The 61,512-nt window shown below is 41.8% G+C and overlaps 1 protein-coding gene across 7 annotated transcripts; it reads right to left on the reverse strand.

Moving 5' to 3' along the window:
* On the reverse strand, positions 24,190–50,670 carry ASB9 (ankyrin repeat and SOCS box containing 9). Of its 7 annotated transcripts, NM_001168531.2 has the most exons (8): positions 50,322–50,670; positions 49,984–50,212; positions 39,069–39,148; positions 34,940–35,047; positions 32,457–32,607; positions 30,633–30,767; positions 28,886–29,138; positions 24,190–24,833 (listed from the first exon to the last, which is right to left on the reverse strand). In NM_001168531.2, exons 2-7 carry the CDS (start codon positions 50,075–50,077, stop codon positions 28,918–28,920), a joined length of 789 nt encoding a protein of 262 aa, NP_001162003.1. In that variant the 5' UTR covers positions 50,078–50,212; positions 50,322–50,670; the 3' UTR covers positions 24,190–24,833; positions 28,886–28,917. The 7 variants fall into 7 exon arrangements, with proteins under 7 accessions (NP_001162003.1, XP_016884773.1, XP_016884772.1 ...); XM_017029284.2 differs by lacking the exon at positions 49,984–50,212 and having other exon boundaries at positions 28,947–29,138; positions 32,457–32,520; XM_017029283.2 differs by lacking the exon at positions 49,984–50,212 and having other exon boundaries at positions 28,947–29,138.

The raw sequence follows: 61,512 nt of genomic DNA on the forward strand, positions 1-61,512 counted from the left end.
GACCACCCTCAAGATGGGAGGTTGAAGTATTTCCACATTAGCTCCCTTCCCCCATTGTGGGGTAGTTACTGGGGGTACATCCCTCGTATTTTTGGTCTGTGCTCATATGAAGGCCTAGTGAGCTTCTAGGGTGTCAGAAGAAACCTTGAAGCAGCATGCAGAAAGGTGTGTGCTTGAGTTGGGGCCTTGTAAGTGCAAGCTGGCTCTAGATTTGCAAGGAACTGTCCACCTCAGCAGCAGCTGAAATCTGAGGTAAGCCAAGGAGGTATTAGGGGTGTGATGCAGGTACTAGGGGCATCTTCCTTAAGGATCAGCCAAGAGCTTCCCTTCCCCTGAACTTCATCACTGGTTTCTTCTTGAGATAATGGCCATCTCCACTTCCTCACCTACCATTTTTTCTCAATACACCATGATCAAATTTCAAATCAATGAAGCTGTGTTGCTGTTGATTATCATATTGATGATAGCGAAATCACATGGTCACTCCTCAGTTCTTATGTTTTAGAGTTGTTGGTGTACAAGTGGCATTTACATCGCAGGGCTGGATAAGACTACATGGAGGAGAGAGAGACAGAAAGAGAGGGAGAGAACTGAGCCCTTCAAAATTATAAAATCAGGGACATGAATAAAATCATCAAAAGATCCTTCAGTTTGTTGTTCCCTTCTCATGCTGCATATACTCTCTGGGAATTCTCAACCAAACTCATGACTTTTCCTATCATCTACTGCCAGGCCTTCTTGACGTCCAGTGCCAAATCACCATCTGACTGCTAATATCTCAGAAACTTTCTATTCTACATATCCAAAGGACTACTAATTATCCCTCCCTAACCCACCAATGCAAAAGAAACTCCTTCTCCCATAAGCCCATTCTGATTTATAGAATCAGCACCTAGACAGGAACTTGAGTCAGAAACTCGGGTGTCATCCTAGTCTACTTCGTTTCCTTCTTAATCGATGTCCAGTTTCCACTGGCATGCTTATTCTACCTCTTTAACATTTCCTCCTTCACATCCATCCCCTCTGCTCCACCCCAATGTTACAGGCTTGGATCAGGACCTCATCAATTTTCAGTAGAATTAATGCCATCATCTCCTAACTAGACTTTCTCCCTCCAGTTTTATTCATTCCTTCTTATCTACCAAGTATCCCACTGCTGAAATAATGTTTATGCAACACAAATCAGATCATTGTACACTTCTTTCCGTTGTTCTCTAGAAAGTCAGGTGCAAATTTCTAGGCATGCCATGGCCACTCAAGTGATCACTATCCTACTATCTCATTCAACAGCATCACAAAAAACAGCCTGCGTTGGACTTCATTCAACATACAGTAAGTTTCTGAATAAAGAAGATGAGAAGGAAAAGTGAAAGTTAAATTAGGCATCTGATGGATTATCAAGAAGTTGTTATGAACAGCTTTATCACCTTACTGAGCTGCAAAGAATTCATTACTTTCTTATAATGATGCATTTAAAAAATGCAATCTTTATGAAGCAGACAGCACCCACTGTAACAGTCTGGTGTATGAAAGTCAAAGCTAAGGTATTAACCCAGTTCACAGTTTAAGGAGAATATCACTTGTGGGTGCACATATGCATTTGTTTATGCATCTTTCTCCCCTACTAGACTGAGAATTGTTTGCTTGGGGGAGGGGTCTTATTTATTCCTACATTCCTATTGCCAGCATAGTATGATAGGCATTCTAATAATGCTGCTTGGTGAATAGGAATTTTTGCCACATTTTTCTCATGTTGTATCACATAAAAGCCATCCAAGTAAGTCCAAACATGGTAGCTATTCAGTAAAGGTTTTGATGAAGAGATCAGAAGGATCTTGTTTACAATTAGAGTCAACCCAGTTCTGATGACCATTTGACAGCCCAAAATTTCAGAGACAACTGTGCTAAGATGCTTCATAAATGGATCATGTCAGTACTAATATAAACAATTGGTGCTCTTAAATGAGGAGAAATTGTTTGAATTACAGTGATTGCCTCATTCCTGTGAATTCCCTCAGCAGCAACACAATCTGTTCACCCGAAAGAGGCTTTTGAAAAGCATCCCACATTGCAAGGCAATGCTTGATATGATGAATATAAATTCACTCTGAAACATCTGTTAAGGTACAGCTTCTACAAGGCAGAAATGATTTCTTTAAGGGTAGTGAATTACATGGAAGTACTTCTCTGTTATCCACATATTGTCTGACATTTGAAAACCTCCTGGTTTCCTCAAACAGTATGCAGCAACAATAAAGGAAAGGGGAGAGGTAGACCAGGGTTAGCATTTACTGAGTGCCAGATATTGGTGTGCAGAGCTGTTATTTCATTAGTGCTTAAATGCATTATGCCTTTTAATCCTCGTGATAACTAATTGTAATTTCTTGAATGTGCTCTTCTCTTTCTTGCCTCTGTCATTTGACATACCTTTTGTGTCCTCTTCTCCTTCTAGTAAAATGTTGCTGGTCCTTTAATACACAGATCAGGTGTGCTTATTTCACATTGCATGCCTGTATCAAAACATCTCATGTATCCCATAAATATATACACCTACTATGTACCCACAAACATTAAAAAATAAAATAATAATATAAATTTTAAAAAGACACAGATTGGGTGCCATCTATTCCAACAACCCATCTCCAGTTCCCTCCAAACACCTTGTCTGTGCTCCCTCTGCATCCTGTCTATACCTCTTGTATTGCAATGCACACTGTATCAAATGTCTGTTTCTCTTTGTAGAATAGGAAATTATTGAAAATAGGGTCAATATACCTCTGGCAACTAAAACAGGAACTCTTCCTGAGTTTGGGCCTGGAAATGTGTATCAAGTGAATACCTGTATCTGCTCTGGGTGTTAGCCAGAAATTACTTGTTCCCTTTCACAGTATTTGCATGCCATGATGTTTAATTTTATGTGTCAACTTGATTGGGTCATAGGATACCCAGATATTTAGAAAAATATTATTTTCACTATGTTTGTGAGGGTGTTTCTGGATGATATTAACATTTTAATTGGTAGACTGAGTGAAGCAGATTGCCCTCCTTAGTGTGGGTAGGCATCATCCAATCAGTTGAAGGCCTGAATAGAATAACAGGCTGAATAAGTGGGAACTTCTCCTGCCTGACTACCTTAGAGCTAGGACATCATTTTTCCCATGCCTTTAGACTCGAACTGAACCATCAGTACTTCCTGGGTCTTGAGCCTGCTGGCTGTCAGACTAGGACATGCCACCAATTCTCCTGGATCTCTAGCTTGCTGACTGCAGATCTTGAAACTTTTCAGCCTCTACAATCATATGAGCCAATTTCTTATGACAAATCTGTCTGTCAATTAACCTATCATCAAACTATCTACCTATCAATCATCTATCTATCAGTCTATACATCCATCCTATTTGTTCTGTTTCTCAGGAGAACCCTGATTAATACACGTGCCTTTTATTGGAGTGCAGTATGTAAGTTTGCCCTCAACAGTTTACCAAAATAATAGATTTTAAATAAGGATCATTGGCTTAAGGATTCTGCCTCAAATATTGGGTGGATAATGCAATTTAAAAAGCTTTATATAGAGAATGTCAAACAATTGGCTACCATGGAAACATACTCTTTATATGACTCAAGCATTTGGACTCATATAGTATTTTACTCCAACAAACAGGAAAACAGAAGCTTTCATCCCATTCTCCAGTAAACCTGAAGAGCTTTAAAACTACTATATTTTAAACTGCTACCTTCCCGATCTGTCAAGGAAGCATTATCTGATAGATTTATGAACTGCCGTGTAACCCAGAATTCTTAATTTGTGTAGTAAATTGTACTTTTCATCTCACAGCACCACACAGTACACAATTCCCAGTTTCACTGCATCAGTTCCCATGAGAAGTCAGATAACACAGTCACTACATGCATGTTAATACGGTTTCCACAGTTGATTCTTCTTTCCTCCTTCATTCACCTGCAAGGACTTATGGAGGGCTCCAATTCCTTGACTTTTAAACCTTCACTGTTTTATATCCATCAGCTTGATACAGGCTGGCATCTCTTGGGAGAAAACAGAATATTCATCATCAAGATCTCCCTTCTCTTGAAATGATTTTCATCTTGACATTCAATGTAATCTGTTTCCTTCATTTTCCTAACATCTCTCAAAATACCTCTGCTTTGTTACCTGAACTGGATCTCGTTATCTTCCCCTCACCTATTAACCATCAACACTTGCAAGTCAAATTTAATTCTTAGACTTTTTCTCTCAATAAAATTAGATAACATATGTATATTAATCAGGATTTGGCCATAAAAACAGAAACCACTCTAGGTATTTTGAGCAAGAAGAAATTTGTCATAGGGAATTAGAAACTTACACAACTTCTGGGAGGGTTGGAGGAGAGAAAATCAGGGAAATTCATCAAAAAGCACAGGAGTCGCAGGAATTGCCACCAATGGCCTCAGAAGCATGCAGTGCTGAAATAGGCAAATTTCAGGGGTCCATTGCAGCCCCTGTCACCTGCCTCCAACCACCACTGGAAAATAATAGCCTTTTAAATTGTGCCCTCGTCAACAGAATGAAACTGGAACCCTGATGACAAGGCACTTGGGAGATGTATTATAGTTTCTATTCTTTCAGTACCCGTAGTACAGGGGAGACCTTAAAAGAGCTGGGATGCTACTCAGTGTCCACAGAGGGACTGTGGTAGAGTATGTGAACATGGTCAATAAAACTCTAATGTGCCAAGATTGCAGAGCCAGCACTGGTTATGACAAGATCCAAACAAAAGCATTTGGCAGTAGCAATGAGGCATGAACGAGTGAGTGGAAAGAGTAGGACGGGGAAGGAGGGAAAGCCCATCTCAGGATGCATTATTGAAGTCACTGCTGTACTGAATGGGTGCTCCATTCCACCAGAGAAGCAGAAAAAATGGCCACCTTCGAGATGGGAGGTTGAAGTATTTCTACATTGGTTCCTTTCCCCTATTGTGGGGGTATTCCTAGGGGTTCTTCCCTCATATTTCTGATCTGTGCTCATACAAGGGCCTAGCAAATTTCTGAGATGTCAGAAGAGACCCTGAAGCAGCATGCAGAAAGGTGTGTGCTTGAGGTGGGGCCTTGTAAGTGCAAGCTGAGTCTAGATTTGCAAGGAACTGTCCATCTCAGCAGCAGCTGAAATCAGAGGTAGGCCAAGCAGGTGTGATGCAGGTATTAGGGGCATTTTCCTCAAGAATCAGCCAAGAGCTTCCCTTCACCTGAACTTCACCACTGGTTTCTTCTTGAGATAATGGCCATCTTCACTTCCTCACCTACCATTTTTTTCTCAACCCAAAATGATCAAATTTCAAACTCAAGCCGAGTTGCTGTTTGATTATGATATTGATGATAGCTAAATCAGATGGTCACTTCTCTGTTCTTATGTTTGAGAGTCCTTGATATACAGGTGGCATTTACACCATGGGACTGGATAAGACTACCTAGGGATTTCTGGATTATAAAATATGTGGTGCAAGAGTGAGCCATATTGCGTAAGTGAACAGAGGCAGGGGACACCCTAGGCAGTGATTAAGAGATCCTCTAAATGTCCATCTGAATCCCAATATCTGTTCTTCCAACCTACAAAAATACGACATTTGGAAGCCATTCCTTTGTGTCTTGAGAATTTTCTGTTTTCCAGAACCTGCAATTTGCTAGGAAATATCTTGGGTTTTCATTAACAAATGTCAGAGCAGAAGTAATTAGCAGCCGATAGACCACAACATAGTTAGACAAATGGGCCATGGATTCTATGTAGGTAAAATGCACCACCAGAGGTGATTAAGGATGCCACTCATTACAAGTTTGTCCTACTTCTCAATCCACTGTAGGTCCTGTCTGAATACTATTCCCATATCCCACAACTCTGTGAGTCATGCTTCTTTATTTCTCTCGCATTCATTTTCATTGTCCCTCTATGGCTTTTCCTTTCCACAGGGAAAGACAGAGCAACTCTAACCTTGACTGTAGGTCAGGGTTAGAATGTTGTTTGAAAACTCTTTTATCACCCAGCCAGTCCATGACATGAGTTAGGACTCATTCAAGTTCCTTATTTAAATAGGAGCTAAAAATAATATTAATTAGGAGGAGGAGGGCATATATTAGTATATACAATATACTATGATTGAAATGTAATAAGTGAATATTAATTGATAACATATTGACATTTTAGTGTAAGATTAATTAAACACAGGAGCTCCAAATGTGGGTGGATGCTTTTCCAGGTGTTGCAGAGCTTTGCTGTAAACCTTCCCTGATCTTGGCTGCCCCTTTTGTATCCACAAGGAAGATGAAATCAGGAAAGAAACGAGTCATTTCCATGAAACAATCTGAAATGCAGAGAAGAGTTGTGTTTGAAAATGTGTCAGAAGAGACAAAATGGTATGACTTTTCCTCTGTTCTCTACCTGGACACTTCGGCTCCTCCCTAAAGACCCTCATCTCTGTGAACCTGACACTCCTGTGCAGTTATGTGCACCATCCTTTACAGTGGAGCTTCTCATTCTTAGCACTCCTCACGTTCTCGGCCAGATCATTATTGTCATGGGCTATCCTGTACATCGTAGGATGTTTAGCAGCGTCCCTGGCCTCTATGCAGTAGATGCCAGAAGCACCTTCCAGTTGTAACAGCTGAAAGTATCCCCAGATATTGTCAAATGTCCCCTAGGAAGGGGCCGAATAGCCCCCAGATGAAGACCACTGCAGACTCAAGAATTCAGTGAGCCCAAGAGAACCCTAGACGATTCCACTGTATTGTACAGAGTGGAAAAAGGGCTGCTTGGTTAAATGTTGGTTGTAAGCATTGAATTTAGACCATTGTCAGATGTGGTTAGAGCCCAAATTAACAACTAAAACAGAACTATGGGTCTTATATTTCTCAGCATAGGGGGCACAATCGAGCAGGCTCTTTTCCTTTATTTAAGTAGGGCCTTTGGGCAAATGCACTTCTGAATAGCCAATCACTAAACACATTTCTCTAGGTACCTGAGAGGAAAAAATCAGCACTGGTATGAGTTCTGTGCTGTGTTCACACATCTCCTTAAGCTTTCATTTTACTCTCAGCAATGACAAGCCAATTCCAGTCCATTTGTGACCTGCTAATGGGGTGCATTTTCTTATTTATCTGCTTTCACATTGTTCAGGGCCTCTTTGGGAACACTCCCTGATTGCTCTCCAATCATTTCCTACCCCTTTTGAGAACATTAGGTATGAATTCAAGCTTGTCAAATCTTATATGATATATTCCATTCAGGAGCTAATACTTCATCAACCTTACCTGGCACTGGAAAATTCAATTTCTCAAGATACCAGCTGTTATCCTGGAGACCTTGCATATATGTTTGCAACAGCTAATAGAAACTCAGGTTTTTTTTTTCTGGCTGGTAAAGTTCTATGAATTGTATGCAAAGTATACCTTAATAAATCTTTAAAAATAAATGAAATGAATAAATTTATGGTATAATATAACTGCTTCTTTGTTATCACCCTAAATAACAACAAATAAAATAACAATACAATATATATGCAGATTATAGGACTTTTTAAAGGCATTTTTGTGTGAAGGCTGTTGTTTAGCTTCAAAAAGAACATTAAACTGTGGAGTCGTCTTTGATAAGGTTAGAGGCATATTATAATGAATATCCAGTCAACATCAATTTTTTGTTTTAAGGGTTACAAATGTTGAAAAGGCCATCCATGGAGACACATTGTTCCAAATGGAATTAAAACTTCCATAGCTCAGTTTACAAGGTGAAGATAATCTCTCAGAGACATCAGGATGCTCCAGACATTTTTGTGTTAAACTCCAGTTGTGAAAACATTCAACTTCATCATTTGATCTGGAGACAGGAAAACCATGATCATGTGCAATCTCGTAGCAGGTTAATAACCACAGTAATTTCAAAGAAATCATGACCATAAAAGATGATTTCAGAATATTTGCAACAACTATAATCTGATGCAAAAGTCTCTGTGAGGCCAGGCGTTGTAGCTCACCTGTGTAATCCCAGCACTTTGGGAAGCCAAGAGGGGAGTATTGCTTGAGCCCGGGAATTCAAGACCAGCCTGGGCAACATAGCAAGACCTTGTCTCTACTAAAAAATAAAATAAAATAAATGCTGGGTATGGTGGCATGCACCTGTACTCCCAGCTACTGGGGAGGCTGAGGAAGGAAGATCACTTGAGCTTGGGAGTTCAAGCCTGCAGTGAGTTATGATCACACCATTGCGCTCCAGCCTGAGTGACAAAGCAAGACTCTATTTTGAATTAAAAAAAAAACAAACTCTGTGATATTTATGGATGACAGAGGTACAGGTACTACTAATACTATTCCAGTTTCCTGCATTCCTAATGAAGAGAGATGTTCAATTTCAGTTGGAGTTTAATAAAAACTAGATTTTTAAAATTTAAATTTACAGGACTCCTGAATTCTATCCATAGACTCCCAGGTCAAGAACCACAGATCTAATGAACTGACATACTCCATTGCAATATGAAGGGAAAAAGCAAGGCAGAATTTTAAAACATTTGGAAGACAATGTAATTCAGATTTCCACCCAGCATCTGTTCCTTACAACTTTGAGATCATCTGTTTCCCCATCATTCATTCAGTCTTGGTCTCAGAGACTGGCCCCCTGCTTTTCTCTGAATATGGTCCTGCCTCGGGGCCTTTGTGCTTACTGATCTTCCTGCCTGAAAGAAAAAAAAAAAAAAACAAAGTTTCGTTTAACTTTCTGTGTAGCTGTCTTTGTCACTGCCTTGAGATTTTGACCTGCTATTTAGAATTGCAATTTAGAATTTAGAATTGCTATTCGGAATTGCAATCTGTGCTGTGAGAGTTAATTGCAGCACTTATAGAATTGGCCTAAGTTATTCTGTTGAAATAAGAAATGCACCTGTATCTATATGGCACTGATCCCTGGCCAAGGCATGAAACCCATTGGTTAATAGTGTTGCTGTGTAACCATGGGTGTGAGGAGTTTGGGGAGGTTTGTACCAGCTTGTCAGCATTGTTTATTGATAACCATGAGATTGGTGATCTGCACCTGGTCAGGGTGAGCCCCCCAGCCCCCACCCCCGAGAGGTCTCTGCTGCCAAGGCTGGTTACACAGCAGGAGTATGTATATGTAGCCAGCAAAATAAATATATATTTTTAAAAATCTCCAGTCAGTAATCCCAGTACTTTGGCAGGCCGAGGCGGGTGGATCACAAGGTCAGGAGTTCGAGAGCAGCCTGGCCAACATAGTGAAACCCCGTCTCTACTAAAAATACAAAAATTAGCCAGACGTGGTGGCGCATGCCTGTAGTCCCAGCTACTTGGGAGGCTGAGGCAGGAGAATCACTTGAACCCGAGAGGTAGAGGTTGCAGTGAGCCGAGACTGCACCACTGCACTCCAGCTTGGGTGACGGAGCGAGACATCGCCTCAAAAAAGAAAAAAAATATTCAGTTAAAACTCCATTTTGGGTTTCCAGGTTCAAGGAGATACTGGCTGCTGATCAGAAAGCAAGAGTGCATCCTACCAGGGCCCTTATGGAGGGAAGACAGTCCTACTCTTGATCTCTCCAATCCCTTGTTACCATATAGCCCTTGGCTGTGATGTATAGCCTTACATTAATGCTCTTTCTCAATTGTATCCTTTTCCTGTAATAAACTCCAGATATTTAAGCATTGTCATTTAGGGTCCTGTGAGTATTTTTTAGCAATCAAGTGCTGTTTAACTGCCACCATCATTAGTGCACAATCCCTACCCCCAACTCTTCCTCCTCCTTGATGCTGAGTTACTTGTCTCCATGGCACCTATCACCATCTGACATATTATATTTTTTACTTACTTATTTTGTTCATCATATTACCTATGTATTTGTTACTTTGCTTATTATTTTTATTATCATCTCACTGGGAGACTCCATGACAGCAGGGTTTCTGGCTTAATTTTTTTTTTTTTTTTTTACTGCAGTATCTTCATTGCCTGTACTATAGCAAATATTTGATGAATAAATGAATGAGTTAAATAAAAATGCAGTGTCGAAAAATCGCTTTGAGTTCAAGGCTGTTTTGGCCCAGCTCCGAGGCTGAAAATCAATACACAGAAGCTTAGAAAGATGGACAATGATAGAGCGTGTGTTCACCTGCTGATTATACTCAAGTCAGTTATGATAAGGAACAGAGATGTTAACTGATGGTCAGCTGCAATAGGAATTGATGCACCTAATCTACATTGACTCAAGACCAAAAAGTGATGCCCATGAAGGGCTGCAAGTGGCTAAGAGCTTCTCTTCCTGACAGCTATTTCAGCCTCTGAAGGTAATCGGAGTCACCTAGGTATGGTATCTCTTTCAGGTTCTCTAATACTTTCAGAAGCGTTTTTTTTTTCAGGGACTTTGCCTGAGGGCTGGGAGAACAGAATGACTGGGAATTGGCAAGCACCACAGGGGTTTTCAGTCAGGGACACTAGCAGTGAGTTTGGGGGATCTCAAAATTTGATGGTAAGCTGCTTCGATGGACCACTGATACAGAGATTTGGCTTATCACTGAAAACATTACTCTGTCGAAGCCTCCATTTGGACTGATGGTCTGGAAAATACAGTTTAACTTTGAGTGCTACCCTGTTGAATAATAACCAAGTCCTTCTTTGCTCTAGAGTAATGATTTCCTAAGATTTATCTGTATCAGAGTAATCTGAGGAGTTTTTTTTTTAATATAGAGTCTGCCCTTCCTCTCCACTCCCCACCCTGATTGAGATTCTAAATCATCAAGTCTGTGGCCTGGGAAATCAGTATTTTTCCAATTTCTGTGTGTGATTTTACAGTTTGAGAGCAACTGCTTTGAATTGTATTAAAAAGATTAGTGAATTCAAAAGTGATTAGTGAGTCCAATGATCAAATTACATTCATTTTTTGAAATGGGAAAATCCCATTTCCAATGTGAAAGTGTGTCCGGAATTGGTGGGTTCTTGGTCTCACGGACTTCGAGAATGAAGCCGTGGACCCTCACGGTGAATGTTACAGCTTTTAAGGTGGCACGTCTGGAGTCTGTCCCTTCTGATGTTCAGATGTGTTCGGAGTTTCTTCCTTCTGGTGGGTTCGTGGTCTCGCTGGCTCAGGAGTGAAGCTGCAGACCTTCGCGGTGAGTGTTACAGCTCTTAAGGCAGCGTGTCTGGAGTTGTTCGTTCCTGCCGGTGGGCTCATGGTCTCGCTGGGCTCAGGAGTGAAGCTGCAGATCTTCGCGGTGAGTGTTACAGCTCATAAAAGCAGCGTGGACCCAAAGAGTGAGCAGTAGCAAGATTTATTGCAAAGAGCGAAACAACAAAGCTTCCACAGTGTGCAAGGGGACCCGAGCGGGTTGCCAATGCTGGTTGGGGCAGCCTGCTTTTATTCTCTTATCTGGCCCCACCCACATCCTGCTGATTGGTAGAGCTGAGTGGCCTGTTTTGTCAGGGCGCTGATTGGTGCGTTTACAATCCCTGAGCTAGATACAAAGGTTCTCCACGTCCCCATCAGATTAGTTAGATACAGTTTCGACACAAGTTCTCCAAGGCCCCACCAGAGCAGCTAGATACAGAGTGTCAATTGGTGCATTCACAAACCTTGAGCTAAACACAGGGTGCTGATTGGTGTGTTTACAAACCTTGAGCTAGATACAGAGTGCCGATTGGTGTATTTACAATCCTTGAGCTAGACATAAAGGTTCTCCACGTCCTCACCAGAGCAGCTAGATACAGACTGTCGATTGGTGCACTCACAAACCTTGAGCTAAACACAGGGTGCTGATTGGTGTATTTACAATCCCTGAGCTAGATATAAAGACTCTCCACGTCCCCACCAGACTCAGGAGCCCAGCTGGCTTCACCTAGTGGATCCCGTACGAGGGCTGCAGGTGGAGCTGCCTGCCAGTCCCGCGCCGTGTGCTCGCATTCCTCAGCCTTTGGGTGGTCGATGGGACTGGGCGCTGTGGAGCAGGGGGTGGTGCTCGTTGGTGAGGCTCGGGCTGCATGGGAGCCCATGGAGTGGGTGGGAGGCTCAGGCATGGCTGGCTGCAGGTCCCGAGCCCTGCCCCGAGGGAAGGCAGCTAAGGCTCGGTGAGAAATCGAGTGCAGCGCCTGTGGGCTGTCACTGCTGGGGGACCCAGTACACCCTCCGCAGCCACTGGCCCGGGTGCTAAGCCCCTCATTGCCCGGGGCCAGCAGGGCTGGCCGGCTGCTCCGAGTGCGGGGCCTGCCAAGCCCACCCCCACCCAGAACTCCAGCTGGCCCGCAAGCGCCGCATGCAGCCCCGGTTCCCGCTCGCGCCTCTCCCTCCACACCTCCCTGCAAGCTGAGGGAGTGGGCTCCAGCCTTGGCCAGCCCAGAAAGGGGCTCCCACAGTGCAGCGGCGGGCCGAAGGGCTCCTCAAGTGCCGCCAAAGTGGGAGCCCAGGCAGAGGAGGCGCCGAGAGCGAGCAAGGGCTGTGAGGACTGCCAGCACGCTGTCACCTCTCAAAAGCAGTGAAATCCTTTCAGAGGCAACTGTTTGCTCCAGGTTTCCCGAGTTTCCTAACATCTTGTTTCTGTCTTCCAATCAGTGTTCTATTGTTTAAACTCCCAGAGGGAGAGTAGAGAAGATGAAAAGCAAAATACACAATGCTATAGGTCTTGAACTCCTGGACTCAAGCGAACCTCCTGCCTCAGCCTCCAAAAGTGCTGGGATTACAGGCGTGAGCCATGGCACCTGGCCACACAATGCTACAGGTTTGCTGTTGAGTTGGTTGGGAAGAAGCTGCTGGCTGGTTGTTTTTCATAAGCTGTTGGGAAGGAAGGGAAGAGGACAGGTGGTAAATAATTTTCCCAAAAGTAAAATAGCCAGTAATTGGAAGAGTTGGGTATAGAAGCAAGATCTTTCCACTAACATGCCACACCCCACCCCAATACCAACTTCTTTCTACAATTCTGTACTGTCACAATAAGAAACTGAAATAGTAGTCAGTCACACACAATTTACCTAGAGTGGCCAAATGAAGCCTCATCAAATTAAACAGCTTGGAGTTTGTGACCAGCCTGGCCAACATGGTGAAACCCCATCTCTACTAAAAATTCAAAAATTAGCTGGGTCTGGTGGCATGCTCCTGTAATCCCAGCTACTTGGGAGGCTGAGGCAGGAGAATCGCTTGAACCTGGGAGGCAGAGGCTGCAGTGAGCCGAGATCACGCCATTGCACTCCAGCCTGGGGACAGCACGAGACTCCGTCTCAATAAATAAATAAATAAACAAGTTTGTCCTTAGCTTGTGTTTAAGCCATAAAAGTGAGGCACACCTTTGTGTGAGGGACATCATCAAAACATCTCCCTTAGCTCTCCCCACAAGCTGGCATTCTTCTGAAGCAGTTAACAAAAGCCAGCCTCATTGTACATAGTCTAACTGTCCCCAGAAGGCAGTCATGACTGGAGTCAGTGGTATTGGCTCTTAAAAGCTGGATGTGCAAATTTGTTTCCAAATTTTGCATTCGGTTATGTCATGTTGGTAGCTTGAAATTGGCCATGGTAGGCATTTCTACACCACAGAAACTGGCAAACACTACAAACCAAGTGCTTGTAATTTTTTACTGGGGATTTGGATGTTAAACATTTTACCAGCACATCACTACTCAACGACTAGTGTCCATGACAAAATGTCATTATGTTGCCTCTGGTGGTCAGGTAAATCATGTGATGAAGTGCTTTCTATATTGAAAGCAGCCATATATCATATATTGTTCTGTTATTCTCATTGGGGAAAACAAGCGTCCTAACTGATTTCTGAGTCATTCTTCTTGTGACTAACAAACTAATTCAGAGAAGCTTATTATTCCGTGACTCTCCACTTAAAGAGGGACCTTTGCCCTCTATGACAAGCCTAAGAAGATGAAAGTTACAGAAAAAGCTGTTTGTTTTAATGACTTCTTTTAGCACAGTACAGTTGGAAGTCTCACATCAAACCAAAGTTTTTCTCTCAAAGTAGCTGTCTCCAGTCCTGACCTAGAGTGGAAATCACATGAGACACAGAAATTCACAGCTCAAGGAGAATTATCTGCCAGCATCATTGAGCAACCAATTTAGCATCACTGCCACTGGTGAGGATCCATAGTAGAACAGCTGCCTTCAATCCACAGATTATTGAGCTAAAGACAGAGAATTGCTTATTCATTAATCAGAGTGAACAATGTCATCATTGACCAGGCAAGAGAAAGAGTATATTTAAAGCCTTGGAAACTGACAAATCGAGATTTCCACTGGTCAAAGTCTTTCCAAATCCCTGGTGTAGTGTCTTCCCTGTAGCTGGTACTGGCACACGTTTGGTTCTTCCTCTTGTCTGCTACTAAATCCCCAGAGTACAGAGTACATTTTCACTAAACCCAACTGACATAGGCAGCGATTGGATCAGAAGAGCTTATTAATGAACTGAAGGGCACAACAAGGACTGCTTACATCACTAACTGTTGGTAGCTAGGGGCTGTGCAGGAAACTTTTTTTTAAATTTTTTTTTTATCACCAGCAGTTAGGTCCAGAATATAACTGATAACAGCCACATTTGAATTACATTCCTACAAACACCACAGTTAATGTCAGTTCTGGAAAATGCAGGGAGGAAAACCACCAAGGTGATGCTCTAGTTAATAAAAATATTCCAAGGAAACCATTTTCATCTCAAATGATTACTCTTAGCTTTGTCTGAGAGAATACCTAGACTATCCTTGGGTGGCAAATGACTCCAGCGACCCTTGCTATTTGGGTGTCAGTCCTTTCCGTTAAGACTAGAAAAGTAGCCTGTAATCCCAGCACTTTGGGAGGCCGAGGCGGGCGAATGACGAGGTCAGGAGATCGAGACCATCCTGGCTAACACGGTGAAACCCCATCTCTACTAAAAATACAAAAAATTAGCCAGGTGTGGTGGCGGGCGCCTGTAGTCCCAGCTACTCAGGAGGCTGAGGCAGGAGAATGGCGTGAACCCAGGAGGCGGAGCTTGCAGTGAGCCGAGATTGCGCCACTGCACTCCAGCCTGGGTGACAGAGCGAGACTCCATCTCAAAAAAAAAAAGACTAGAAAAGTATATCTGTTACAGACTGTATAGCATCAGCCCTCCATATTCATGGGTTCTGCATCCAGAGATTTCAAAAATATTGAAGAAAAACAATTAAAACATAACAATTAAAAATACAGTACAATAACTATATAGTATTTATATTGTATTCAGTATTTTAAGTAATCTAGAGATGATTTAAAGTACATGGGAGGATGTGCCTAGGTTATATGAAAATCCTGTATCATTTTATGTCAGGGACTTGAGCATCTGTGGATTTTAGTATCCAACAGTGATCCTGGAACCAATTCCCCAAGGATACTGGAAGAGGACTGTACCTGTTGGCTCTGTTTCAGTTAGGTTCCTGCCAGCAATGGTCTTCCAACGAGTAAAGGCTGATTTGCATCTATGCTGCTCTCTCCATATTCTTTTCTCCTTATGACAAGCAGCATGAAGGACTGCTGGCCTGGGGAACACATCTTATCTGAATTCCTGGAAGAGACAAGCCAATAGACCCACTTATGACCAAGAACTGGACACTCACATGCTCTTAGTAATCATTAGATTCTAACGAATAGAATCTACTCAAGTTAGGTTAAGTAAAAGGATAAAGATCTCCTGGAAGAGGAAGCTGTATAGGTTCCAGGAAAAGCAGGAATGAAGAAGATAGTTTCAGGAAGTTTAACAATACACATACGTGCATACTTACTCTGGTGTCCTACCACTTATCTGACTCAGTTGTCCATTCTCTGAGTCTTTGTATTGCTTGATTCAAATTTTCCAAAGAAGAAACATCAGTGACCACTGATAAGCATACAGATTGACTACCCTGAGAGTGCTGTCTATCCCTGTCTCATTAGACAGTGGGCAAAGCAATGTAGGATGGTTTCATATTCTCAGGACTAACAACAGGGAACAAGGTAAGATTGAATAGGAAATCAGTCATGGAAGACATATCCACTAGCATCTTTACTCAGTACCATAACAAACCAAAGAATAGTGCCATAGTCTGCAGTTTACTTTTTAAATGAATGGTGCTCTGGATCTGCACATTATGAAATTTACCTCTAAATCAATCATGTAAGCTGGCTTAGGCTCAAAAGAAAAAATATATACATACATAAAGGTAAAACAAGCAGCCATTCTATCATTTCAGCCATCCAATGAATAGATTGACCATGAAAAAAATCAACTGAGCCAAAATGTTTGATCTGATGATCTAGAGCAGAAGGAGCAGAAGGATTTGACATTCGTGTGGCAATAAAAATTATTGTTATATTAATTGTGCTTACTTCTCATTGTGAGGTTAATGTTTTGCTCTTCATTGCTAATTATAGATCAGGGTCAGAAAACTTTTTCTGTAAAGGACCAGATAGTAAATAATTTAAGTTATTCAGGCCATCTGCTCTCTGTGACAACCTCTCAACTCTTCTGACATGCTGATGCAGCCATAGACAATATGTAAATTAATGGGTGTAGCCAATTGCCAATAAAGTTTTATTTACAAAAACAGGTGGCAAGATGGATTCCGTCTGCTAACCATTGTTTGTCAACCTCTGTTTTAGATCATTTCTTGTTCTTCTCTGTCAAACATCTAGGTTTTTTTACATACATACCATCAGAGGACACAACCCCCCACTCCTCCTTGTTGTGGTCATCAAGAAATGTCTGGTTATTACCGGGAGGCGGAGGTTGCAATGAGCCGAGATCGCGCCACTGCACTCCAACCTGGGCGACAGAGCGTGACTCCGTCTCAAAAAAAAAAAGAAAAAAGAAAAAAAAGAAAAGAAAAGAAACGTCAGGTTATTAGATCCAACTATATTGTTGCAAATGACAGGATCTCAGTTTTTTATGGCTGAATAGTACTCCATTGTGCGTATGTACCACATTTTCTTTATTCATTCATCTGTTGATGGACACTTAAGTTGCTTCCAAATATTGGCTATTATGAATGGTGCTGCAATATACATGGGAGTGCAGATATCTCTTCTATATCCTGATTTCTTTTCTTTTGGGTTATATACCTCAGAATGAGATTGTTGGATCATATAGTAGCTCTAATTTTAGTTTTTTGGGAAACCTCCAAACTGTTCTCCATAGTGGTTACACTAATTTACATTCCTACCAGCAGTGTATGAGGGTTCCCTTTTCTCCACATCCTTGCCAGAAATTGTTATTGTCTGTCTTTTGGATAAAAGCCATTTCTATCTTCCTTTTAATCGTTGATGCTTGTCATTGTTCTTGACAACTTTTCCACTCATAGCGAAGACAATTCACCCTGCATCCTAGCGTCTCTGTCCCTTGAAGTCTTCACTTCCAATAATCTTCTCATCTACATCACTTAATCCACCCACTTTCTCTTAGAGTCTGCCATCTCCAATAACCAAACTACCTGTAAAATCTTGATTTCGAGCCTCTCACTAACCATCAAGCCCTCTCTCTCTCTCTAATTCACTCACTCTAGTACCCCAGACACCAATAGTTCTTTGACTCACTGAGACCACTAGAACCTCCAGTCCATTGACCCTATCACTTTTTCACCATACACCATCCCTGCCCTCGCAAGTCCTCCTATCCCTCCTTGCGCAGTTTAGACAGCAGTCATACTCTTGGATACTCCCCTTAACTCCATTGTTCCTCTTTCCCGGTTCTTTACCCAAGCTACAGCTGTACCTGAGCACTAAATATGGCTGGAGGAAAACAAGCATGACCACGGTGCTCAAGTGGGCACTCAACATACCTAACAAGCCTACCATGTTTATCTAGTAACGTTAACTTTCCCACTCTTGGAGACAATTACTTTACATCTTTCTTATTCTCCAACCTCCAAAGTCACCTCCCTATAATCACTTTTTCTGTTTTGTTGGCGAATAGAAATTATCCAAGCTTGTATTTCCCTGGGCTCAGGAACATTTGTGCTGCAGAGTTGAAGGTTATGGTTCCCCAGAGGCAGGTGCCTTCTGTGATGAGTGCCCACTTTCTTGGCTTGCATCTCTGAAACTCACTGAGGGAATTATGCTAGATTTTCCCAGGATTAGAAGACAGAGAGCACTTGGAGACCTAGGGTAGAGTTTGCTAACATGGAGAGACTTTAATTCTCCAAGACTAAAGGGGATCTGGGGTTTGGGAATGGGTCCCAGAAGCTGGTGCTCATGTCCTCTTCCCACATAACAGCTTGTGTTGGAGAGGTGGCACAGCATTAAGAGGGAGTGGCTACAGGGTCTCTGTAGGAAGGCTGGGTCTCAGGCACTAGGGCTCCCAGCCCCAGCCTGAGCATTATGTTACATGGTTGCCTCGGAGCCTCCTGCCTCCAAAGAACCACATGGGCCTAGACTACAAACATCATTAGCGGCCACCTGGACCTAAGACCAAAGGGCCCTTCTTGTATGTTCTGGGCAACACAAACCCGTGATATCTCTGCTTAACCCTTCAGTGGAGCCCATATTGTGACTAATGTTGAATTTCCAGCCAGGCTGATGGTGGTTAAGAATCAATTAAATTCTCTTTAGAGAACTAAAAAGGACATTCTTTAAACCTTATGTTGAAAAATAAAATGCAGACCCGCTACATTTGATTCTGTACAATGCAACTCAGAGGAATAAATTTCTACCACTGGCTTTCTGAAGCACATCCTTAAGCGAAATGCACAAAATGTGAATTGAATGAAAATCAAGGTGATACTATACTATCCCCAGTTTTCATGGTCATAGCTCAACATTTACAATGTAAATACTTAGGCTTCCAAGTATGATACAACAGAGGTGTCTTCTTGAATGAATGACACATCAACACTTAGAATATCACATTAAAATTCCCACACAGACCTGTAGAACCATCTGATTTTTACTGTACTAAAAAAACCCCAAGCTTTTCAAAAGGGCATTGAAAGTTAGAAAATCTCATATCTTCAGGAATGAGCAAAGAGGCCTTAGGTGGGAAAGGAAGTGAGCAGAAATCAATTTTACTTGCTTCGGTCTCACAATGGATTTTGCAAAGTAAAGGGTAGAAAATCAATCTTGTCAAATCAGTGAGAATTTATACACTTGAAGGAGTCAAAAGGTCTTGGAGGGTATATTAGGTAGTAACACATTCTTCTTTATCACATCATAGAGGTGATAGCATGAAGATTGAACCCTTTTCTGTACTGAGAGGACCCTGCCAAGGATTTTGGCCTTGTTTCTCATTCAGAAGAGCCCAAGGCAGAACCAATCCTGAGACTGACTTCCTTAGTTCCCCAGTCCAAACACCCTGAAGGGAAGGATGGATCAAGACATAGGAAGCCCTAGCTGTTCCTGTTCTTTACTCACAAAAACAAACAAACAAACAAAACCTCCAGGTTACATCTAACAGAAAGCCCCCCTGCCCTGCCTCTGGAAGTGCACGCCTTTGGAATTTGCAGGCACCTCAGCCATATGATAAGATTGGTCTGTGGTCATGAAGTAAGTCTATTTCACAATGAGTAGGAGCTGGTCACTCCCAGTGACACCACCGTGGAATGAGACAAGAAACCAGAGTGTGGGAGGTGGGCCTTGAACAGAAGGGAGGCTCGTTTTCTCTCTGGGCTTCACTCTCCAGGATGTGGAGGAAACATCACAGATAAGTGAAGTCAGGAGAGGTAAGGCACCAATGTCCTCTATCCCAGGGATGTTGGCCAAAAGCTAGGCCAGGAGGTGAACCTGTAGCAAACTCAGCTTCCCTCTTCGTTTCCACAAACTTTAATGAAGCCTCTTGTAAAACATCTGCTTACTTGGAACTTTCTTGCTTAGATTTATAGAAGAGTCATGAAGGCCAGCAGAAGAGAGAACAGCACTCCCCCACCACACCACACCCGCTAGGTGAGCACGCCAGTGGCCCTGTACTTAGTGAAAAGGCCCCAAAGGGAAGCGTCAAGGCTGAGAAGTCCCACTTCCTGGCCCCACCTGGACTTTTCATTCATCACACTGCCAAACTTGATGATGTAGGCTTGATGTGATTAAAGGAAACTGACAGAAGCGTATGACCTTGGGGAAGTTGCTTGACCTCTCTAAGCCTCAGTTTCCGTAGCTGTAAAATGGATATAATAACAGCACCTATATAATAGAATTATTATAAGTATTAAATGAGTTGATGTTTGTGAAATTCTTAGGGCCATGCCTGGCATGGAGTAAACACTGTATGCATGTTGGATGGAATAAAAATAATCATTATGCAGGGCAGGTGGGGGGGCGGGGGAGGGGGGGCACAAAAAAAAAAGAAATAATCATGGCCGGGCACAGTGGCTCACGCCTGTAATCCCAGCAGTTTGGGAGGCCGAGGCGCACGAATCATCTGAGGTCAGAAGTTCGAGACCAGCCTGGCCAACATGGTGAAACCCCGTCTCTACTAAAAGTACAAAAATTAGCCAGGCGTGGTGGCCTGCGCCTGTAGTCCCAGCTACTTGGGAGGCTGAGGCAGGAGAATTGCTCGAACCCGGGAGGCAGAGGTTGCAGTGAGCTGAGCTGGCGCCAATGCACTCCAGCCTGGGTGACAGAGTGAGATGCTGTGTCAAAAAAAAAAAGAATCATAATTATGATATTATGTATTGTACTTCAGATAAATCAACACAGAACTGATGGCTATTAGGTATTAACAGGTTTGGTGGGCAGAATTCTAAGATGCCCCCAAGATTCTAAGCCTCTGGTGTACATACTTCTTTTGCCAGTTATTCAATCAAACACTATCCTGGGTGGTGCTTTGAAGTGATTTTGAAGATACAATTAAGGTCCCAAATTACAGGGTGGGCCTGTCCTAATCAGGTGAGCCCTTTAGAAGCAGAGCTCTTGCCGCCAGCCAGCTGGTCACAAGGTAGGAAGTCAGGGAGATGCACTCCACCTGGCCTGGAAGAAAGTGCACATCGACATCAAGAATATCCTGTGGAAAGGGTCACATGTCAAAAAACTGTCGCTGGTCTTCAGACGATGAGAGCAATCTCGGCTGACAACTAGCAGGAAAAGAGAGACCTCAGCCTACAATTGCAAGGAACTGAATTCTGCCAACAACCAATGAGCTCAGAAGACCTCTGAGCCCCAGATGAAAACCATTGCCCTAGCCAACACCTTGATTGCAGCCATGTGAGACCCCCAAAGCCGAGAATGCAGCCACCCCATCCCTGAAATTCTGACCTACAGAAATTACGAGACAATCAATTGGTGTTATTTTAAGCCACTTAAGTTTGTGATCATTTGTTACACGCAATAGAAAACCATTACAGAGGAAAGAAAAGAAATACACAATTAGGAAATAAGCAGCCAATTTTGTCCAAAGCCCAGGAAGCTTCTCCTCCACCCTCCCACATTACAGGGAAAGACTTTGTCACTAAGTCATTCCAAAATAATACCAGTTCAGAAAAAAGTTCATTTGCCATGTTAGCTTTGGTCTTATGGGAAGGGGTCGTCATTCTGTGCTCACCAGCATCACTGGCAGAACAAGGCTGACCCATTTGCCTCAGGAGACAGCAAGTTTGGGACCTCCCAGGCTGGTTCATGTGATAAGGGAAAGGGCTCTGTGATGTCCAGGCCTAAACCTGGCACAGCCTCCCGGTATCACACTGGGACCTCTGACCTACAGACTGGGCTCCACCTCCTTTCCCAGACCTACCAGGAAATTAAGCAGGGTGTTTTTAGGACCCAGTGACCAGTACTCTGGGATTCATTGAAGAAAAGAGAAGGTGGAGTGTGTACTGATTAACAGCCCTGGCTTGGGCATTAAACTCCGGCTTCACCACCTACTGACTTTGTTAAGTTCCTTAACCCCTCTGCACCCCCATCCATAAAATCGGGATAAGAACTGTGAGGGTTTGAGGGAAGGTTTATAAATCACTAATGCATCATGCCTAGCTTTCAGCAAGCCATCTAGAATGGGAGCTATTATTCAGTTGGTTTTGATGCTGGCTTGGTCTGAGGCTGAAGCCCTAATGCTGGGCTTTTATCATATTATGAAGGCTGAAACCTCATGCTCCAGAGTAGACAGCTGAGCCCATCTTAGACCCTCATTTCTGAGCCCCTAATGTCTGCTTAATGGCTGGCCACTGCGACCTGGTACACGGAGTATCAGCCCATGTCAATTAGCCCCATTATAAACCCTGAAGAAATAAGCCATCCTTTCCTGGTCCCTTCCTCTTGCCTTCCTCTTTCATTGTAACATGAATTGTGCTAGCAATGGGCACCAAGTAGCCAGCATGTGTACTGAATAAAAGCAAGGAATATGTAGTACAATGACAATGAGATTGGTTGACAATAAATATGTGTCGTTTGCAATCTAAAAACAGACAAAATGATCATTTAAAAAAGATGGGTTCATGAGTTTATGTCCATCATTCATAAAGGTAAGGTCTATTCAATGCCACTTAACCAGCTTTGATGATAGAATTTATGAGGTTGTACCAGGTTGGAATGATAAAGCACTCAAAGGTATATGCCACTTATAAATATAACCACATCTAGACTCATAACAGATTATTTAAATATAATATTCTTTTTGAGCATGGCTAAGTGAGGTCATTTGAAATTTTCCTAAATTGCTATGAGTGAAGTGGTAACGGTATTTTTCCCATCTGTAGGGATGACCATCTATTATATGGACTTGCAAATTGATTAACTGCCTGGACTATCTAAGAAGAAAAAAATGCTGTTCTAATAATTGTTACAGTTCTGGGTTAAACTCGGTGGATTTGACTGAAGGAAGATTAACATAAGCAAGGGTCTGATACATTTTATATGAGAAACCATGCTATTTTCTAAACTGGTGCTTTCAGAAAGAAAACCATAGCAAAACGTCTACAGCTCCTCACCCCTTAGCGGATGACTCTGACCAGAGCGTAACATCCAAGAAATCAAGTATCTTTACCTGTCACATTCCTTACCACCCTGGTGCCTAGAATAGTGCCTGATAAAGACATGGGAATTCATCACATATTTTCTAAGTAAATGAACTAAATGAATTACCTAGTGGCAGGATGTTGATGTTAATTAACGGCGTAAATCCTAAGCAGTACATGTAAATATGATCAGATCAATTTTTTTAAAAGTAGGAGGTAAAGTTCTGTTAAAAAGAAGTAGGAGAGGTAACGTTCTGTAAAGTCACATTTGGATTATTGTGTACATAGGAAAAGAAGGAAACCCGGTGTCAGTGGAATCTATCACTACAAAGTTTTCATTCTTGAATGGAAATTTCCAGAGCTTATGTTGTAAACCATTTTATGATGGGTCATTTATGAGGAGCAAACCTTTCGCTTAAGTGACTGTGACAACAGTGCCATCTGCTGGGAAACTAGCTGTGCATTTTAGACTAATATTCTGGAGTCTTTCATATAGCAAATTAAAAATTACAGAAAAATTATATTGGAAATAGATTTAGAGATCATCTAGACCATATGTAATCTTACAGGTAAGGATTTGACTTAAGGAGTTACAATTTTCTTTCGATTGATGCAATGGAGCCCCAAATTCATCTCTCAGAGAGATAACTGAAACTACAGCCATCATTACTAAATTATACCAGTGTTCCTGTAAATCTGAAACTGAAAGGCAGTTAAAAATCCATTCCTCGAGCCTCCAAAGAGCACAGTCCAATAGAAATCTGTTCAATGGGGCAATGGAACTTTCTTCTGCAATAATCTGTACCTGCACTGTTCAATACAGTAGCCACTAGCCATTTGTGCATATTTTATACCTGAAATGTGGCTAATGACACTGAGAAACTGGATTTTTAATTTTACCTAATTTTAATTAATTTACACTTCTAAATAGGCACATGGCTACAGCAGGGTTTCTCAACCTGGGCACTACAGTATTAACAGTTTGGACTGGAAAGTTCTTTGCGGTGGGGCTGTCCTGTACATTGTAAGAGGCTTTGCAGCATTCCAGACCTCTACCCACTACATGCCTGTAGCACCCCTCCTCAGTTGTCACAAACAAAATGTCTCCAGTTATTGTTAAACATCACTGGGTAACAAAATTAACCCCAGTGGAGAACCACTGAACTAGTTGCTACTGTATTAAGCAGCAAGGTTCTAGAATATGCTTAATATGTATAGTGTTTTGGTTGAAAAAAAGAACTGGCGCCCACACTATGCTAGGACAGTAGTGGTTTTGTTGTAACAACAGGGAAGCTTAAAACAAATTAGACAAGCCAAGAAATATGTTTCTTTATTTTCATTCCCATATAGCAGAGATGGAACCAGGACAGTGATGCTGGAAAAGCCTGCCTCGATCAAGTCATCACATAAGTTAATGTCAGAAAACCTGTATTTGAATTTGACTCCTCTATCCTTACTCTGGAAAATTGGACATCTTGACCCAGTGGCTGTGAGGGCTAAATTAGATGATGCAGAAAGTGCTTGGCATGCAGTAGATATGCAAAACAATAACTTATGACACTCTCCATGCAGGGAAAAAAGTCTTCATGCCTTCTAACTAATAATACAAACGTATGCAGTGTCTTTCAACCCTGGCTTGAGTTTAACAAATACAAATTGAATAGAAAAAATTAGTCAAACTCCATAAACAAGTTTATAACAAATACAAATCTAATCGAAAAAACTAGTCAAACTCTATAAATCCAACTTGATTTTAAAATTCTAGTGGCTACAACACTCAATAATGTTTTCACATCGTTTGTGAATCCATTCCCTAGATGCATTTAAAGATGTAGGAGAAACTGTTTCAGATCCTCTGGGAGGACGAGTTTGGTTATCTTATGATGCTGCTGGATTCCAAAACACTTCCGAATTCTAAGGCGGCATAACTGCATCAAAGAAGGGGGCCCTGGAGAAAGATCATAAGACAAGTCATACAATGGTGCTATTGATCTAAGACTCCTTTTTTTTAAAAAAAAAAAGCATCCAAGATAGAACATTGTTATAAGGAAATAATATTGAACTATTTAAGACCATTTTCTGGGGTTTTTTTGTAGAAGGCATTTTTAGGCTATGTTCTCTCTTTTCCGGTAGCTAATTGAAATAAGCTTGTTAGGTTTTTAATTTAGAACAGAGTGAAAGAAATTTAAAGCTTAGCCTCACTAATGGAGGCTTAAATAAGCTAACTTGGGAATTACACAGCTATACAAAAATTCCAATAATACAAATAAAATTTATGTTTAATGGTGTTCTTTTATCTTTAAAAATAAGGGCATATTTCTAGATGCAAACATTTTTATTTTATAACTTGAGCAAATTAAGGTACTCAAAAATAATGAGCTCACAGTGAATCCTAAGAGTATGTGAAGTCGTGTTTGTTTTTACATCCTGTATTCAGAGCTATTCCAATGCTTCAATTCATAAGTGAAAAGTGAACTAGCTAGCACAAACCTTGCTTAGGGAACACCCAACAGTTTACATTTTAGGACAGTGGTTCACAACTGGGAGGAGGCTCAGGGAAGGAAAGGAGGAGGAGATCATTTTGCTCCTCAGGGGACATTTGGCAGTGTCTGGAGACATTTTTGGTTGCCAAAACTTGAGGAAGGGTGCTACTGGCATCTAATGGGAGAGGCCAAGGATGCTTCTAAAAATCCCAGAGTACACAGGACAGCCCCCAACTGATTCAAAATGTCAATAGCGTCAAGGTTGAGAAACTCTGTTATAGGGCAAAAGGATGGGGAATGATTTTCCCTGCCCCCCTACCCCTGTTCCTGCATCAAATTGTAATGGGAATCTTCTTTTGGTTATTTTTTAAAAAGCAAAACTATATACCCTCAAGAACTCCATAAAGCCGTAGCCCTCAATCCAGGTAGCACTTCAGACTCACCTGGGGTGGGGGTACATTCAACTACATGGACGCTGAGTCCCCCCAACCAGGGATGTTGCTTCAGTTATTGTTGGGTGAAGCCCAAGCATCTGGATTTTCTAAAGGCATGTGCCCGAGGTCATCTGAGTGTGCGGTCAGGGTTGTGAATACATCCAAAAGGATACTGTGGTCTCTATTTTCCTATAGCAATACCACCAACTACAGGATCAACCGAGTTAACTTATCTCTCAAGGTGATGCAGAACAAGGAGAGATGGAACTCGACACATATACAATCAAAAAAATACTTGCAGTATTTTAAACCAGGCCCTAACAGAAGGGCCCTGTTGGAGTAAGGCACCTATGAGATGATGCCCAGTATACTCAAAGCATTTAAAAATGAACGGCTTCCCAGTGTTCTCAAGGCACATATTAACGAGCAGCAAAAAGCACACTGTGGGGAAACTGAACCTAATCTAACCTCACTAAGGAATGTTGAAACATGTGACTGATCATCTGTGCTAGAAACGCTGTCAGAGGCAACCGTAGGAGGTACTGATAAAGCATTACAAATAACAAGATCTCAGAGCAGGCCTGATAGAGAATTAAGAAAAGTGGGATGTCACAGGAAACTCAGTGTATTAATAACTACTGATGCCAACTGAATGCTGCTGTTTACTACAAGTAAGACAATGTAAAACAACTGTAGCTTCAAGTCCATAGACACAGAGCTGAAAACCCACTACAGATTTGCAGTCACTTGCTGGCACCTGCAAATATTCAAGGGGTTTGCTTTGCTCGGTAATAAAACCAGCTAATTGTGTATTTATGAATTGGCATATTCCTTTGGGCCTTGATTTCTTTTTTCCCCCAGCAACAACCATTGATGTTTTGTTTTTTGTTTTTTGAGACTGAGTCTCACTCTGTCGCCCAGGCTGGAGTGCAGTGGTGTGATCTCAGCTCACTGCAAGCTCCACTTCCCAGGTTCACACCATTCTCCTGCCTCAGCCTCCCGAGTACCTGGGACTACAGGTGCCTGCCACCACGCCCGGCTAATTTTTTTTGTATTTTTAGAAGAGACGGGGTTTCACCGTGTTAGCCAGGATGGTCTCTATCTCCTGAACTCATGATCCACCCACCTTGGCCTCCCAAAGTGTGGAGATTACAGGCGTGAGCCACCGTGCCCGGCCAGCAACAACCATTGATGTTTTAAAGCCAAAGTGCACTGGGTGAGGGGGGATGGGGGCTGCGGTCATGTTGGGCTGACAGTCATTTCTAGGTTTTAATTGAGCAAACACTGCTTTAGATGCTTATCAAGGGTGAGGTGGCAATATTCTTAAAATCTTTTCCCTTTTCTCAGAAAACGGGAAAATCTTACCTTTCCTAACACCCACGCAAAGCCCAATTCAGAACATGGTTGGGTTTTACCAACATTCTCCTGTTGCCATACCATTGAAAGAGGACAGTAATTGAATAAATTCCCTTCCCCAGGAAACGGAGAAACAGGTGGACTGAAGCAAATGAATGTAGGGGCACCCAGAGACAGAAACTGCTGTGAGCAATCCACAGGTCTAGTTTTCTGCACTTTCCTGACCCCATTTCTTGTGGGCTCCGAGCCCTCTGAGAGGTGACTACACCAAAACCCCAAAATTGACTCATGGAGGCAAAACAAGTAGTGATTCTCTCCAGCAGCAAATGACACCTCATAAACTAGTGGGACCATAGGCCACACTGTCACCGTGCAAAACGTAAATTCAAAATTAAAGTAATTACTGTCTCTAGGAATGGCTTTGGGAAATAAAGCAGAAGGGAAAAGCCAGGGGAGGCAATTTGAGAATGCTATGAGGTTGTTTGATGGAGGAGGGGACATATACATCCTACATTAACGTATGCCCTACGTTATGACTGAGGGGGACCTGAGGCACTTTTGCCTTTATGAATCCCTTTCTCAGTGAAAACAATTAAAAATTCTATTTCACAACTGTGTTGGTATAAAGATGATTACAATCCATGTTGTTCTATTCATTTTTTATTCTGATTGTTTAAAAATTAAGATATTTTTATGGGCCTCGTAGACATAGAACTTTTTCAAAACAAGTAATTATTAAAATGCAGATAGAACTGCTCCATGATTATCCCACTGCTTAACTGTAAGGGGCCTCTACTGGACTGTTCCTTGTCCAGGCCTGGAGTCAATCTTTTCTGCCTGACCAGCACTGCTCAGGAGCATAGGCCTTGTTTGGCATGCCCCCAGGCAGGGACTTGACTGCAAGTACCCTGGGGCAGTGAGAGTAGGAGGAAGAAGGATTCCTTAGCCCACTTTACAGTTCTGCCCAAAGCCAACCTTACTGCTCATCATGTGGGGAGAAAATAACTAGATTGTATAACATCAGAATCCTTCTGGTAGGAAGGCCTGCTTCAAAGTCCCAGAATCCCTAAGACTTCAGAGTCCATACTCCGGTAAGAAAAGAAGTACTGAGCTGGTTTCTCAACTGCCTCTGAGCCCATGAAGATTGCAAGAGGTGGCTCCCCAACTTGAGGTGTCTTTGTTCCCCAGCCCAGCCCAGGCCTCAAAGCCCTACTTCCATACACACTGCTCAACCACAATATTTCATTGTTCGAGTTGGGAGTCTCAGTTCTTACTTATAGAGAAGTGTGGACTTATCATTGGTTAATTTATAATAGTAAATATCTTTGGATTGGTGTGAACCCTAAACTCTTAAACAGCTGCATTTTAAGCCCAGAAACGAAGTGTCCAGTAGTCTGGCCCATCTGTGGTTCAACAAGATATCCTGCGGCCTCTTACAACCCCAAAGAGGACTCTGCTGCCTCATTCTAAAGCATGTTTTAAATAAATGTAATACTAAAATTTTAAAACAGTATCTTAATTTTTAAAAAACTGGCCTACCCCATAATGAATATTAGATCATCCCAAAAACCTGTATCCAATATGCTAAATAGCAGGACAGTTATTTACTGTACTGTGACCAGTACTGTATCTCATTGAATATTGAATTATCTCAACTTCCCAGATTTGGTGATGTCAGAGAATGATCTTTTTATAGGAATGGGAGCCAGAAATTGCCAAATACCTGCCTTCTACTAGAGCCCCAAGGGATGTCAACAGATTAGGGCTTAGGTTTTGGCAAAGAAGCACCTTCTCTCTCCAAGAAGAGCTGGGCCAAGGGGCTCTCTGGAGGCACCAGCTCCACAGGACGTTTGCCTTCAGCATTCTTGGCCTGGGTGTCCGCTCCAAAATCCATGAGCAGGCAGGCCAGCTCTTCACTGGCTGTCCTGGCCACTGCATGAAGTGGGGAATCCTGACCTTTCCCTTGGTTCACGTCCGCTCCTAAACAGTCACGAGAACAAAAAAGAGTCAGCAAGGAGCAGAATCCAACCATCGGGGCTTTTCAAAGCCCCGAGCCCCAAAATTTCCTAACAAGAGGGGATCCATATTGAGCACAGCAATCCTGGAAAAATGGGAGATGATGTGATTCCATTTAATAATGTGGGGAAAATCCCACCTGATAATGTTATTGAATGTACAGCATGAGGAATATAGCATAGAAAGTTAAAAATTTGCCTTTCAGCACTGTACATAGATAGGCATGATGCATATAAGAAAAATCCTAGTGACATAAAAGCTCCACATTATTATTAATGGAACCTAAGTATTAGCCAGTACAGCCTGACGGAGAGACTAGATGGTGAAATCCAGCCTACACCAAGCAGCCAAACTCACCTGGTGTGCAGCTGCCACAGGGTGTAAAACTGGACACTTGGGACTGGTGATTTGGACTTTGAAAAGCAACCAACCAACTCATGGGGGTATCCCCTGGATTGGACTGGCCAATCCCAAGATCACAGGGAAGGTGGCAAAGTTCTCCCTTTCAGGAGTAAGGTGGATTTCTAGGACTGTCCCCACCCAATTCCACTCTTACACTCTTAACAAATCCCCACCCCAGCCCAGAGCCTAGCTTTCACTGTGACATGTGGGAACATGTGGCTTTGCCTGAGCTGCCATCCCTCTGGTAAAATGAAAATCTATGTCCACTCAACAAATGTTAACTGATCTGGTCTTGTATTGTTCCTGACTTTGTGAGGGATATCAAACATGGCCCTTTCCAGGCTAGAGGCTTAAAATCTGCCCAGAGTGGCAGAGGTGGGGTGGGCAGTGGGGGAGAGACAGAGATTGCATCTCTTAATTCATAGCAATGCCTGCCAGATGAGTAGGAGGCAATAAGGACTGCAACAACATTCATTGGGAAACAGATTACTGAAGCCTTAAAGAATAAATAGGACTCAGATAATTAAAGAGGTGATGAAATGGTGTTCCAGGTGTTGAGAAGGGGGCTGGACAACAGCAGGGAGGTGAAAAGAAATAAGGGTACATAGGCCTTTTCAAGGAAAATATAATATTTGCAATGGGGCAAGTTCAATATCTAATCAAAGAGAACTGGTTAAGGTCCCAAATAGGAAGATTCAACACTAATCCAACAGCTTTGCAAGTTATGCAGGGCTTAATAATGTGACTGGCCAAATGGAGGGAGACAGAGGAAAGGGAGGAGAAACTAATAATCATTGAGGACCACCCTGAGAAGAGGCATCATCATCATCATCATCCTCCTCCTCCTCCTCCTCCTCCTCATCCTTGTTACAAATGAGAGAACTACAGTTCAAACAGTGTGAAATAATTCCCCAAGGGAACACAGTCAATATGAACCCTGACCTTGTCCAACTCCATTGCCCACACTAATTTCTCTCCTACAGCAGTAAGATGTTTAAAATACATTTAATTTACTTTTCGTTTTCTTTTCTTGTTTTGGTTTGCTTTTTGCTTTACCTGACTCCAGAAGCTTCTTGACACAGGCTCTCTGTTGGTTTTCACAAGCCAAATAGAGTGGAGTGCCCAGGTGGCTGATCTTATGGTCAATGTTGCCCCCATAAGCTATAAGAGAGTTGACACACTCCACGTGGCCTGCAGCCCAAAGCAGGAAGAAAAACAGTTACAATACAAGTTCCCTTAGCTAGAAAGACATTGCCATCCCCATTTTGCATTAAATTTGGCAGCAGCTTATCCAGGGGACCAAAAAGCTATTTCCTTCAATTAGAATCAGGAGTGATTTTATTTTATTTCATTTTATTTTATTTTAGAAACGGAGTCTCGCTCTGTCCCCCAGGCTGGAGTGCAGTGGCGCAATCTCGGCTTACTGCAAGCTCCGCCTCCTGGGTTCACGCCATTCTCCTGCCTCAGCCTCCGAGTAGCTGGTACTACAGGCGCCCGCCACCACACCCTGCTAACTTTTTTGTATTTTTAGTAGAGATGGGGTTTCACCGTGTTAGCCAGGATGGTCTCAATCTCCTGACCTCGTGGTCCGCCCGCCTCAGCCTCCCAAAATGCTGGGATTACAGGCGTGAGACCAGGCCCGGCCAAATCAGGAGTGATTTTAACCACTGCTATCAGTTAATGGTTTGACCATAGGATGCAATCTGCAACTACGGGTGAAACTCCATTTGAGTTTACTAGCCACGGTAACCAACCAGCAACTATCCACCTTTTTCAATTGTCTGTGGCTTTGTAGTTTGTCTAAGTACAGAAATTGAAGTGAGAGCTTGGGAGAGATATGGAGGAACAGGACCTGAAGGTGGAACTGAAGAATAAAGGGCACAGTGTGGGCCACGGGACAGGGAAGGAAACTTACAACCTCTCCAAAGGCAGGCCCGGGAGGAACAGGCCACAGCGGGTATAGGCAATGCTTAGAAGAAACTGCCAAATCCAACATGAGCAGGGCCCAATCTGAAAAACTAGGTGAAAGCTGAATCACACTTCCTTGGTCCAGGATGTCATATTTTTGACATTGCTCCTCTACGTTTCTCTTGCTGTATTTTAGTTCTATGTATGCAGCGAATATGATGAGTTAAGATGTTCTCAATAAATAATATTAATGCTTTGGGAGATCATTATGAGTGGGTTGGTCCAGTCAAATGGGAAGCCATTCTATGAAAGCCACTGGAGAAACAGAAAGCCCTCTGGCAAGGTATGGTCATTACGATGATGCTAAATATTGGAGAAAATAAAAACTTGTGATTTTATGAGCTAAGACTATCAGAAAAATTATGGCTTTAATGAAAAGAATTATCCCAAACTGTATGCAACATCAAATACTTTCAAAAATTGAAAGCTTATTTCATTTGGCAAACTTAAGTGTCACTGAGACAATGTTCTTTAAGGCCCTGAAATAGAAGAATATAATTTGTTTTATGAAATAACTTGATTTCTATAAGGTCACGGGTATAACAACGGATTCCACAAATATTGATGGATAGTCTACTATGTGCCAAGCCCTGTTTCAGTAATACAGCAGTGAAAAACATTCAAAATGCTCTAAAAGGGAGGCACTCAAACTTACTGTGTACCAGAAAGCAGCTGGAGGGCTTATTAAACAAAATACAGAGGGCTGAGCCCCATCCCCAGTTACTGATTCAATGGGGCTGGAGTGAGGCCGAAGAATCTGCATTTGCAGGCCAGGTCATGCTGATGCTTCCAGTCCTGGGACTCCATTTTGAGAACTACTGCTCTAAAATATATCTCCTTTTCTTTCTTTCTTTCAGCAGTAAGATGTCCCTTGAAGGAGTGGGTAGAAAAAAAAATTCTCAACAGATTTACCTCTCCTAGCAGCTTCATGGATGGGGGATGCCAGATCACTCTCAGGTTGAACGCTGGCTCCGTGCTGCAGAAGCAAATTCACACAATCCCAGCTGCCGCTGACACAAGCATTAAACAGTGGAGTGTGCCAGTCTGCTGTCACACCATTCACCTGGTAAAAGAAGCTCCAGAATGAAGACAGGAAGGGGGATGTTTTGGGTTCAAATGTGGGGTCCACCACTCTGAAGATGTTATTTAACATCTCTGAGCCTTAAATTCCTCAGCTATAAAATGGAGAAATAACTACGAAATTCCACAGGTTTTTGTGAAAAATGGAATTAGGGAGTGGCTATAAAGCATCGAAAATGTTACTCAATGTTCTATCTCCTCCATGCCCTCCCCAGGAACATGAACTTTGAAACTAGTTAGGATAATTTCAATCGCTTACAAACTAATCCCTATTTTAAACTTCTTTCCTAGACCCATCCCACACCAATTCAATTTCTTAACGGGTGCAAGAAGATTACTCTTGCTGCTGTGAGGAAATTGTTGAAATTATTAGCTGTGTAATTTAGTATATTCTTAAAGTATAATTTAGAAAACTTTAAAAAACTTGACTTTCATACAAATATAGAATTAACACATACCCAAGATTTTATTCAACTCACTCATTAATGAGGGAACCAGTAAGATGGTAAGGCTGGCTCAAAAAAACATTTGGCCAGGCGCAGTGGCTCACGCCTATAATCCCAGCACTTTGGGAGGCCGAGGCAGGCGGATTGCCTGAGCTCAGGAGTTCGAGACCAGCCTGGGCAACATGGTGAAACCCGGTCTCTACTAAGATACAAAAAATTAGCCCAGCATGGTAGCATGCGCCTGTAGTCCCAGCTACTCGGGAGGCTGAGGCAGGAGAATTACTTGAACCCGGGAGGCAGAGGTTGCAGTGAACCGAGATCACGCCACTGCACTCCAGCCTGGGCGACAGAGTGAGACTCTGTCTCAAAAAAAGAAAGAAAAAAGAAAAACGTATATAGTCAATGGACTGCTGAAATATATTTGCTAATAGATACAAAACTCCGCCGGGCACGGTGGCTCACACCTGTAATCCCAGCACTTTGGGAGACCAAGGTGGGCGGGTCACCTGAGGTCGGAAGTTCGAGACCAACCTGGGCAACATGATAACATGATGAAACCCCATCTCTACTAAAAATACAAAAATGAGCCAAGTGTGGTGGTGCGTGCCTATAATCCCAGCTACTCAGGAGGCTGAGGCAGGAGTATCACTCGAACCCAGGAGGCGGAGGTTGCAGGGAGCTGAGTTCGTGCCACTGTACTCCAGCCTGGGCGACAGAGCGAGACTCCATCTCAAAAATTAAAAAAATAAAAACATAAAAACTGGTTAATGTCCTATAGGGCCATAAAAGTATAATCTTTGAGGCTATCTTTTCTAATGTTGGAAATCAGACAGAAATTTCGAAGTTAATGTCTAACTTCACAGTGTTTGGGCTATAATTAAATAGTGAATAGAAAAGCCAAGTGCAGACACATTCTTGTATATCATTAAATGATTATCTGGTGAATCTTTTAAGCAATGATATTGTGAAGACAACGAATTCCTTCTCAAACTCTACTTCCAAGCAGGGCCAGGACCAGAGTGAGACATAAAAGTTGCCCAGGGTAAAAAATTTAAGGACATATTCATTTTTGGAGTCACACAAATAGTGCAGGACCCTGAGAGCGAGCACTTCTTTCAAGTTTGTACCCTAGGTGTCTCTTGCTTCACCTTGACACGTTCCCTGTTTCCAAGTTTTGAATGTTTTCTTAACCCAAATATAAATCTGGCAGTGCACTCACCTCTGGCTCTTTACTGATCTCAGGACAAAGCCCATTCTTTTTTTGGCATGGACAAGGTTGCTTATGTTCTGAACCCTCTCACCTACTCTACTGTCCTGCCGTAAGGAATGACTTCAAGATATAAAAATTGCTCACTATCATTTCTGGGACTTTGCATTTGCTGTTGCCAGAAGATAGCAAGCCCATAATTTTCCCCAACCCACCATTCAGTTGCCTAACACAAAACAGGTCCATTTTTGCTGCTCTTGCAATCCCTGCTACCATGTGAACAAGTCCAGGTTGCCAGCTAAAGGATGAATGACCACATAGATTTTCTGTCTCCTCAGACATCCTAGCCATCCCAGGCAAATGTGTGCTTTCCACAATATTTCATTACCTTCCGGCCATAACAATGAAGACAGAAGTCTAATAACTATTTATTAGTAGTGTATGATAAAGAAAATGATATAGACTGTAAGCGTGACTAAAAATTTAGTATTTCATCCATCCATCACTAAAGCAAACAAGCCTGATGAACATAATTTTCTTGAAAAACAACTGTCTTCATATTTCAAATCAGTCTAATCAAAAGTGCTGGAAGTTATTCAGAAGGGATATACATAGTCATTTTTCATTCTTGGTTTCTAAGATGTTGTTTCAGCTGCCCTTACCTGAGCTCCATGCTTTAATAAAATCTTCACACAAGAGAGATGACCTCCAAGACAGGCTTCATGGAGTGGGGAAACATGATCTGCCGTGATGATGTTCACAGCCCACCCCTGAAGGAGGGGAAACAGTCAGAGTAAGGGGTGCAAAGCAACAGTGCCCTGGGGCTGCTTTTCAGCCACCATTCCAGTACTATGACAAAGCTGACCTGGCTCAAAGTCAGATGTTACACTAAGGTGTTTATATTGACTTTAAAAAAAAAAAAATGCCACACTACTGGTGGGAGTGTGGTATGGTATAACCACTCAGGAAAACAGTTTGACTGTATCTATTAGAGCTGACAATGCATATGCCTATGACTCAGCAATTTGACTCTTAGGTATATATACATCTAGATAAATATACAAGAATATTCACAACAGCATTGGTCATAATAGTCAAAAACTGCAAACAAACCAAATGTCCATCAACAATGGACTGAATTAATTAACTTTGGTATAATCTTTCAGCAGAAAGATTACACCCAACAAATCATAATGGCAAGCACTACAAGGGTGATGCTTGCAAAAATAATGTTGAGCAAAAGAAGCAAAATCCAAAAGCATACACACTGAATGATTACATCAATTTAAAGTTCAAAATTAGGCAAAACTACCCCATATTGTTTCAGAAGACATAATATATAGAGTAAAACCATAAAGAAAACAAGGAAATCGGGATAATGGTTACTCCTGTGGAAGAGGGACAGGATTGTGTTCTAGAAAGCACAATAAGGGGAGGGATGGGTGAGTCTTTGGAGGAGCCAGCATTGTGCTATTTTTCCATTTCCTGACCTGGGGAGGCAGTCACATGGCAATATTCTCATCATCATCACTTTTTATTCAACTGCACACGTGTTTAAGTTCTTTCATGCTTATGAAATTTCTCAATTTTTTTAAAGTCAGCGTGGCCCAAATTGCTAAGTTTTAACAAGCAATTATTAAGTTTTAACATATTCACAAGTGGCTCTACCTTGTGAGACAATTAAAAGGAAATTTTCAAACTGCGAGGGAAAAGAAATAGACTGCTGCATGTACCTTTTAGGAAGCCTAAATGTACTTTCTTATTTTAGGAAATTGAAATGTACCTATTAACTAATATAATTGCTCTTTAAACATAAGTATTTAGTAACACACAGGATTTAATAATATTTGTAATAAAAATATCAGTTTCACCCAATTTTTTTTCTCAAAAAAACCCTCCTTTTCCTGACATTTAATTGTTTTTCTTAGATTTCCTAGCTCTATCATAGTTTTGACAAGGGGGTCAACAAACAGTAGCCTACAGAGTCAAATCTAGCCTACACCTGCTTCTGTAGCTAGGAATGGTTTCTACATTTTTAATGGTTTAAAAGAAATCAAAGGAATATTTTGTGACACGTGAAAATTTTATGAAATTCAAATTTCAGCATCCATAAGCAAAGTTTTATCAGAACACAGCCATGCCCATTCATTTACATATTGTCTACAACTGCTTTTCTGCTAAACAGCAGAGTTAGGTACTTCCAACAGAGACTGCATGGTTCGCAAGGCCTAAGATTCTTTTTTTTTTTTTTTTTTTTTTTTGAGACGATGTCTTGCTCTGTCGCCGAGGCTGGAGTGCAGTGGCGCGATCTCGGGTCACTGCAAGCTCCACCTCCTGGGTTCACGCCACTCTCCTGCCTCAGCCTCCCAGCCTAAAATATTTACTATCTGGTCCTTTACTGAAAAAAATTTGCCAACTCTTGGCCGGGTGCAGTGGCTCACGCCTGTAATCCCAGCACTTTGGGAGGCCGAGGCAGGCGGATCACGAGGTCAGGAGATCGAGACCATCCTGGCTAACACGGTGAAACCCCATCTCTACTAAAAATACAAAAAATTAGCCGGGCGAGGTGGGGGACACCTGTAGTCCCAGCTACTCGGGAGGCTGAGGCAGGAGAATGGCGTGAACCCCAGGGGGCGGAGCCTGCAGTGAGCCGAGATGGCGCCACTGCACTCCAGCCTGGGCGACAGCAAGACTCCGTCTCAAAAAAAAAAAAAAAAAAAGAAAGAAAAAAATGTGCCAACTTTTGTCGTGATCAAAGAAAAGAATATGTCATTTCTTACTTTACTATTCATACCTAAGACTTAAATGTCCAATTGGCAGGAGAAAATATCTTATTTTCTCACAGTCATCACACTTATAGAAAGTAGCTTTGTCAATGCCACAAGAGGGGTATGATTGTCACATGAAGCAAAAATCATGCAAGTGTATCAGACACAAGTTGGGGGAAGGCAGGCCGAGGTACAGAACTTGGGCAAAAGGCAACCATAAAAACAACCAATAGGAAAATGTGCATACTCCTCCAGGCACAACTGCCATTGTAAAACCGGCATTTAGACCAGGCACGGTGGCTCATGCCTATAATCCCAGCACTTTGGGAGGCTAAGGCTGATGGATTATCTGAGGTCAGCAGTTTGAGACCAGCCTGACCAACATGGTGAAACCTCGTCTCTACTAAAAATATAAAATTAGCGGGGCGTGGTGGCACATGCCTGTAGTCCCAGCTACTCGGGAGGCTGAGGCAGAATTGCTTCAACCCAGGAGGCGGAGGTTGCAGTGAGCCGAGATCGCGCCACTGCACTCCAGATGGCAACAAGAGTGAAACTCCATCTCAAAAAAATAATAATAATAATAATAATAATGATAAAAATAAAACCAGCATTTAGGTGTTTATACATAAATCCACGTAAATGAAATACAACAACACAGCTATTCGTAACACAAAAAGTTTTCACCACATATTCACATTGCAGAGAGGTTCCTTCTGTAAAGTTAGAAACTCATTTGTAGTTCATCATCAAGCTACAGTTCTACCTTAAATTAACTGTGATTTGTCTAAATTATTAACAAGTCTGAGTCATATAAAATCATAAGGTAATTAACCCATTACTTCACAGTGTTCAGTCCACAGTCAGTTCTTAGTTTTTAAAAAAAGATTGAATGGCTTAACTTTAATATATCTATTTTCAGTCGTCAACTACGCTTAGTTGACAAAATGTACTTCTCTTGAGCCTTGACTTTGGATGTGGTCATGTGACTTGACCAGTGGGATGTTAGCAGATGTGACATGAACAGATTGGAAGTATTCTTGCATGGTGGGGCTTGTCCTGCTGTGCTCCAGCGTTTTGCCAAGAAAAAATAATTCCTCAGGTAGCCAGTGGTCCAAGCAGGATGAAAGAGATGTGCAGCAGGGCTACACCCAACCCACAGCTGGGAGCCAAGCCCAGCCAAGCCCAGCCTAGATGAACTGACACAAACACACATCAGCAAGAAATAATGGTTACTGTATCATGTCACTGAGTTTTGGGATGGTTTGTTATTGAGTTATGGGGTGGACTGACCTAGGTAGGTATTAGAATACTCATTTTATGAAAGCAGAAACCGGGGCTCTAAAAAGACATCTTACACAAATAATGTGATAGAACTTGGAGATATGGTTCTGGCTGATGTTTCATAAACACATAAATACTGAATGTAAATGAGTATCTGTCCAATTTAAGAAGTGATATATAAAAGCTGCAGTGATCATTTTTCATGCTATCAAAATAGGGTAAATTTCTAATTTTATCTGAGAAGTAGCCTAACTTCTTTTAGCTAGAATTAGTGTTATAATCTATTTATAATAGACTGCTGCTACCAAAAATGGCTTAAGATAGTGGCTTAGGATAGTATGAAATTTTTCTTTAGAAATTATTTTCTTATAGGAGGACTTCTTACTCTAGATAGGTCTATGAAATTGGATTTTTTAAAGCACATTTATTCTCACTCAGCTCTATCTGAAATTTAGCATTTCCTTCAGTTCAGAATGTAGACAACAAACCACAGTAGTAATAGTATTATGTAGGGTTATCTCCAATAGAAATTACAGATATTTTCTATTGTATTACAATTGCTGTAGACATCTAAAATATCTCAAAATCTATACTCATCCTATTTAGACGTTATGGTAGTTACTAGAATCACCACTAGGTCTTCTATTTAATGAATTAATTTAAAAGTCCCTATGTTATTATGTCACACATTTGTTTTAATATTTTGATAGGTTTCTTCTGTATTGTATTTTCAAAAAGCTACCTGGCTGATGAGGTTCCTCAGAGACAGCTGATGTCCGTGGATTGCAGCTTCATGCATAGGAGACCAATCAGACACAGCATCTGTATGGAAAGAGGGGAATGGGTTATATCCTGCTAATGCACTTAGACCCAGAGGCTTATCCTTGCCCATCAATAAGAGCCTAACAGGCCCTGGATGGAGGGAGACATTGGATTCACTCAACCAAAATTCCCATCAGGAATTCAGCATTTCTCTTCTTTATTAATATTTTTTGTGCACAGTTTGTTTGAAATGTCTGGATAGCTTGGGAAAGAACTACAGCCAGTCCTCAAACTAAGGACAAAAGAGGTGGATTGGGATGACAGATTACTCTATTTCTATTTACACACTGGTTTCAAAGGCAAATGGCCCATTTAGTTAAGCGAGAGCTTCACTAATTACCAACATTAGTGTGTTAAGCTGTAGCTGTCAGTCTAGTTTCCTGCATGAAATACAGACTTTGGCATCTCACCAAACAGTGTTCTGTATTAATAGTAGTAATCATGTAATTACATACACCATTAGGTTTGGAATCAAATCTAAACAGAACCATATCTATTTATAGATTATCTCCTGTCCTAATATTAAGCACAAATCAGTGTTCAGTCTCACCTTGAAACAGGGACATTATTTACCCTCAAAGGCAGCATGCCAAGGTGGTTAAAGAAAGCTCTTAATTCAGACCCGCTTCACCTTTTCTGACCTGTGGGTCCCGGGAAAGGCCCAGTGCCGCAGTTTCCTTCTCTGTAAAGTTACAAGTTGAGCAGCCCTAATATATAACATACAGGTTGAGCATCCTTAACCCAAAACTCCCAAATCCAAAATGCTCCAAAATCCAAAGCTTCTTGAGTGCTAACATGATGCCACAAGTGGAAAATTCCACATCTGACATGTGATGGGTTGCAGTCAAAACGTTGTTTCATGCACAAACTTATTTAAAATATTATATAAAATTATCTCAGGTTATGTGTGTAAGGTGTATATAAAACATAAATGCATTTCGTGTTTAGACTTGAGTACCATCCACAAGATAAGTCATTATGTATATGCAAATATTCCAACATCTGAAAAAACTGGAAACACTTCTGGTCCCAAGGATTTCAGAGACGGGATGCTCAACCTGTACTTACCATGGCTCAACACATACTAGCTACTATTATTATCCTGCCCTAACACTAAACAGAGAGTCTTAATTATACCTCATCATCATTGCTATTTAAAATAGCAAATTTACACCAGGCGTGGTGGCTCACACCTGCAATCCCAGCACTTTGAGAGGCCGAGGTGGGCAGATCACCTGAGGTCAGGAGTTCGAGACCAGCCTTGCAACATGGTGAAACACCATCTCTAGTAAAAATGTAAAAATTAGCTGGGTGTGGTGGCTCACGCCTATAATCCCAGCTAGTCGGGAGGCTGAGGCGGGAGAATCGGTTGAACCCGGGAGGCGGAGGTTGCAGTGAGCCGAGATCATGCCACTGCACTCCAGCCTGGGTGACACAGTGAGACTCTGTCTCAAAAAAATAAAATAAAATAGCAAATTTATTCTACAACCACATAGAAGGAAAACAAATTCTTAGGAAAGAAGCCTGAAAACCCAATCCCAACCCATTAAATGCTTTCCTCTCTCTTAATTGAATATAACTGAATGAGGCATAGATCTGATTTTTTTCTCATCTCAAGCTTCATCTGATTTCCAGTAGAAATGTGAGGGAGGCGTGCCTGAACCTGCTTCAGCTCCAGCTCCACCTGCTTCGCCAAACACACTACATACAAACAAGGTAGAAAGGTCTGGTGCCAGTTATGCCTTGCACGGAAGCTAATAGCTCCTAAAAACTGAGAAGACCTGGAGAAGGAGGATACTTAACTATCTATACCTTGCAAACTGAAAGGCTATGAAGTATCCTTTGTATTTAACACATGTTGGCTTAACACTTTGTACTTAACACATGAGGCCCGTCTGTCTGCCACCTGAAGCCATCAGTGCCCTGGAAAATCTGTATTAGTAAGCAAATTACCATTCTTCCAGATGGATTCATTAAGCATTTAGTACATAAAAGGAAGACAAATGAGCCCATCTACATACCGCCCATCCAATGCTTTCCTTCTGGGGTCACTAAAGGTGCTTGAGACAAGGTACATCTTAAGTGAAATGGCTTTTCGTACCGTCAAAACCTCACGCTTAATAGATACTCAATGTCCTCACGGCATTCTCTGAGGCTCCTAATTATTTCTGGAATAATACTGCTGATTCTAGGGCTTGGAAGCTAAAATTCGGACTGCAGACATGGAAAGATTGATCTCCAAATTAGAATTAAAAGGACAACTAATTCCACCCTGTTGGTGCTGATAATGCCAAATACCATTCACACAAAATCTTGAATGAGAACAAAGAGCCACAAATTGAGAAAGGTTTTGAAAATCAGTTTTCAATAGATTTGCAAATGTATCTTGATGGATCACCATATGTATGATGATTAATCCACTTTTTTTTCCAAGTGCTCAGCTGCTAAGAAATACAGCTGCCACATTCCCCAACCTCTCTTAGAGCTCCCTAAGATTATTATTGTCGACAGGCTAAACAGTCCAGGCAGGTAGATTGCATCCTAATTTGTAACTGTCCAGATTTCATAAAAATGACGCATTTATCAAGTGTAGCCACAAATGGTCTTACTTTCTGCTCATTCATCATGGGACCATTACTCTTTCTATTTGGGGCAAATAAAGAAGTACGTACTTCTCCAAGAGAATAACAAGGCTATCTGAATTTGCACCTCTGCAGAATGTAGTGTTTACAGAGCAGAGACAGCTTGTGTCTTTGAGAAGTACAGAGTGTTGTCCTGGTACACGTAGTGAGGGGCTGACAATGTGAATATCTCTAGCTAGCTAGCTAGCAAGCAGCTGTATTGAGATATAATTCACATACCATACAATACACCCATTTAATGTGTACAATTCAGCAGTTTTCAGTATATTCAGAGCTATGCAACCAACACCACAATCAATTTTAGAACATTTTCATCACCCCAAAAAGAAACTCTGTGCCCATTAGCAGTCACTCCACAGTTCTACTTCCCTCAGCCCCTGGCAGCCATGGATCTACTTTCTGTCTCTATGGATTTGCCTATTCTGGACATTTCATATAAATGAAACCATACAGTATGTGGTACTTTGCAACTGGCTTCTTTTATTTAGCATGTTTCAAAGTTTCATCCATGTTGTAGCGTGCATCAGTACTTCATTCCTTTTTTTTTTTTTTTTGGCCAAATAATTCCATTGTATGGATAAGCCACATTTTATGTATTCATTCATCAGCTGATAAAAATTTGTGTCATTTCTACTTCTTGCCTATTATGAATAATGCTGCTATAAACATTCATATACAAGTTTTTGAGCAGATATATGTTTTCAATTCTCCTGAATATGCACCTAAAAGAATTGCTGTATGATATGGTAACACAATGTTTATTTTGAGACTGTTTTCCAAAGTGGCTGCCCTACTGTATGTTCCCATCAGCAGGATATGAGGCTTCCCCTTCTAACATAAAGTCATTTCAGTTCAGGGTTTGTTAAGCCTGTCACAGTATGCCTATGCTCCTGCCCAGAAGAAAAACGTGAGTCCCTGTAAAACTAAAATCCATCTCAAATTTATACAAGGACTTTGACCTCAGCAGGTATCAGAACAAATGAGTGATTATGTGAAAATTTACAGTAGTGACAATTAATAATTTAACATTTTTCTTTGTGTGTAATGTTCTGTTGGTTTTTTGAGACGGAGTCTCATTCTGTCACCCAGGCTGGAGTACAGTGGGGCAATCTTGGCTCACTGCAACCTCCACCTCCTGGGTTCAAGTGGTTCTCCTGCCTCAGCCTCTCAAGTAACTGGGACTACAGGTGCACACCATCACACTCAGTTAATTTTTGTAACTTTAGTAGAGACAGGATTTCACCATGTTGGCCAGGCTGGTCTCCAACTCCTGACCTCAAGTGATCCATGCGCCTCAGCCTCCCAAAGTGCTGGGATTATAGGCATGAGCCACTGCGCCTGGCCTAGTTTAACATTTTTCTAACATTCAGAGAGCATAGATTGTGTGTATGTGTGTGTGTATTAGCAAGAACTTATCTTTCTTTTAAATTGTACCCTCATCAAACCTGGAGCACATTAGGGAGGCTGCCATTTCATTTTTATTGTAATTTGTGGAACATTTTTTTCATTTCCATTATTTCAAAAGAGATTTAAGATGCACTAATTGCTACATGCTGAAAATAGCTATTACTGATGTTCTGAGAACCCCAGTGAATGCTGGGCGGTAGCATAAATCTACTCATCCTGAGAAACGTTTTGCAAAGTCAAGGAGACAAAAAAGAAGTCGGGTTGCTCTGAGGGGACAGGAGTATTTGCCTTCAGTCTTCAGGACACAATAAGGGTGGATTCAGTGGCATGAACCAACCTGCCAGAACCTGGAAAGTATCTGGGTGCTGTATTCACAATTATTGTGGACCTTGGTTTGATCCCAGGACAAACAGAAAGAGGAGAAAAAGAAACAAGAGGCTTACAGTCAGAAACAAACAGAAAGGCCCACTGAGGCAACTCTTGGGCAAGTCAGGCCTGTCCACTGCAGTTCTTTCTCCAGTTCCATCATCCAGCCTCTCCTCTCCTCTTTCTTCTCTCTCTTCTCTCTCTTCTCTTTCCTGTCTCCCTCTCTCTTCTCTCTCTCTCTCTCTCTCTCAATATAAAGCTGCCTTCTCCAAAGGGCCCTCACATTATCACCCATTCTGTCTCAACAGGCAGGTTTTCCCCCAGAAAACTCACCCCTCCTGAGGTGCCCCAATATCTAAAAATTCACCATAAGACAATAAAATTGTTTTCTTTCAATACCTGTTCTAGCTTGTCTTCTGTTTAAATGTGAATACTCTCTACAGGGTGGGCTCAATTTTGCAAGGATAGAAATATCTCTACAGTTGTCAGTCTTCAGGCAAAACCCCAAAAGATAGACACTAACACTGGGAACAGTGATTACCTGCTTGGTGGAATTATGGGTGGTTAGTTTATCCTTCAATGTATTTTCCTAAGTTTCTATGAGTAGGTATAAATTAGCCTCCTAGGGATACCATAACGAAACACCACAAACTGGGTGGCTTAAAACAACAGAAATTTGTTGTCGCCGAGTCCTAGAGGCTAGCAGTTGGCTAGAAGTCTGAAATCAAGGTGTGGACAGGGCCATACTCTATCCAAAGGCTCTAGGGAAAAATCCTTCCTTGCCTCTTCTAGCTTCTGGCAGTGGCCATCAGTCCTTGGTGTTCCTTGGTTTCTAGATGTGTCACTCCTATCTCTGCCTCTGTTGTCACATAGCATTCTCCATGTGTCTCCTTCTCCTTTTCTTATAGGGACTCTGGTCATGTTGGATTAAGGTCCATCCTACCCTACTTACGACCTCACCTGAACTAATCTTAACTAATAAGGTCACATTCTGAGGCACGGGGGTTAAGAACTTAACCATATATATTTTCAGGGTACACAATTTAACTCGTAACAAGCTACTTTCAGGAAAAAATTAAGACATTCTTTCCCTGCTCCTTGGACAGGAGAGTCTAACATGAAACAAATCTCTATAAAGAGTTGGTTGCCCATTTTTATAGCCTTTCCTCCCTCCCTACCCCCAGGGAAGTGGGCAGAAAAACGCCTGCAGGTGGAGGTGGGAGCAGCAAGATGATCCACACCTGGGCCCTATTTTCCCCTCTAACTTGGCCTTGTGCAAAGGGACAAGCTTCACCTGAGCTGAGTTTCTTGGCACAGCTATTTGAAAACAGCATTCTGAGTGTTCCCCATTCCACACTTCACCAAGGTTAAGACCTCAGAAGCATAAACAAAAGCAACCAACTACAATTGAGGTTTTACCCAAGGGGCAGGACTGATGCAAAGCAGACGGAGAATGACTCCACTTGAGTAGGGAGAGGTGGAAAGTCTAGGAGGGCTTCATGGGGGCAATGGCTCAGCTGGGTGTAGAAGGTGAGTAGCAATTTGCCAGTCAGATTCACAACAGGAGGTAAGAAACCAGAAGTATCCAGGCACCTACCCTTGTGACTTCTACTTCTTTGAAAACTTCTCTTCCCTTAGCACCTGTGTAATTACAACATCCAGAATCTCTTTCTGCTTCTCTGTCCAACTTACTGGTCCTACTTCATCAACTGGAGGCCTGTCCCAGGGTTCCATCCTTGGTTGACTCTCAGCTCTTAGCCATTGGACAATTTCTCCCTTCCCTAGGTTTCAACCACAGCCCCTCTGTAGGACATTCTGAGGTATCTGGCTTCTAACCTGTGATCGTTCCTAAGTCTCAGTCCCATGTCATCATACTGTGCACTGGGCATCATTGTTAGCACTATCATGTCCAAAACAGAACTCTGTATCCTCCCCTCCTCATCCTGCATCCAAGGCAACTTCCTTTCCAACTTCCCTCTTATCTAGCTTATCTGACATTACTTTGGGCTTGAGAACCTTATAATTTTGCCTGCCTTCTGTTAGTTCCAACATTTAATCAAGCAACATACGCTGATTTATCTTTCCTTTGAAATCATCGCCCTTTCTCTGTCATTTCCAAAGTTCGATCCAAATGTAAGTTTCATGGTTGGATTAGTGCAGTAGTTTTCAAAGTATGGTCCCTGACCAGTACCATCCATTTCACCTGGGAGTTTGTTATGAATGCAGATTCCTAGGCCCCCACCCCAGGCCTACGACTTCATCAAAAGCTGCATCATCTGCATTTTTTTTTTTTGAGACAGAGTCTCGCTCTGTTGCCCAGGCTGGAGTACAGTGGCATGATCTCAGCTCACTGCAACCTCCGCCCTCCCAAGTTCAAGCAATTCTCCTGCCTCGGCCTCCTAAGTAGCTGGGACTACAGGCATGTGCCAACACACCCAGCTAATTTTTTTTTTTTTTTTTGAGACAGAGTTTCACTCTTGTTGCCCAGGTTGGAGTGCAGTGGTGTGATCTCGGCTCACCACAACCTCTGCCTCCCGGGTTCAAGCGACTTTCCTGCCTCAGCCTCCCGGGTAGCTGGGATTACAGGCATGCACCACCATGCCCGGCTAATTTTGTATTTTTAGTAAAGACTGGGTTTCTCCATGTTGGTCAGGCTGGTCTGGAACTCCCAACCTCAGGTGATCCGCCTGCCTCGGCCTCCCAAAGTGCTGGGATTACAGGTGTGAGGCACTGCACCCAGTCAAATGTTTGTATTTTTAGTAGAGATGGGGTTTCACCATGTTGGATAGGCTGGTCTGGAACTCCTGACCTCAAGTGATCCGCCCACCTCAGCCTCCCAAAGTGCTGGGATTACAGGCGTGAGCCACCGTGCCCAGCCAGAAGCTGCATTATCTGTATTTCAATAAGCTCTCCAGGTGATGTAGAGGCACATGAGAATTTGAGAACCACTGGATGAATGCAACCATCTCCCACGATTCCAACACAATCTATCCCAGCTGTGGCTACCATGTTAATTGACCTACAGCCTTATTACCAGGTCTCTGTTCTAGAACCACCAATGGCTCTCAATTTCCTGCCTCATGAAGCCTGACCTCCTCCACTTAGCTCTTCAAGCTTTATCTGCCACTCCATCTCTTCAAACTTGTTCTCACTAGACTCCCTAAGACATTCACATTTTGCACTCTAGCTGTAAAAACTTGTTGACTTTACAAGCACCATGCCTTTGCGTATAACACCTGCCCACTCCCACTCACCCACCCTGACCCCACCAGGGTTGTATTAGGAACTTTAGAAATCCTGAACAGTTGGCTCACGCCTGTAATCCCAGCACTTTGGGAGGCCAAGGTGGGTGGATCACGAGGTCAGGAGATTGAGACCATCCTGGCTAACATGGTGAAACCCCGTCTCTACTAAAAATACAAAAAATTAGCCGGGCGTGGTGGCGGGCGCCTGTAGTCCCAGCTACTCAGGAGGCTGAGGCAGGAGAATGGCGTGAACCCGGGAGGCGGAGCTTGCAGTGAGCCAAGATTGTGCCACTGCACTCCAGCCTGGGCGACAGAGCGAGACTCCATCTCAAAAAAAAAAAAAAAAAAGAAAAAGAAACCCTAACAGTGAAAAGTGGCTGGTGCCTCTCTCCCATGTGGAAACAAAAATAAATACAATACTTAGCTATAAAATAACCGTGCAGAAGTCAACCAAATTACCGATTCTTTCCCATAATGATTGGTTTGCTGTTTTAAAAATATATTTATCGGCCGGGCACAGTGGCTCACACCTGTAATCCTAGCACTTTGGGAGGCCGAGGCGGGCAGACTTCCCTGAGCTCAGGAGTTGGAGACCAGCCTGGGGCAACATGGTGAAACCCCGTCTCTACTAAAATACAAAAAAAAAACACCCCAAAAAATTAGCCAGGCGTGTGCCTGTAGTCCCACCTAGTCCCTGCCTCTCCCTCCTGAGGCAGAATTGCTTGAACCCAGGAGGCCGAGGTTGCAGTGAGCCGAGATGGTGCCACTGCACTCCAGCCTGGTAACAGAGCGAGACTCCATCTAAAAAAAAAATATATATATATATATAATTATATATATAATTCCTTGTAAAAAGTGGCCGGGCGTGGTGGCTCACGCCTGTAATCCCAGCACTTTGGGAGGCCAAGGCGGGCGGATCACGAGGTCAGGAGATTGAGACCATCCTGGCTAACATGGTGAAACCCCGTCTCTACTAAAAATACAAAAATCAGCTGGGTGTGGTGGCGGACGCCTGTAATCCCAGCTACTCAGGAGGCTGAGGCAGGAAAGTCGCTTGAACACGGGAAGGTGGAGTTTGCAGTGAGCTGAGATTGCTCCACTGCATTCCAGCCTGGGTGACAGAGTGAAACTCCACTTCAAAAAAAACAAAAAAAAAAAAAAAAAAAGAAATTCTTTGTGAAAAGTGATTTTTGATGCCACTCTTGCTTTCCTAGTTCTCCAAACTCATGCTCAATACATCTGCTGATTAATCCAGTTCTGCCTTTGTGGATCTAAATCCCACTCACCATTGAGTACTCTGCTCATTTTATAAGTGAAATTGGATAAATGAATGAATGAATGAGCAGGCTAGTCTACTCAGTCAAAGGGAAGACGTTTTGTGTTTTATTTCTTCCATTTTTACCTTTTTGGTACCTGTATAGTAGATTAATAAACCCTGACTGACGGCCGGGCGTGGTGGCTCACACCTGTAATCCCAGCACTTTGGGAGGCCCAGGCGGGCAGATCACCTGAGGTCAGGAGTTCTAGACCAGCCTGGCCAACGTGGTGAAACCCCGTCTCTACTAAAAATACAAAAATTAGCCGGGTGTGGTGGCGGGCGCTTATAATCCCAGCTACTCGGGAGGCTGAGGCAGGAGAATCTCTTGAACCCGGGAGGCAGAGGTTGCAGTGAGCGGAGATCTCGCCATTGCACTCCAGCCCAGGCGACAGAATGAGACTCCGTCTCAAAAAAACAAAACAAAACAAAACACCCTGACTTCAGGGTCCCTGTTTATTGCCCCTTTGATCAACAGGTGCTGTGGACAGTATACCAGGTATATATTTTTTTCTTTTTTCTTTGATACGGAGTCTCACTCTGTCGCCAGGCTGGAGTGCTGTGGCGAGATCTAGGTGCACTGCAACCTCCGCCTCCCGGGTTCAAGTGATTCTCCTGCCTCAGCCTCCCGAGTAGCTGGGATTACAGGCACGTGCCATCACACCCAGCTAATTTTTGTATTTTAGGTAGCGACGGAATTTCATCATGTTGGCCAGGATGGTATCCTGACATCGTGATCTGCCCGCCTCGGCCTCCGAAAGTACTGGGATTACAGGCGTAAACCACCGTGCCCCGCCTATATATACAGGCCTGAACCCGGGAGGCGGAGGTTGCAGTGAGTCGAGATCGCGCCACTGCACTCCAGCCTGGGCCACAGAGCAAGACTCCGTCTCAAAAAGAAAAAAAAATTAATAAATAATAAATACAGCAATTCAGCAGGGCTGCTGCAACACCAGCTTTCCCAGCTCTGGGTGCTGGGGCTTGTCTCCGTCACAAGCCCCCAAGGATCTCAACAGGGTGAACAACAGTTGCAGAAAGTGAGCTGTTGCCTTCACCCTCACCCTGCTGCTCCCTTTGCTCTCCGAAAGTTACGAACTTTGAGTTTCCTTCCCGATAAACTCCAAGGTTTCCTCACTGATTGGTCTCAGTTTGGGAAAGGACGTGACATCAGCAAGTTTGCAGACTTGGGGCTGGAGAGTTAACCAGTATATTACTAACCAATATACTATTATTTATAAGAACCTGTGTGCAAATGCCTAAACCCATTTTTCAGAATCCTTTCAGCCAACAGGCACCTGCTGAATGCTCACCGAAGTGTGTATTTGTGGGATTCTGTACATTAGCACAGACACCACTTGACAGATGAGAACAATACCTGTAAGATGATTCTCCAATGTTTTAAGTAAAACAAAGTCTCTTTTGTCTCTTTTGAAAGTGACTCAATCAGTGCTCAATGTTTGAACATCTTTATAAACCCTGCCCCACCTAAATGCCAAACACCTAAGACTTACAAATTAAAAAGTTTTAGCATTAAAAATTTTCCTATTTATAAGTAACTTTCAAACCTCCAATTTAATAAATAATGCATTTGACCCACAAAGAATGATTCCTGGGAGCTGAAATTTTCACTGGAGAATAATTTGTGACAATTGAATTTGTCTTGTCTGTAGGATTCTGCAGAAAGAAGTATACACATTTTTGAACAGCTGTGTAAAGAATATATACCAGTGAGCTGTGGACATCTGCCCAGTAACAGCCCCATGGACACCTCACACAGAGCCACTGAAACTGCCCAACCCTCCTCTCCTAAGCACATTAGCCAACCTCCCCAGGGCTGATTCCACTGCCCCTATGACTCACCGCCCATCAATGGGTTTGAAAGAAGCCTGATGCCAGGAAAGTCCCTTGGCCCCGCGGGCTTGCTCCCATCCATGCCCCCTTGTTTGCCATCCATGATGCTCTCTCCTAAGCGAGCAAGCTCTGCGCTCCACTTCAGTTGCTCAGCAAAGTCCAAACTCCATGCTCCCCCTGCTCCTGAAAAATTCCAGTTCTGTGGCTGGCTGAGCTGCACACGTTCTGGTCAAATGGTCTGCAGCAAAGCACAGAGCAGGCAGGGTAATCTGAGTGCTACCTGTGATCAGAGAGAGGCATGCGCTCGTGTACACACACACACACACACACACACACACACGTTTTACCTAACTGGCTGGAGGCCCGCCAGAGGCCACAAGAACCCTCCAGCCCTAAGTCTGCGAAGTTGCTGATGTCACGTCCTTTCCCAAACTGAGACCAATCAGTGAGGAAGCCTTGGAGTTTATCAGGAAGGAAACTCAGTTTGTAACTTTTGAGAGTGAAGGGAGCAGGGTGGGGGTGAAGGAAACAGCTCACTTTCTGCAACTGTTGTTCACCCTGCTGAGATCCGTTTGTTACATGGTAGCTTGTTATGGAGACAAGCCCGAGCACCCAGAGCTGAGAAAGCTGGTTTTGCAGCAGCCCTGCTGAATTGCTTGCACAGTAACATGCACAGCACGCCCTGGCCATCTGTACATGTGCTTTCAATTGTGCTGGGAGTTTCTTATGGGAAATGTGTCTATATGTTACAAAAAATGTACCTTTGGAAAGAACCATTTGTTCCTTTCAGCTGCAAGAATTTCACTAAATGTCCTACCTCACCCCTCCTCCACTCATTTTAACTTCTAAATAAATAATGAACGGTTGCAATTGGAAAAATGGATTGCTAGGTGGCCTGAGATGTGGAAGAGACCTGCTATCTTTTCATTGTGAATTACTAAAATTTATTTTGTTAACGTTTTGCTGTTTTTGCTTATACAAAACATTAGGGGCCGGGCGCGGTGGCTCATGCCTGTAATCCCGGCACTTTGGGAGGCCAAGGCGGGCGGATCACGAGGTCAGGAGTTTGAGACCAGCCTGACTAACATAGTGAAACCCCGTCTCTACTAAAAATACAAAAAAATTAGCTGGGCCTGGTGGCAGGCGCCTGTAATCCCAGCTACTCGGGATGCTGAGGCAGGAGAATCGCTTGAACCCAGGAGGCAGAGGTTGCAGTGAGCCGAGATCATGCCACTGCACTCTAGCCCAGGCGACAGTGCGAGACTCCACCTCAAAAAAAAAAAAATTTGGATGTACTGTGTCCATGTCTTTTCAGATAAACCCAGTTGCCTCACACCCCTGGGTGCTACTTCAGGCTGACAGGCACCTCTAGACTCCCACCATTCCTCTCTTCCAGGTAGAAGAGGATTTTTCATCCCCATGGGGGAAGGCTCTGAGTTAAGTCTCAAGCATAGACTGGCTGTGAAGTGATTGCAGATTTGTCTTAATGCCAAAGATGAGGCCTAGATGTTTTAGATTTACGGAGTCTCAGTTAAAACATTTGGTGGCTGTTATTAACAGTTTGAGGGGTGTAATTCACGTTTTTAAAGGCATTTATATGCATACACATGTATGCACATTTATCAATTTACATTTTCCACATAAATGTACCTATATTATTCTTTTTTTTTTGAGACAGGGTCTCACTTTGTCACCTGGACTCGAGTGCCATGGTGTCATATCGGCTCACTGCAACTTTCACCTCCTGAGCTCAAGCAATTCTCCTGCCTCAGCCTCCTGAGTACCTGGGATTACAGGAGCGCACCACTGTGCCCAGCTAATTTTAGTATTTTTAGTAGAAACAGGGTTTCACCATGTTGGCCAGGCTGGCCTCAAACTCCTGATCTCACGTGATCCCCCTTCCTTGGCCTCCCAAAGTGCTAGGATTACAGGCGTGAGCCACCGCACCCGGCCCCTATATTATTCTATTATTCTATGCTTTTTACACTTATTTTGTCTGTGAGAGCTTTCCATATCAGCTTTTATAGGTATGCTCCTGTCTTTATTCACTGTTGCATAGCATTCCATATTGTGCCAGAAGTATTTAATTATGCTCCTAATGATGCAAGCAGAATGTCATTATTTCTGTTAGTACTATGAAAGGACTAAAGTTCATATTTTTGTACATGTGGCTTTGTGCACATAGGCAAATATTTCTAGAGGAGAGATTCCTAAGAGTGGAAATGCTAAGTCAAAGGCATACTTATGCACATGTAATAAATTGTATAAAACTGAAGACACACACAGGAATGAGTACAAGTAAAACCGGGGAATTGAATAAGATCAGTAGATTGTATGAATGTTGATTTCCCAGTTACAATATTGTACTATAGTTTTGCAAAAAGTCACCATTGAGGGAAACTGGGCAAAGTGCACTGGAGATCTCTATGTGATTTCTTACAACTGCATGTGAATCTGTAATGATCTCAATACAAATTGCACTTTTTGAAAAGAGGCTGCTCATTTAAAATTTGGATAAACACTACTAAACTTCCCTCTATCTCTATTTGCAGAATTAACTGAGAAGGCCATAAGCATACAAATTCTTTACCACTCCATCAGGAAAGATCTGAAGAATGATACATTTGTTTGGCAGAGAGTGAGGAATTGATTCCCAACACAGACTGGATGAGGAGTTGAACAGAAGGGCACAATGGGGAAACTGGATACTATTTCCTTTCCTTCCCAGTAAAATCTTTGTACTACAGCTTCTTTATTTACTTTTAATTAAATTCCAAGTAGATAAGCCTTTTCCATATTCAAAATTAAGTTCCAAAATGACAATAAAGAAGATTTCCAGGTTGTTTCCCTAGTACCTGGGAGGGAATTAATTCATCAGCCTTTAATCTTCTCATTTTATTTATGATGTTGATCAACACCAGTGAATAGGAGGATTGGAGATGAATTTTTAAACTGTTTAACAACAGTTCTTTACAAGGGGAGTTCATGCATTTGTGGATTTGTATGAGGATAAAGTTGAATCACATGTGTATGAGCTTTGATTATGGAGAAATTGGTTGGCTTACCAACAGCCATAAGAGAAAAGCAATCTTACCAACTTCTAGTCAGCCTTGGTGTGTGTCAGTGTGTGTGTCTGGATGTTCAGTGAAATTGGCACAGGTTAGGTTAGAAAACAGAATGATCGTTGCCTGCAGCAGATGATAAGGCCACAGTCATTCCTCACCAGGAGCAGTGTTCACACTAGCCAGGGCCTCTGCCCCACCCCTCACTTAGATGTCCAAGGCACACCTCAGGTATGGTTTAGGAGACTCTTTCCTCCCCAATGTAGCCGGCTCAAGTCCAGCTGCTAAGAGGCTGAAAACTTAAGAAGCGAGAGGTATGGTGAAAGGAAATCAACTTTATCTAAATGCTGCTGAGAGATGAAGCCAGCTGGAATTCCTGGGTGGAGTGGGGACTTGGAGAACTTTTGTGTCTAGCTAAAGAATTGTAAAAGGACCAATCAGCACTCCATAAAAACCCACCAATAGCGCTCTGTGTCTAGCTAAAGGATTGTAAACGCACCAATCAGCACTCTGTAAAAACGCACCAATCAGTGCTCTGTGTCTAGCTAAAGGATTGTAAGCGCACCAATCAGTACTCTGTAAAAATGCACCAATCAGCACTCTGTGTCTAGCTAAAGGATTGTAAATGCACCAATCAGCACTTAAAAACACGCCAATCAGCGCTCTGTGTCCAAAGGATTGTAAATGCACCAATTAGCACTCTGTAAAAACGCACCAATCGGTGCTCTGTGTCTAGCTAAAGGATTGTAAATGCACCAATCAGCACTCTGTAAAATGGACCAATCAGCGCTCTGTAAAATGGACCAATCTGCAGGATGTGGGCGGGGACAAATAAGGGAATAAAAGCTGGCCACCCCCCCAGCCAGCAGCAGCAACCTGCTCGGGTCTCCTTCCATGCTGTGGAAGCTTTGTTCTTTCACTCTCCAGAATAAATCTTGCTGCTGCTCACTCTTTGGGTCTGTGCCACCTTTAAGAGCTGTAACACTCACCACAAAGGTCCATGGTTTCATTCTTGAAGTCAGCAAGACCAAGAACCCACTGGAAGGAACCAACTCCGGACACATTACCAGTTGGAGAATGGCCTGCCTTTGAAAGACCGTTCCAACTTTTTGGGCTGAGTGAAGGGGTTTATGGAGGAAAAAGGTGTGGGAAAATGTGGGAATATCAAGGGAGGGAAGAGCTCTGTGTGTCTCTTTCCCATGGCTATCTTTACTAATCGCCAGCCCGGAAGTCCAGTTTGTGTCATCCTCACTTCTGCCCGGTAGTGGTGGGCTAACTGTTCATAACTCCCCCAAGCAGGAGGATTCTGCTGCTGGGTCTCTGTGCCTTTTTTTTTTTTTTTGCTTAAAAATTGACCCCTGGAATTTCTAAGCAAGCATGTAATTAGATAAGTGAGCACTGTTCACAAAAGTGCCTGGTGGAAAAGAGAGAAACAAAGAGTTTCAAAGTATGTTTCAACGCTGAAAGCAAGAAAGAAAAAAAAAAGTTTTAAAATGCATTTTGAGGCTGGGATGCTCAGTTACACTGAGACCTTGGGGGAGCCTTCAAAGTCACTTCCAATCAGTCAAAGTTGGTCCAGGAGCTGAAGCTTCTTCTTATTTCAGCTGGCAATTTTTCTAGCACAAAACCTTTAACACCTAAAAGGTATACATCTGCTCTGACAACGTGGAATACTCTGCTTCTACTGCTTTAGAGAGAAGTCAGTCAGTCCTACTCCGCCAAGCAGTACGATAAGACTCAAATAAGAATGTGTTTTTTCAAAAATCTGGCATTATGCAGTATTCTTGAGGAAACAATCAGGCGGATCAAAATTGAGAGATAATCACATAACAATGGGACTGGACTCTTCAAAAATGCCAATGGCATGAAAGTCAAAAGCGGGGACGGGAAGCTTTCTAGATTAAAAGAGAATAAAGAGACTTGGTAACTACGTTCGATGCATGATCCTCAAAGAGATCCTGAATGGTGGAACATGACAGAAAATATATCATTAATGCCACAAGTGTGAGAACTTAAATCTGGATATACAGGATAGTTGTGCATCAGTGTCAAACCTCCTGTGTGTGATTACTACACCACAGTTCCACAGGAGAATCTCTGTGTTCTTAGGAGATGCACACTGAACTGCTCTGTGCTGAACCATATGGGAGCAAGAGGCCAAAAGGGAAATGTATGCCTTTATGCATATTTTGCACCAAGTATAAAAAGTTAATGTAAGCTGCGCAGTCAAAACACAAGTATGTATAAAGCCTGCGTTGCCCAATCTGTTTGCATGGCATTGTCACTCCTCAAAAACCCAGCAGCCACATATCCCAGAACCAGAGGCTGATTGGAAACACTATTCTCATTGCACAATAATGCAGGGACATAAACAACAAGAGCCTGTCTTGCAGGCTATTTTGGCTATCATGGGCTTTTTGCCTTAACATTGACTTTTCAAAACAGTGCACTAAAATATGCACATCAATGACTTTTTTTGCCCTCTTAAATTTTTTGCCTCACTCACCTAATCCTGATTCTAGCCCTGGTGAAGGATCATGATGCCCACAACTTACAAATCGTTCATTTTTTTAATATATGGATATGTGTTAATCATATATGAGTTTACATATATGGGTGTGTGTGCACATGTGCATTTATATATGTATATATGTGTATACATTTGTATATGCATATGTATGTGTATACATGCCTGTATATGTATATGTGTGTATATATGCATGTACATGTATATACATACATGTACTTGTATATATGTGTGTGTGCATACACACATACATAGAGAAGCAAATGTAGCAAAATGCTAACAATTGGTGAATTGAGGTGATGGGCATACAGATATTAATTGTTTTATTGAAAATTTTTTGTAAGCTGGAAACTTCAAGATATAACAACGGTGGGAGAAGAAAAATTAATAAATGGAAATTAAGACCTGGTGTACATTTGTTTACAAGCAAATTTGTTAAAATAAGAAGCTACTATTTCAAGTATGATCTGTGTATTTGTCCTGGTACAGGCTCTGCTAAGGGAAGGAGATGATGTATTCCATATACAAATGGAATATATCCATGCAAGTGCCGCCCCTGGCAGTGATAATGCAATGGGTAAAAACGTGAAGTCCTGCAGTGTGGAGAGCATCCTCCCCCACAAGTTGTGGTTATTCAGCGATTCATCCCTCACCATGGCAGCTTCAGGTGATGTCTCTGAAGTGTCAGCTATTCTCTTTGCGTTCAATTCATAAAATCTTCTCAGCAATGAGCATTGTTACTGAAAAAAGATTCATGTACAAACCTCATGTTTATTTGACAAAGCAATATGAGAAATAAAAGACAGGAGAATTACTTTGGGAGAAACAGTTCCTTAATCAAATGTGAACCAAAATTAGAGACGTTGGATTACATACCTAAACATTTAAATAATTTAAGGAATTTAGAAGGTGTTGAGACTTAAATCTTCAAGTGACATAGCAAGCTTATTTTTTATTTTTTATTTTTATTTTTTGAGACGTAGTCTTGTTCTGTTGCCCAGGCTGGAGTGCAGTGGTGCGATCTTGGCTCACTGCAAGCTCCGCCTCCCGAGTTCACGCCATTCTCCTGCCTCAGCCTCCCGAGTAGCTGGGACTACAGGCGCCCGCCAACACGCCTGGCTAATTTTTTGTATTTTTTAGTAGAGACGGGGTTTCACCGTGTTAGCCAGGATGGTCTCGATCTCCTGACCTCGTGATCCGCCCGCCGTGGCCTCCCAAAGTGCTGGGATTACAGGCGTGAGCCACTGCGCCCAGCCTATTTTTTTTAAATAAAAGGTAAAGGTAGATGATGGACTGATACAGTCATATAAATAATAGCTAGCTAAATAGATGGTAAATACATATATGTCTACATAGACATAGTCAGATGGTTTATGGATAGGCAATATTGGGTATTTGGTTATGAAAATATTCATTCCTTAAAATGATTCATTGTGTATATATTTTAAATTATTTTAAACTATTATTTTAAATAGTTTTTATATGTAAACCACACTTCTGGAAATCTAAGAAATACTTCAAACATTTTTGAAGATTTATTTTAAAATGAGGTTGACATCAATGTTATCTATAATAGCAAGAAACTAGAAATAATTTAAGTATCTAACAATATGGAAATACTTAAGGAATATGATATATTTTAAAAGGTTGTCCCAAAGGGTTTGAAACAGAAAATCATTACAATATGGTTTATGGGAAAAGCTGGAATCATAGATACTTTTATAATAGGATATCTATGTTAAATCAGGCAAAGGAATAAAAAATATGATGCACTGAAAATACTGAAAAATCTTAACAGTAAAAGTTAACTAATAAATATTATATACATATGTGAGTAGTTAGTTATTCCAAAATTCAGTCACCCTGCCAGGGACCTTGCCTAATCAGCTTATCTAAAATAGTAAGCCTCTTTCATCACTCTTTAATCTGCTTTATTTTTCTTTTTATCACTTCCTGATATGATATTATATTTGTATTGTTTATTCCCTGTTGTCCTCACTAACACATGAGTTTTTTGGAAGCAAACAGCATGTCTGTCTTTCACAATGTTCTACAGTGTCTGGCACATAGTAGATGCCAAGTAAAAAATGTATTAAAGGAATTAATTGAGAAGCTATCTTAGGGCACTTCAAATATGACTGAAATTGTAAAAATATACTGTTTTGGGAAAAAAACATCCCATATAGTGTAAAAAGTGAAATAATCTGTATTAGTATCTAAGAACCCCAAACCGCAGGCAAAATGGAAACTGAAGGGTTAATTTGATCAGGTCTGTCCGCCCTGCTTGCTTTTGGTGGCTTGCTTTTTGTTATTTCTTTTCTTTTTTCATGAAGCTGAAGGCTACAGTAGTTGAATGCCACCCTGCTGAACTCTGAAACTTAACCTTCACTGGCTACTTTATAAATAACATTCATAGTTCACCACAGTAATGATTGCTTCAGTTGTTTTTCAGGAACTTGGGCCAGCTCCTGTCCAGTTCAAACCAGTTAAGGCCACTGGCTCTTCAACTAGGCCTCCACAAGTGCCTGAGAAATGGCCTTCTGAATGTCAGAAGACCAAAAATGCCACCCTCAGATCATGCTAATGCCACTATTTTGGGTTTATATGTCCTATGTAATGTCATGAACCCTGGCTATGCTTGCACAGAATAAACCTGTTACTTTTATCCCCACTGTCAATTACTTTTCCCCATGCCTTAGACCACCCCACTTCCCTAACCCGTAAATATAGCTAAGGCTTATCTTTGGGAAGGTGGATTTGAGCACTGTTCTCCTGCTTTCTTGCTTGGCAGCCTTGTGAATAAATCTTTTCTCTTTTGCAAAACCCGTATCACAGTGATTGGTTTACTGCATGCAAGCAGAACAAACCTGGATCTAAAGTTGGTAACAAAATAATGTCATAAAAACCAGATGATTAGTCTGATGGTCTAAATATAGCTTAATGGATTAGGCCTTAAAAGGAACTTAAAGATTACCTCTTGTCTAATACATTCATTCATAAATTGTAAGACATCGGCACCACTCTAGGATTCAGGGACCTGGACAATCAGATGGATTCTGGTGAATGGTTGTTCAGGATTTGAGTGCCACCTCCTCCCCCAACACAAATACAGTCCTACCAGTGTTGGGAGGTCCATATAAATGATTTGTGGCATCCATGGTCTGCAGTTGCAGTGGGCAATGGAACACTTCCCTGGGGTCACAGACTGGTTGAATGTCCTAGAGCCTCCCGGGGCTTAACACAGTACTCAGACATTCAGCAAGATCCCAGATGACAAAAAAAAAAAAAAAAAAAAATGCACTCGCGAGAACACTTTGAAGGAAAGCCTCCAATTCCTAAACGTTCTATGATAGGAAGAGACTGTCCGTTCTTTCCTCTTTGATCGTTCCATGGCTAATGATGGCTCAAATGGCTCCTCATCCTGTTTCAAATCCATCCTTTCTTTCAATCAATTTTCCATCTTTAACATTCTTATGACTATTTATTTGTATGTTATTTGATAAGTTTACTATTCATTCCCTTTGCTAATATTTCTATTCATGAACCTATATTATTCTTATTGGTTTGTAAATGAACTCTTTATATGTTGAAATGTAGATATCAGCTGAGATCATTCTGCCCTTCAATATTTGGGGCGCATTGAATTGTACCTCCTTTCATGGCCATTGGACTTACGCTGTACCTTCCTCAAGATTTGTGAAAATTGACTTTCCTAAGGTTTGCAAACACTCTTCAGTTTTTCTCGTCACATCTCTCATAGAAGGAGAATTTGATCCCACCTGAAACAGGTAAGTTTACATATTGTTTTGCCACCACGTCATGCAATACATATATTATAGCATGTAGAGCCAGATAAATAATCTAGGTTCTTTCCTTAATATCTTCTAAAAAATGCACAAGGTATCATATACATTTTAGACTTTACTGAAGGTTTGGGTAATATTTACATCCTTGTTCACCAAAATTCTCCACTGGGAAAAGGAGAAAGCTAAGGGTGGGATCTGACAGTCTCCTTTGCCCTAGAATATTGACTTTTGATCTGCTATAAATGTCACATACAGTTTTCCTCTATTTTGGTTTGCCATTTCATTTTATATATGGCATTTTTTGCAACATAATTTTTGGTGTATTCCAGTTTATCGGTATTTTCCTTTAACCTTTCTGCCTTTGATATATTTCAAAAATGCTTTCCCTTTCATGTATATTCATGTAATTTTCTTATAGTATTTTTATAGCAGTATTTAATTTTTTAAACTTTTTTTTAAAAACAAGATTTGTTTTGGAAATACGATGTAAGATCAAAATGTAACCTTTTCCCCCCAGATAATTAACTAATTAAGATTATTAGATATTCCAAAATTGTAAAAATCAGAAAATGATTTAGAGTACTGTTAATAGAAATGTAATGTGAGCCACACATGTAATGTAAAATGTTATTACAGTCACACTAAAAAAGTAAAAAGAAAGCCAGTGAAATTAATTTTAATAATATATTCTATTTAACCTAATATATTGAAAAGATTATTTCATTGTGTGATCAGCAAAAAAGTTTTTTCGTTTAATTTTATTTGGTATGTAATAACTGTATATATTTATGGGGTACAGAGTGATATTTTAATACCTAGAAGTAATCAAATCAGGGTGATTAGCATATCCATCACCTCAATCATTTATCATTTCTGCTATGAACATTCAAAATCTTCTCTTCTAGGTTTTCGAAAATACATAATAAATTATTGTTAACCACATTTACCCTACAGTGCTATGAAACACTAGAAATTATTTCTTCTATCCAATTATAATTTTGTATCCATTAACCAACATTGCCCTATTGTCCCCTCCTCACTACCCTTCCCAGCCTCTAATAAGCATAATTCTACTCTCTGTTTCTGTGAGCTCAATTTTTTTAGCTTCCACATGTAAGCAAGAACATATGGTGTTTATCTTTCTGTGCGTGACTTACTTAACATAATGTCCTCTAGGCTCATCCATGTTGCTGCAAATGACAGAATTTCCTTCTTTTTTAAGGCTGAATAGTATTTCATTTTGTATATATACCACATTTTCTTTATCCATTGATCTGTTGACAGACATTTAAGTTGATTTCATATCTTGCTTTTCTGAATAGAGCTACAATAAACATGGAGGTGCAACTACCTCTTCCATACATTGATTTCCTTTCTTTCTGATAAATATCCAGTAATGGGATTGCTGAATCATACTTGACAACAACAAAACAAATAATCTGATTTTAAAATGGGCAAAGGATCTGAATAGACATTTCTCCAAAAAAAAGACATACAAATGGCCAACAGGTATATGAAAGAATGCTCGACATCACTAATCATCAGGAAAATGCAAATCAAAACCACAATGAGGTATCATCTTACCCCAGTTAGAATGGCTATCCAAAAAATAGAAAATAACAAATGCTGGTGCAGATGTGGAGAAAAGGGAATTCTTATACACTATTGGTGGGAATGTAAATTACCACAACCACTATGGAAAACAGTATGGAAGTTTTCAAAAAATTAAAAATACAACATCAAAAGCTATTAATATTTCAAAACAAAAAAATAAAAAATAAAACAAAAAAAGAAGAGGCAGGTGGACCAGTTGAGGTCAGGAGTTTGAGACCAGCCTGGCCAACATGGTAAAACCCCATCTCTACTAAAAATACCGAAAATTAGCCGGGCATAGTGGCAGATGCCTGCAATCCCAGCTACTCCAGAGGCTGAGGCAGGAGAATCGCTTGAACCTGGGAGGCAGAGGTTGCAGTGAGCCGAGATCGTGCCATTGCACTCAAGCCTGGGTGACAAAAGCAAAACTTCGTCTCAAAAAAGAAAAGAAAAGAAAAAAGTTCATGTATTTCATATTCTTTTTTTTACTCAGTCATTAAAATGTAATATGTATTTTACACGTGCAACACATCTTAATTCAGCCTAGCCA

The sequence above is a fragment of the Homo sapiens genome, chromosome X (genome assembly GCF_000001405.40).
Source record: "Homo sapiens chromosome X, GRCh38.p14 Primary Assembly".
Lineage (NCBI taxonomy): Eukaryota > Metazoa > Chordata > Mammalia > Primates > Hominidae > Homo > Homo sapiens.

Excerpts from the sequence above, each read along its gene's own strand:
- ASB9 (XM_017029283.2), bottom strand. The coding sequence starts at position 50,664 with ATGGCCAGGGCGTGCTGTGCATGTTACTGTGCAAGCAATTCAGCAGGG. Across the intron at positions 39,149-50,321 it reads GCGGGCCTCCAGCCAGTTAG|ATGCTGTGTCTGATTGGTCT; the intron begins GTAAAACGTGTG and ends CTTTCCATACAG. Across the intron at positions 30,768-32,456 it reads CCATGAAGCTGCTAGGAGAG|GCCACGTGGAGTGTGTCAAC; the intron begins GTAAATCTGTTG and ends TTTGGGCTGCAG.